Source organism: Cyprinodon tularosa, unplaced genomic scaffold (genome assembly GCF_016077235.1).
Source record: "Cyprinodon tularosa strain WSP-4 unplaced genomic scaffold, ASM1607723v1 ctg71, whole genome shotgun sequence".
Taxonomy (NCBI): Eukaryota; Metazoa; Chordata; class Actinopteri; order Cyprinodontiformes; family Cyprinodontidae; genus Cyprinodon; species Cyprinodon tularosa.
Window position 1 is genome coordinate 4,376,094 of NW_024039463.1, and position 71,407 is coordinate 4,447,500.

General features: G+C 37.5%; 4 protein-coding genes across 6 annotated transcripts in view; 1 reads left to right on the forward strand and 3 right to left on the reverse strand.

Annotated features, from left to right (window-relative positions):
* Positions 1-23,179: 23,179 nt before the first annotated feature.
* fbxl22 (F-box and leucine-rich repeat protein 22) lies at positions 23,180-29,600 on the reverse strand. Of its 2 annotated transcripts, XM_038268709.1 has the most exons (3): positions 29,454-29,599; positions 29,138-29,248; positions 23,180-25,012 (listed from the first exon to the last, which is right to left on the reverse strand). In XM_038268709.1, exons 1-3 carry the CDS (start codon positions 29,582-29,584, stop codon positions 24,664-24,666), a joined length of 591 nt encoding a protein of 196 aa, XP_038124637.1. In that variant the 5' UTR covers positions 29,585-29,599; the 3' UTR covers positions 23,180-24,663. The 2 variants fall into 2 exon arrangements, with proteins under 2 accessions (XP_038124637.1, XP_038124636.1); XM_038268708.1 differs by having other exon boundaries at positions 29,138-29,600.
* A 4,798-nt stretch (positions 29,601-34,398) lies between these two features.
* On the reverse strand, positions 34,399-50,377 carry usp3 (ubiquitin specific peptidase 3). Its single transcript, XM_038268911.1, has 15 exons — positions 49,946-50,377; positions 49,657-49,717; positions 47,355-47,492; positions 47,155-47,238; positions 46,898-46,979; positions 46,707-46,786; positions 46,138-46,251; positions 45,754-45,867; positions 45,497-45,646; positions 39,777-39,883; positions 39,540-39,620; positions 39,330-39,448; positions 39,109-39,222; positions 35,762-35,829; positions 34,399-35,296 (listed from the first exon to the last, which is right to left on the reverse strand). Exons 1-15 carry the CDS (start codon positions 50,034-50,036, stop codon positions 34,825-34,827), a joined length of 1,875 nt encoding a protein of 624 aa, XP_038124839.1. The 5' UTR covers positions 50,037-50,377; the 3' UTR covers positions 34,399-34,824.
* A 4,824-nt stretch (positions 50,378-55,201) lies between these two features.
* On the reverse strand, positions 55,202-58,454 carry si:dkeyp-73b11.8 (BPTI/Kunitz domain-containing protein). Its single transcript, XM_038268733.1, has 6 exons — positions 58,321-58,454; positions 56,964-57,155; positions 56,265-56,441; positions 56,134-56,178; positions 55,911-55,989; positions 55,202-55,788 (listed from the first exon to the last, which is right to left on the reverse strand). The coding sequence occupies exons 1-6, from the start codon at positions 58,433-58,435 to the stop codon at positions 55,701-55,703; spliced, it is 696 nt and encodes a 231-aa protein (XP_038124661.1). The 5' UTR covers positions 58,436-58,454; the 3' UTR covers positions 55,202-55,700.
* A 5,110-nt stretch (positions 58,455-63,564) lies between these two features.
* ca12 (carbonic anhydrase XII) overlaps positions 63,565-71,407 on the forward strand; it is a 23,412-nt gene continuing 15,569 nt past the window's right edge. The window contains exons 1-4 of one of the 2 annotated variants that reach the window (XM_038268795.1): positions 63,565-63,829; positions 64,023-64,043; positions 67,184-67,363; positions 68,357-68,499. In XM_038268795.1, the coding sequence (XP_038124723.1) occupies positions 63,766-63,829; positions 64,023-64,043; positions 67,184-67,363; positions 68,357-68,499 (408 nt within the window). In that variant the 5' untranslated portion in view covers positions 63,565-63,765. The remainder of the gene's footprint in view (positions 63,830-64,022; positions 64,044-67,183; positions 67,364-68,356; positions 68,500-71,407) is intronic. The other variant, XM_038268794.1, reaches the window with a different exon arrangement.

The window sequence follows — 71,407 nt, forward strand, 5'->3', positions numbered from 1 at the left end:
TCCTAAATTAGATGCACCTGTTTGAGGTTGTAAGGTGCATAAAAACACCTGTCCACCCTATGCAATCAGTAAAAATCCAACTACTAATATGGCCAAGACCAAAGAGCTATCCAAAGACACTAGAGACAAAATTGTACACCTCCACAAAGCTGGAAAGGGATACAGAGAAATTGCCAAGCAGCTTGGTGAAAAAGGTCCACTGTTGGAGCAATCATTAGAGAATGGAAGAAACTAAACATGACTGAAACCAATGAGTGGCTTTGCAAGAAGCATATCAAGGTTCTGGCGTGGGCTAGCCACTCTCCAGACCTAAACCCAATAGAGAATCTTTGGAGGCATCTGAAACTCCCGGTTTCTCAGTGACAGCCCAGAAACCAGACTGATCTACAGACAATTTGTGTGGAGGGGTGGGCCAAAATCCCTCCTGCAGTGTGTGCAAACCTGGGGAAAAACTATTGGAACGTTTCACCTCTTTAATAATTCAAATACTTATTTGCAACTGTATCATAGATAGTTAAAAAAAAATCATACTTTGTAATTTCTGGATTTTTTTTTATTTTTTAGAATATCTCTCTTTCAGTGAACATGCACGTACGAGGACCATTTCAGAACCGTCCATGATTTTTCCCTTACTGTATACATACACAGACACACAGACACACACACACACATATATATATATATATATATATATATATATATATATATATATATATATATATATATATATATTGTATTTAACAGGTTTTGTTTCCCTGATGGTCCCTGAATTAGAACAGTGAAATTCAGAATTCTGGGTTAGTCAAATCATTCTCTTCTCTTTCCAGCTGTATTTATGGATATCTGCAGCTCAAAGGAATGAACATACTTCAAGATTGAAAACTTTTATTACGGTTACACAGTGCATCTGAACTGGAGAAGAACAGGGGCAGAGGCTTGTCTGGGCAGATAAAAGATGCTGAAATATTTTCTATGATCACACCTAGTACTTAGAAAGCAAAGAAAATTGAAAAGGAAAGCAGTGCAGCAGTAAATCTATTCTCTTTTAACAAGGATAGCTTATTTCACCCCACTTTCAAAGCATATTTATTCCCATTTTTTCCAAGGAAAGACTGCCAGTGTACAGTAAAATCTTGCCCTGGCTTGAGGCTAATTTTATATAATGCAAATTGTTGCTCCCACCTCCTGTTCCTAGCTCCTATTGTCATAATCTTGGCACTGATGACTGGCCTAATTGCTTATTTCATTTACCTGTCTAACTCTGCCCAGTTTCTCATTACCACTCATCTGATCCACCTGCTCCTGCCTCTATCTAAGCTGCTTGCTCCCAGTCGTCAGCGCCAGATTGTTCTTGAGCCTTTGGTGTGAGAGTTGCCTAGCGTTTCTTATAGATTTCCGATTGCCTTATCCTGATCCGTTTCTGTATTTGGACTTCTTTGCCTACCTGATTTATTTGCCTGACCTGTCTTCAAATTCCTGTTGGATTATACTGTGGACTGAACCTGGATCTGCCTCTTGACTTTGCCCTCTGGATTATCCTGTTTTCCTTCACCTGCTTGGATCCAACCTCCTTCCAATTCTGCAGTCTTCAAGGCTTCAGCGTCTGGAACTCTCTGGCAGCATCCGCTGCGTCTTTTCAGCCGACCGCCTGGAATCATCCTCGTTCTCTGGGCATGGGCTGAACTGTAAAACCAGGTTAGTGACTCACGCGTTCACAATCATCCTCTATCAGATTTTCATGGTCACTTGTTTCTCTCCTGTAGAGGTTCTGCCTTAGACGACCTACCCGCTGCTACTGCAGATCCTGTTTATTTTAATAAATGCTTTTTGAGTTTATCCCATTGTCAGCCTTGCCTTGAATACTGGGTCCCTCTGTTCTGAGTCGTTACACCTATTCCTTCACCTTTATGGGTGAAACAAAATGTGGGCTGCTGTGCTGAATTTGGACAGCTCTCAATAAAAGTCACTAAAGACGGTGTAGATTTTCATATAGCTGTTGCTAATAGTTATCCATAAATCTTAATGCATGTATGCTGTCTAAATGAATCATCTATGGTTCATGAAATGTATGCTTTTAATGGATTGAGGAGTTGTTCTTCCTCTCTAATTAAATAGAACTCAACTCAACTCAACTCAACTTTATTTATAAAGCGCTTTCAGTCAGCCAAAGCTAAAATCAAAGCGCTGTACAGGTCATTTGAGCAGATTATAAAACACAATTATCACCACAACACAGGACAAACTCAAAGATTAAAAAACCAGTAAGAGCAAAAAAAAAAAAAAAAAAAAAGTCGAAGTCTCACTAAAAGGCCTGAGAGAAAAAGTGGGTCTTTAAAAGGATTTTAAAAGAGCTGAGTGTAGGGGCCTGTCTGATAGAAAGGGGGAGGGCACAGTTTGGGAGCTGCCACAGAGAATGCTCGGTCCCCTCTGAGCTTCCGCTTTGCTCTAGGTGCTTTTAGAAGGAGCTGATCAGCTGATCTAAGGGACCTAGCGGGGCAGTAATTCTGTAGTACAGTAGCTCAGAGAGGTATGGTGGAGCTAGGCCATTTATTGACTTATAAGAAAATAAAAGAATTTTGAAATGAATTCTAAAATAAACAGGGAGCCAATGAAGTGAGGCCAGGATTGGTGTTATGTGTTCCCTCTTCTTTGTCCCAGTTAAAAGTCGTGCTGCAGCGTTCTGTACGCGCTGCAAGCGAGAGAGGGAAGACTGGCTGACTCCTGTATACAGAGCATTACAGTAGTCAAGCCGCGATGTAATAAAGGCGTGGACCACTGTTTCCAAGTCTCGGTGGGTTAAAAAGGGTTTGATCTTTGCCAGCCGTCTTAGGTGAAAGAAGCTTGACTTAACCACTGCACTGATTTGCTCCTCCAGCTTAAAATCATCATCCATTTTAAAACCTAAGTTGGTGACTACTGGCTTTCTGTAATTTGTCAAGTGCCCCAAATCAACACCTGGCGGCTGACGGGAGGCACCTGGACCAAAGACAATAATCTCGGTTTTGTCATCATTTAACTTCAAAAAATTATGCGACATCCAAGCTTTGATTTCATGAAGACAGTTGTGAAGGGAAGACAAAGACAGGGCCCCATTCTGATTTACCGGAATGTATACTTGTAGGTCATCAGCATAGCAATGAAAGGAAATGCCATACTTCCTCAGGATGGAACCCAGTGGGAGTAGATAGAGGGAGAAGAGCAGTGGCCCCAGTATTGACCCTTGTGGGACTCCATATTGTAGAGAAGCAGAGGAGGACTGAGAGCAGCCAAAGTCAACACAGAATGTTCTGTCTGCTAAATAAGACCGGAGCCATTCCAGCGCTGAGCCGCGGATGCCCACAAGGTGCTGAAGCCTAGCTAGTAAAATGTCATGGTCCACCGTATCAAAAGCAGCGGAAAGATCAAGCAAGACTAAAACCACATTGTCACCACAGTCAGATGCGAGTAAAATGTCATTAAAAACTTTCAATAAAGCTGACTCAGTGCTATGAAGAACTCTGAAACCAGATTGAAAAACCTCCCATGAATTATGTTCGTCTAAAAAGGCCTTTAATTGATTAAACACTATTTTCTCCAAGATTTTGGATAAAAATGGCAACTTGGATATGGGGCGGAAGTTTGCCAACACCTTTTGGTCAAGTCCAGGCTTCTTGACAAGGGGCTGCACTATTGCATGTTTAAATGCTATAGGGACCACACCGGTAGAGAGACTAGAATTAATAATATCCAGGACCGTTGGTCTTATGCAGGGGAGAACTTCCTTGAAAAGTTTGGGGGGAAGTGGATCACAAGGTGAGCCAGAGGGTTTAATACTGTTTGCTACTGATGGAAAACAGCAGAGCACTCCAGTAGCGGCCAAGCGTCTGGCCCAAGATTGAAGGAAGGACAGGGGTCAGAAGCAGAAGAGTGTGTGATCAAGGCTCTAGTGGAGGTGATTTTATCAGTAAAGAATAAAAGAAAGTCATTGCAAATGTCCTTAGAGGATTCTAGACAGACAGTTGATGGAGCATTAAGAACAGAGTCAATGGTTCTGAATAGCATGCGTGGATTATGACAATTTGCTGATATTATGTTTGAGAGGTAATGTCTTTTTGCATCCTTTACAGTATTTTGGTATTGGCGCCAGCAGTCCTTTAAAATTTGATGTGACACCTGCAATTTGTCCTTCTTCCACTTGGGCTCCGCCCTGCGGCAGTCTTGTTTGGCGGCTCTGATCGTGTCATTAAACCAGGGCTCAGCTTTAGTTCTGGGCTGCCTTGTTTTATATGGTGCTACAGAGTCCAATATGGTTTCGCAGGAGAAGTAAAACCATGAGCTTAGCGCCTCAGTGTCAGAGGGCACTTGGTCAGCAGTCAGATCCTGAAACGCAGCCGAAAACTTGCCAGCTGTGAGAGGGTTAAAACTCCGACAGCATCTGCGAGTGGGGGCTTTGACTTCTGGGCCTGGCATGTTGATATCACAAGTCACGGTCATGTGATCCGAAAGTGCAATGTCACTGATCTCCAGGTTTGATACGGCTAACCCATGGGAGAAAACGAGGTCAAGAATGTGTCCATGTTCGTGTGTGGGAGCAGACATTGATTGTAGCAAGTCAAAAGAGTCAAAAATGTTTAAAAAATCTTTCACCAAGGGCTTATCGGGGCAGCACACGTGAATATTAAAATCGCCGATGATAAGAACACGATCATATGAAGACACCACGCTTGCTAAAAAATCTGAAAATTCGTCCAAAAAGTCTTTGTTGTATTTTGGGGGCCGGTAAATGACGGCCATCAGAACAGAGTCAGTGCGACCCACCTCGAATATGACTGACTCAAAGCTTGCAAAAGAGAAGGTCAATCGTCTACATTTGTATTTGTCCTTAAACTATGCCCTCACCTCGGCTTGGATGACTTGCAGAGACACATAACTTTCCCTACTCCCCCATAATACACAATAACTAGTTCTGAAAACAGCATGAACTCTTTCTTTCTCTCATCCTTTTTGTTAGTATACTGTAGTTATATGAGTAATTCATTACTGAGATTTTGGTATCATAATATACCCTGAAAATTTTGTTGTGAGATTATATGACAACAAGATTAAATTGGTGTTATACAAAAAAGTATAATGTCAAATTGAGAAAACAGCTTTCAGAAATGGCTCTTAAACCTTAGACCTGTATTAAAACGTTTTTGATTATACTAACTAAAAAGATTTTCAGTTGTAAAATTTGTCATTTTTTGTTACAAACATAACATTTAGTAGAATTATAAAACTTTTTAAATATTTTTTATTAAAAAAAATTTAATAATCAACACTGTACTTGTCTAGAAGACAACCTGCGAGTGCCCTTTTTCATCCTCTGGTTTGGTCTAAACCTGTATCTCCATCTACCTTCCTTCCTGTTACCACCAGATGCACTGTTATTGAAGCAGGATGGGATCTTTCTCCTGATTTAGCTGGGAAGAAAGTAAAAGGTAACATCAGCAGAAATTTCAGATGGCATTCCTGAGACCAGGAATACTTTTTAAAAACTAAAACTTATCTATTCCTTCTAAACAGCATTGATACTATAAAGCTGTTGGAAAAATGGGGGTAGTAGTAAAGTAGTTACCTTTAAGGCTTAGAGGCTAGTTATAAGCAGGGATCACAGAATGCATTTTAAACTGGTAAGGCTAATAGCTAATACTCCCACCATCACATGTGGTTGGAGTTCGTCGGCAAGCAGTTGGTGGTCCAGTTCTTCCTCGTGGGACCAACCTACATGAGTGACAGTGGACCAATGCAAAAGGATTGGGCAGAAGTCAGAGGCAACTGGGTGCTTGAGGCCTGATTCGTTCATCACTCAGGCAAAGTCACCGCGGTGGTCAAAAAATTCCCGATGTATCCTTCGTGGACTACCATATCCCATGATTCATTGCAGGTCGAAGAAAGCCAGCTGCTCTGTGCTCAGAGAGGAAAAGGAAATAGTGACGAACAGTGGTGAGGAATGAAATGGGAGGAGATGGATGGATGACTGTCTCAAATGTTAGACTATTTCTCTTTCTAATGATAAAATACACTGTTTTTATCTAGATCCATACATAAACAGTCTTGTTTTTCAATAAAAGTGACATTTGTTTATTTCAGTCTTAACTGCTCATAAGTTTTCCATTTATAGGCTAATGTAACAGAAATGTGTGCATTTAGATTTATAACCTGGGTATTTCCGTTAAGTTATTCATAGTTTACATGGATTTAGGTTTACATTTTTAAAGCTACTTCCACTTTTTTGAAATTTTGAAAATGCCCATACCCCTAAAAAGAGTTTAAGGCAAATCTGCGTCTTATTAGGTGATTTTTTTCCCTCTGAATATTAGTTAGTCAGCTTAGTAAATTTTGCTCACTTTTACCTTTTCTGATTCTAGGGATCCAATAAAAGCTTCTTTTTACTGTTTTATCAAATTTACATTCACACTGTTTATGCCAAAAAAACACAACAGTGTTTTTTTTTTCAGACACTGCAGACTCTTGATCACATCAGAAAGAGAAGGCTTTAAAACTCTTCAGATGCCCACAAGTTAGAAGGATGGTTCCTCCCACTGCTTCTATTATAATCAGTCCTGCAGCTGTAGCATTAAGAAGATTGTTTTAGAGGCAAATATGTGTTATATTCTGTGAGATAAGCCACTGTAAACTATTACATGTAGCAGGCATATGTTCTGTTTTTGCTTAAAGAGGCATTACTGAGTGTTCTAAAGATACTGCCACTTGTGGCCAAAAAACAGACATGCAGCATTCTTCTGCTTGTTCTTATAGCTCACACTTGTATTTAACAAGATTTTTTTTCACCTCCCCTGGAATTGCCATTGGCGTCTGAGTTGAGAGGGTCGGTTATGAGTATCCACAAAATCCATCTTGAATATAAACTTCAACTGTTTTCAAGGGTGGACCTATTTAACATGAATGGCTTGACGTAATATCCGCCGAACAGGAACGTCCGACCCAAGGTAGATTAAAGTAGATAGGCTACAAGCTCATAGATCAGGGCTGGGCAATTCCAGTTCCTGGGGGCCAGTATCCCTTAACTTTTAGATCCATCTTTGGTCCGACACACCTGCATGAAATGGCTGAGTTACCTCCTCAGTATGCAGTTCCTCCAGTCATCTCAATCATGTAATTACCTGATTCAGGTGTGTTGAACCAAAGGCACATATAAAAGTTGCAGGATACTGGCCCTCAGGAACTGGAATTGCCGACCCCTGATCTATAAGCTTGTAGCCTATCTTCCTTAATCTACCAGCAATGAACTACTGTGGTGTCAGTCTGCTCATCATACACTATTTTAGTCATAAAAGTTCAAATAAAAAGGCTATTTCATTTTTCAGTAAAAACGTACATATTGTCCCTTTAACATTCCTGTATATTTTGTATAATCTGTGCATGTAGCTCCCATATTCATATTTGTATTTATACACAACTTTTTTCAGTCCCTATCACTTTTTGGTTGTACATCTACCTGTAATAATATTTATATTCTGTATACCACTTCTGGATAGATGCAAAACACATTTCCTTGCTTTGTACTCGTGACAGGGCAATGACAACAAAGTTTAATTGTATTCTATTCTATTCCATTTATGCCTGTGTCACAAATTTCAGTGAACAGTGATTCTTATCAGATAACATCATTAGAAAGATTGTTTTCTAAGGCTGATTTTTTTAGACCTGTAATGTTTTTTTGATTCAGTTAAAAACCCCATCACAAATACTATTCTTTTATATTTTTGTCAGGATTTTTTGTTTTAGTAAAGTGGTGTTTCTGCACAAGGTTACCATGCTGTTATAATGCAGTTATCCTGTTAAAATCTTACACTGGTACATGTTTAGTCACCTGATTTTGATTAAGCACACCCTTTTCTTTTAGTTTTTCTTAACTTTAACCTGTTGACATCCAATTATCATGTTAGAGGGGCATACCCACTATCTCATATAACTGATATCTCAGAAGGAGTGACATAACCTTTATATCCATAGTCGCCACTAGAGAGCTGTGGCTTTTAAAACAACATAAGGAAATTATGCTAAAATGAAAATGATAGTTTATTTAAATAATAAAGGTTTATGATTAGTCAAATCAACAATTCCATTTCGAATGTAGCATGTTTCTATGCAGCACTTAAGTTCTTTCATTGAAATGTCTCATAATATTTTACATCTGCAAAGGTATCTCATAGAATCGAATAAACCCTTCAACAAACTCTGCATGTGTGTGTGTGTTTTTTTAGGGACCTTTCCTCTACACAGAAAACTAGATCTCTAACAGATTGGTAGAGGGCAAAGTATGGAAAATTCCAGGTTCTCTGAGAGGAGTAGTTGCACATATTTACTCGTGGATATCTCCGGAGATGTTAACTGGGTCAAGCTCAAATGAATGTGGCAACAGCTAAAGGAGTAGTGGTGACAGGGTGGGAGGGAGTTGTCGGTGGTAGAGCCTTACTCTGTGGACTTTGGAAACAAATCTCTTGACATGGTTGAAATACTGTCATGGAATTTACCTCCCTGCCTTTTCCCCCTTTGGCCCACCAGCTTCCAAAGCTTGTCTGAAAACACGTTGTATTGTTTGGAGCCGAGCTCAGCAGGAGATAAGATTAACAGCTTAATGACCATTTGGCTAATTATGGATTTAACTGCTACCAAAACCAGTCCTGTTATATCCATTTGCCTTGCAATAACTTATATTCCCCTTCAGAGGAGTTTTGAATTATATTCTTTAAACTCCCTTGAAGGAATAAAGCTTCTTATGTTATACTAATGTACTTTTGCTGAAGACTTCATGTTAGATTTAGGCCAATCCTCTCTTTTGTATTTTTATTCAATCAATAAAACGTGTGCTAACAGTGAGAGTTTGGCACATTTTCAGATACACTTACTGTACTTCTGACAAACGTGTCTGCTGACATGATTCTGTTTTTTTTTTTTTGTTCTCAAACTCAAAAACAATAAAACACAAAAACTTTTAACCAATACAGGAAAAAGCTTTAAAATGTGCAATTTTGGCAAAAATAGCAGAGGAATGTATGCATTTCACAAAGCTCTAATACAGAGGCAGCAGCCAGAGGGAAGTAAGCAATTATGTATGAGGGAATTATGATGTCATGGAAACTCCCGTGTATGTAACGTTTTTGCTTATCCCTACACAAACGTGCATGGTGGTAATGGAGAGGAAGTGGCTTCAGAACACAAATAGGAGCAACTACTAGTAGATTAAAATCTCAATTAAAGATTTCATGCTAATATAATAAACCTGAAGGTCCTCATAGTGTCACAGATGGTTGGGCCGGCCAGTAAGGCTTGTAATTTTATTCAAAGACAAACAGGCAAAGGGGGATAGGCTTTGAGCGTGTCAATGGGTTTGTATGCTTTTCCATCTACTTACAAATCTAGGGAAAGCCACATAAACCAGCGTGTTTATATCGTTATCCACCCTTTCTTCCTTATTTTTTACACAGAGCCAAACGTTTAACATGTCTCATTGTTTTGATTGAAGGAAATGTTACTTTTAAACTGTTTTTCTTCCAACATACGTTCTGACGTTTAAAGTTTTTAGGCTTATTACATCATGATGGCTTATAGTTACTGACATCATGAGCATTGCTTGTAAACGTAGCAGCGCCCTAAATGATGACAAATGAAGATCTTGTAACAAAACAATATAGAAACACTGGGGAAGATAAGTTGCTCAGTACTTAACATGCAGTGACCTTTGATTGTCTCTGGTCTTAGTGAAGCTATTGTGTTCAACCCTAGTGAAAACAATAATCTATGTTCAAGCAAGTACATAATGTATCCTGTGAAGAAACTCACAATTTGTGAATCTAAGGGTTATAGAGTCCTACCATTAAACCGTTACTGATAATTCAGTCTGAGTTTAACTGACTCCAAAATCACCTTTTTCTATGCATTTAAACCATATAAATTAATTGTATGCGGTACCATTTTAATGTTACTGTAAATTGTATTTACATTTTTATGTGAGTTTTTTCTGGTCTTAAATACTAAATTACTCACTAACATATCACAGTGTTAGGCTCTAAAACAATGTCCCAGACTTTGAGCATGCCAGTGAGCACTGCACCAACAATCATCTAACTGTTATGTCACAAATTTAGTTTTTTTTTTAAGTGAAGTAAATAAATAAAAACACAGCCAACCTCTCTGAGACTAGTTCTGCTGATGTCCCTGACAGACAGTGCTCCATGCAGACTAATGTATCCATTCAGGTGATCAACACTTCAGGCCACAACAGCAGCTTTAATATTAGCATGATGCTTGTTTTCCCGCAAAGCCCACCAAATGTTTTGAATGTATAAGACAAGGTAAGATAACTACATCGATTTCAGTGACTGGGGGCATTTATGTAACTGATTCAGATAATTGTTTTTTTTTTTGGTGATTTATAATGAAATGAAGTCTTGTTATCACTTTCCCTGTAAACACTGAGATTGTTTAGATACCTCATAGTCTGACTGACCTGGTACAATAAGAAATGCTGTTCAATTAGGAAAGCCACATTCAGTTTCACACACTTACTTTCACAACACAGCTTGTTAAATAAATTAGACCTTTTTGGTCACTTATTTCCCTTCTCACCTGTAATGACCTTTAGACCACCAAGAATGCCATGCAGTTTTTAATACAAAGGAAATTAATAATTTTCAGCTTTTTATTGCCCACTTCTTCTAAGCATGGATTGGTGAATTTTTTTTTTTGCATTAGTCTCTCCTGAATGTGTTAATCCCACAGCTTGAATTTTTGATATGTTTTTTTTTTAAATAAAAAGAAATATATATATCCCTTTATTGTCCTACAATGGGGCAATTTGTTCTCTGCATTTTGACCCATCCCTGTGGGGAGCAGTGGGCTGCCATAGTGTGGCGCCCAGGGAGCAATCAGGGGTTAAGGGTTTTGCTCAGGAAACCAGAGTGGCAGGCTGTGGGGATCAAACCGGGTACTTGCAACCTTCTTAGAGCACAAGCACTCTGCTCTAACCACTAGGCCAACACTCTCCTTTGTCATTATGTATCTCTGACAGATCCATAAATACTGCGTCCTGTCTTGAAAATTAACCATTTTACAGATGAGCTCTGACCTAGTTTTCATATCAAAAGGGGTGGAAGGTCATGGTAAAGCTGAGCCCATACCTTTGTCTAGAAGAGAAACAGGACTAAGTGCCGAAAAATAGGCTCAACTCTATTATCTACAACAGAAAGTGTTTATGGGAGCATTCTCAGCTGAAAGTTCTCTCCAGGTTGTTGTCACACCCTATCAGGAACAGAATAGCTGAAGTTATTATGACACATAAACATAAAACATAAAGATAGCGGTTGAACAAACATTTACTGCCGAATGGAAAAATAAAGATAGAATAAAACGGAATGATGATAAGTGGTCCCTATGTCCTCCAGCAGCTGAAGCCCATAGCAGCATAACTGTAGAGATAGGTCATAACTGGAGCCTAGAATTCCATTGCCCACCCAAGTCTACTTTAAAAAACCAAGACTTAGTAACCAAAAAATTTGTAGGTCAGTTTCAGATGGCTTGTTTGAATACTCAAAAAGATCCTTGTTAAATGCTAAGGACACCACTTTAATTCTCACATTATTCCATGGAAAAATAGAAGCTTTAATTTGGATATGTCAAAAGGTTGCCATGTTTATTCGAGGGGTTCACAGGCAACAACTGTAGAGCCTTTAGAGTCTTGTGAGTTGTTGAAATTTAAGAGGATGGAATGGCAGGTGGTGGACTGTTATCGTGAGATCCTTAGAGCATTAACATAGGAAGCAGCTAGAGGAAAGATGAGGAGATTCCCAGATGGAGTAACAAACAAATTCTGTGAAAGAGGAGGTAGAGTAATGGAATCCAGAAGCAACCCCTGAACTGGGAATTTTCTTTTTCCTGTAAGAAACAGCAAGATTGTAGGCATAGGCATTACTGCGAAAATTAAAGCTGAATGGTACATAGCCAGCATCTTTTCAAATTAGAGGACTCCAAATAGCTTTATTTTACAATCACTTTCACCCATTTACTGAAGTTGGCAAGCTACTGGAGAATCACTGCTCACTGACAGAATCTAGGCTACAAAACATAGGTACCACTAGGCCCTCTGATCACCATCAGTAGGCGGTATGGGTGAAGTGTTTTGCTCAAGGACAAAAAAACTAAGACAGTCCTTGGATGGCAACCCTCCAGTTACAGGACAGAATTTTTATATTGTGGTTCAGTAGTGTACCAATTAATGATGCAGAACCACCCAATAAGACTACATTTGATCTAGTCTTTTATGTTTGAATATTTTTGTAAATGTTCAAATCTGATCACAAAGTAATAGTGAAAAGACTGTTGCTTTAATTTACCAAAAGACGTTATTGCTCTGTTTTTAATCCATCCATCCATGCTGTCTTCTGCATCTAAAGCACTGACAACAAAAGAGTGAATACACGAGGAGCTAAAGCTGAAAGGCTGTCATTACAAGTAGCTTTCTTGTCTCTGCACAGTGACTCATGAGTTTGCTTCATTCAGCCTCCCACTCCTTTTTGCACATGTCATGTGAGGCTTGGTCTTCCATCTATGTTGACGTCAGGAGGCAGACTGGCCTCCTACTTCGCCAGATGAGGGCAACCAGTTGGATGGGCAGCCCTGTCCATGCAGAGGCTGTGATCGATGGCAGACACACAGGACTCTCTTGTTGCCTGCTAATCATCAGTCTAATGTGGAAGCAACAGTCGGTGTGCAATATCAGCACAGTGTGTCCCCTCACTACGAGGCTCTGCTTTTAATTTCGCCCTTGCCTGAAGCTCAGCAAAAGACCATCATCAGAGTCCCCTTAGTCTTCCTCTCCCCTGCTCCAGTTACACCTCATATGCACCCCGGTCAGAGCTCAGCAGCCTTTGTGCATGCTCTGACAGACAGAAAGAGAAATAATTCCACAAATAGACCCATCCTCTGGATCACAGGGGAGCACAAGCCCCAATTCTGAGTGCTCTTGCCTCAAATTTCATGTGTGCCTTCGGCCAAAAGGAGTTATAGAGGAACCACAGGGAAATCAAATTTGGAATTATTAGATCATACTGGAGGTATCAGGGGATGAAGAAAAATATGTACATAAATACATATTGTTAATAAAATTGGTTGATTTTCAGAGCTGGTTTCTGTTCTGTCAATAAAAGAGCCTGGCTTATTGAGAACAGGTTAACTGAAAAAATAAAAGCTAGAAAGAGGTTATATTTACCTTATGTTCCAAATAATGAATTTACCAGTTCTTCTTTTTTTTCTTTTTTATTGATGTGTGGCTTTAAAGAGGCAATAGGAGTACTTTGCAAAAAAAAATTCTGTTGAACGTCAACATTTTTTAATTTTAAACTCAAATCTAGTTGTACTTGGTAACTGAGATTTTATGTGATAGACCAACACAAAGTGGTTTAAACTATAAAGAGACAAGAAAGCCATAATGGTGTTTAGCTTCTTATACTCTCCTACTGGAGTAATATAAATTACCAGCTTAAGTAATCTCTTACTCTATAAGTAGTCAACCTTTATAATGTATTATTGACCAGAAAAATGGCCATAGAGCTCTGACAGCTCATCTGGGAGAATCTGTTCAAAGGAAAACTATTTGTTTTTAGTTTTCCACTTGACGAGTATGGCCTTTATAGAAGATTAATGGGGAGGAAACATTGAAACAGAGCGACTTGCATTAAGTTTAAACGTTAGTACAGGCAACCTATGAGACTCTCGGAAAAAGTTGGTCTAGTTAGATTAAGACAAAACTAGACTAGCTGCAAAAATGCTATGTGCGATATAGTACTGAGCATAGTACTAGTACATAGTACATGCTGAGGGGAGCCTATTCGTCAGCAGGAACATAGTTCAAAAATGGTTGGAGAAAAATACATGACAATCCTGGAAAAGAAGCACTTAAGTCAGAAATCCAAGATTTAAGGTTTCGGACAACAATCGTAAACAAACAGCCAGAACTACAATAGAATGGTTCAGATCAAATCATATCTGTTGCTGAATTTATCCAGTCAAAGTCTATATCTAAATCAAATTCAAAATCTTTCCCAGCTTGTAAACACTTGCTGTTCATGGATGTTCCTCTTCCTTTCTGACTTGCCTTGCTTTATTTTGCAAGGAAGAACGAGCATTTCTATATGATTGTGCAAAGCCCTTAAAATACATCCAAACCACTTGCAGAAAAAAGGTAGTTGCAGAGAAAGCTTTGACTCAGAAACACAGAATACAGATTCCGTCTGGAATTTTATATTTAATAAAAATTGAAAACTTTTTATAATTCTAATATTCCTTATCAATTATGAGCTACTTTGTGTTGGTATGGTCGTCTTAATACCCGAAAATAAAAGGAGGTCAGTGGTTCCAGCTTGACAAATATAAAACACTTTAGGGGTATAAATACTTCCACAAAGCCCTTTTGCTTTACCTGTATATAAAGAATAAGGAAGCCATTTATTGCCTGGAAGCCATTAGCAAGGTGATTAGATTACTCAAGACCTCCTCCTTAAGGGAGACATGTTACATGATGCTCTATTTGATAGGAATAGAGCAGCACTTACTGTACATTGCATGTGGAAGTCGAGGCTGTGCAAAGACAGCTTAATATAGCATAATATCATTTAAATTTTGCTCACATATAAATCCCAATTTAACATTAGGATTTAACTAGCTGTGAGTTTTCCTTCCAAACTCTGCATATAAATCCAGAAGAAAGTCTTGATGAGGTTTCACAGCACATGTAAGTGGGAGGTGAGAGACTGCTAATGACTGAGTCAAACCTCCATCTGTGGTGCAACTCTCATGTTCTTCTTTTCCTTTTTTTTCTCCGACTTGGGCTGACATGGATTCACACCTCTAATAACATTTTTTATGAACCTCACTTGTCTTTGAGTTAATTTACCTTTTCTCTGTGGTAGGAGCCACTATTCATTAGCCATTAACCCCCCACAGACAAAACATAGGGTAAAGGAAGAGAAAAGAAGACAAATGGTTCTAGAAAATTATGTATTATCTTTTTGAGTTATCATACTGATATGAACAAATCAGACATTCATCTCCTGGATGCATTGATCACCTCTGCAATAAATATGACGAGATTGAATTTAATAATTCAGGAGTGATGCCGGTGCAACAAGATAGGCTCAAGAGAGCTACTTAAGGACTGAGGCATGAAGCCTTTGAGTTACTCCTGGAGGAAATGTGGAGAATATAGTATCCCAGGACAGAAGAGGGGCTTCAAAGCTCTCCTACATTATTAAACTGCTGCCTCCATCTGCAGCAGACGGTAGCCTGAGGACAGACTCACACCTGCTTAGGAAGGTGTAACCATAACACAAACTTGCACCAATGCACACACATGAAATACAATGCCAAGAGGGCTGTAACTCAAATCGAACCTCAGAGGTTTGAAGTCCTGAATAACAGTGACTTGATGTGTCTCTAGACTTGATGTGAATAATCTACTGAAATTTTCTTTTTTTTTGTGGACAAACAAAAGCATCTTTCTTCTCCAAAGAAGCTGCATGTATCAAACATCCATGGCTTCAATGGCTCATTATTAGTTTTATATAACATAAAAAAACACCATATTAAAGCAGTAGCTTTATTTTGTCTGAGTAATTATCTGTGATGTTCTGGAAAATATTTCCTTAATTGTAGTAGAAAGTTTTATTTATTTATGATGTTCGAGATAAAAAAACTTATTTTGTCCATTTTTTGTTCCCTGAGGTGCCACATTTCTGTGTGAAAATCAAGAGAATATGCTATTTAAAAGAGAAAGATGTTTATTAATCTTACAAGAAAACATCCTTAGAAAATATTATGAACAAAAACAAGAAAATACTTTATGTTCTGAAATTGTTCAATTCTGTAGTTACTGTCAATACAGAGTTTAGAAGCAATGCTGCTGCATCAAACAAGGTTTGACTTACCTAAAGAAAATCAAAGGAGATTTCTAAAAGCAATGAGTAACATCTTAATGGCGGGGATGACCAGCAATCTGTCCATCCTGGAGAAGTTCATAACAGTCCTCCAGTCCAGCATTGTTATCTTGTTTGCTTCAATAATGGATAAGGATAACCAACTATATCCTAAATGTAAACCACAATGACATTTGACTGTTGCATTTAACCCATCCCTTAGGGAGCAGTTTACAGTTTGGAGGAATAGAGCTCCCTGTTTTGTTCAGAAACCCGGAGTGGCAGGCTGTGGGGTTTAAACTGGGTGCTTGCACCTTCTCCAAACTCTGCTCTAATCACAAGGCCGCCACTACCCAGAGGTTAAACTGACTAGTTTCTTTTGCAACAGCAGGCAATGCTTCACCTTTTAAAGCAGATGAATACTGAGGCTAGGTGTCAGTAAACTGGAGAGCATGTGTCTATAACTCCAATCTTCAAAGCTACTATCCTACAGCTTTTAACTTCAATATTTTTTTTGTCATGTAGAACTCAATTTTTAGACCTCTGGTATTTCCCCTGCATCTCTTGCCTTTTGGCATTTTTAAAAAAAAGTATAGAATAGCTTTCAGTTGTTACTCAGATTATTCTAAAGTTTATGTGGCCATAAAAGAGAACCATTCCACCTCCTCCAGCTTTATGCAGTTTCATCTTTATGTTCAGACTCCTCTGTTTCAATAGTTTCTTCAGCTCAATGTGTATATACGATTAGCTGAACAACTCTTACTGGAGGTGCTAAGAAGGAAGCTCTGGAGAAATTAAGCTTTCTCTGCTGCAAGATTTTTAATCTGCTCTTAAAAAACACCTCTTGACTTTGGCTTTTGACGTGGTATAAGTTGGTAGCTTCATGTTAAAGAGGAACTCCATTTTTTATACATTGGGGCCTTGATTTTACATTATTATGTCATGTTCTACTCACCCATATGAGTTTTTTTGTCATTTGGAGCTGTTCTGAAGATATTCCGTTAGGTTATGTCCAAGTAACGTCTTCCTATGGGCAACGACTTGAAGGCAACAAACTAAACTGTTCATAATTTATGAATGGTCCGCCAGCATTCATAACATGCACATCCGTGGTTATATTTTTTATATTTTTTTAAAACAAAGCGGAGTGTGTATGACGTCATCCGTGTGCCGGACTGGAGTTGACAGGCAGCCCAGGCCACAGGCGGCTACGCTCTACCCCTTATATTAATTCGGCTAGCTAATCTAAATCGTTTAATTCCATTTGGAGAGCGAGATCATATGTGGTAGTAGCACTAGACATCTTCCAGGCATGTGAGTAAAACTAGCAGCGGTTCAGCGGACAGGAGGAATGAACGGTAGCCAGCGCGCGGATGACGTCATACACATTCCACTTCGTTTTAAAAAAAATATAAATATAAAAAATATAACTGTAGAGGTCTGGGGGACAGTGATTCGCCTAAATGTTATGAATGCTGGCGTACCATAAATGATAAATTATGAACGGTTTAGTTTGTGCCTTGAAGTCGTTGCCCATAGGTTACTTGGATATTACCTAAGGGAATATCTTCAGAACAGCTCCAAATGACACAAAACTAATATGGGTGAGTAGAACATGATGTAATAACGTAAATCAAGGGCCCAATGTAAAAAAAAAAAAACACCATTCTCCTTTAATTCTGGTTCCGTCTTTGTTGTATCTTCATGTTACTACTTTAATCAGATTTTTGTGAAACTCTGAATCATTATTTGCTTTGAATCATTATACTGTGCTAGTATATTTTAATCATCCTGTTGTTCAGCACTTTGACCAAGCCTGCTGTTTTTAAATAAAGTCAATAAAGTGAAATGGCTGGATGGATCCCCTCATCTGCATGTAGCTCTGAGGAGGTCTGGTAGCAAGTTATTCATTTAAAAACTGATTTTTTAACAAAGATGTATATAAAAACTGCAAGATAATAGCTCTGAAGGACTGAAGTTAGAGACCACCAAATAGTGTGGTGGAAACAGAGGGTGGAGTTAGTGGAAAAACCTGACATCTGATCAAAGTTGAGGTTTACAGCAGAGTTATGAGTCCGTAACCTGAGCACCAAAGTCATTGTTTGCTTCCTTCTGCTGTTAGAAATTGAAGTTAATCCATTTTAGATAGTAAAATTACTGTAAACTTTGATTTGGACTGTTACGCCACATGGACAGTATCAGTGTTTCCATCCAAATATAATGCAAATCTTTTGTGAACTTTTAAAAAAGAAAAAGAAAATTCTAACTAGGCATGTTTCAACCCCTTGGAGCAAATTAACGAGGCCATGCAAAACATAAATGTGTGTTTTGTTGTAGTAAACAGGAAGTAGAGTTAACAAGACAGCCCTGACCACAGATCAGAGTTTTATCTGGGTAAATGTGTTGTTAAGTGTTGTAATCGAGCAAGTTTTACCTTTTGTTTTAGCTATTATTAGTGATGGTTCATGCAATCCAGAGATTGCTAATTTGTTGACAATAATATATAGTGAGGAGGTCTTTTGAGATAACAGTACAGTAAGAAGAGTCAGTTATTTGTAGTTCATATCATAGCAATTTTCAGTAATATTATTGTAATTTGATATTTTCCTAATATTTTTCTACCTTATACATATTATCAAATAAAAAATGAATAAATAATATAGTAATTTTTTCCATTTCTATTGATGACAACAGGCTTGTATATTGGGGTTAGTTAATACAACCCTATAATTAATTCAGTTTCTACCTTATCTAGAATCTTTTTATTAGTCTCAGTTTGCCCCATTCAGCACTTCTACATACGGTAACACTTCTTTTTTGTTTATTTTAACCAAACCTAATCATGTTCCACACACATAAAGACACCGCACACAAAGGCTGTGTAAACTGCTGTCTGTATGTAAATATTGTCCTGTCTGAAGAGGAATATCAGGTTCTGACAGGGCAAAGTTTTGACTTGTTCTAAGTAGCACAGATTATGATTAATGTAGTACTTCTGCTACCACTGAAGTTAAGAAGATGGAATAAATCGGTTCTCTTAGAAGACAGTGAACTCGCAGTCACAAAATGTTGAGTTTATTTCAGCTTAAATCTTTTTTTTACCCATCCTTTGTTTACAGTAAACCAGCCTAGTCTTCTTAATTCTTAGCAGAGGTGAAAATTGAAGAAATTATTTATGAAATGGCTCCCACGGCTGACCTCATGAACATGCCAGGAAACCAGTGATTTCAGGTTTTGGGAGTTAAATGCTCACCCACACCCTTTTACATTCTTTGGGCCACCACCTCCTCCCCCTATTATTGCCAACATCCTGTCTTTATCAGCTCAGATTTCACCAGGGGGAACGTGTCTACGTCACTAACGCCCCACAACCCCCTCTCTTTCAATAACAGACTTTATTTTGTGTTCTTTCCTGTTTTTGTGTCATATTTAGAGCGTTTTTACTATATAGGGTCCTGTGTCACGCTAATTCCAGATGGATACTGTTGTTCCTATGAAAATAAAAACAAGAGTTTATTTAAAAGTTTTCCAAAAACATTGAAAAATATATTAACTCATCAATAGAGTTAATTGAGAGTTGCCCAGATTTTAAGATGCATTAAGTAATGGTTTTTTTTACAATCCCTTTCTGAGATCTGATACCTCTAGAGTATTAGACTGTGGTTCAATGGGTATTGTACATCGAACTCAACGCCATTCCTGACATTTTGAATTGAAAAAGCTTATTGGATGGGCAGCAAAATGTCTTAAAACTTGGAAACAATGTCCAGCGGATTTTTTTAAGTTTTCTTTTTTTGCACTGGATAGAGTAGCAAGTTATCTTTTCAATTCCAGCTTCCTTTTTTCATCCAGTATTAGAGTTGAGATGAATATTAAGAAAAAACTAATTCTAAAATCAAAGCAAGGCAGCAGAACTCCTTTTTGCTCATTTACTACAGATTTTTTTAGTGAGATAATTAAATAGTCAAATCCAAACAAAGCCTGTCAAAGATGAGTCTCATTTATGCGACTAAGAGAGGTTTAAAGACTGAGATCATTTAGCTGTTCAAATGTTTTCACTGTTGAATTATACATAATTTTGTAAATAAACAAACAAAAATAAAACAGATCACAATTCCATTATTAGAATGTGTGTTTGTTAAGGGGTTTTGATTTGCATGACTAGCGGGCTTTCAAAGAGAAAAGCAGTGTTATCATTACCATTAATGGTCTGTCGTCGCTCCACATGATACTGTTTGGCCAGTATGAAGCTGCTAATTGTTATGATTAAAGCGGCCTGTTTGCTCCAGTTGGATTTTTTAAAATTAAATTTGTTATTCTAATAGAACAAGGGTAACAAATTTAATCAATTCTGTTGCAATTTGCTTGATTCCCAAATAGAATCATTGACCTGATTTCTTGTTATTTTTGTAGTTCAATTATGAGCAACAGTGTGCCTGAATAACAAGAGGGCCAGAGGCAGTCTGAAATGTACATACTCTTATTTTTGGCTTTTATCTCTTATCAGTATTTCAGACTTTTATTTATTCATTTGAACCTTTCTTTTTCAAAAGTCAGAAATCCTTCATAAAAAGATTTTCTATAAACCCCTCTTTTAATTTGATGACCTCATTAAGCAGGTTACAGAGAAACCCCGGCAGACATCGTTTAGGACACCTGACCTCTGTTCTTGGCGTTTTTAAACTTTTTTCTTGGCATTTACTTTAGTTTTCAGCGCAGTCCATAAATGTTAAGGATAGTTTAGGCTATTTCCTTTCCGTGAACTCCAGCTTTATTTAATCAAGAAGCAGTTAATCTGTTTAGGATGATTAAGACCCACAGTATCAGGTTTGGACCATACAACTATCACTGTCCTGTGTAGGTTACCATTAATACGGACCTAAATCGCTCTGTGATGACCAAGAAAATATTGTTAAAAACATGACTGAAATTTCAAGCGATCCACATGAACAAGCCAATGAAACAGTTCTTAGACTGTGACTCAGACTTACACTTAGACTGAGGCTCTACTTTATTAAAGCCTTTGCATTACTCCTTCGGGGAAATTCTGGTTCCATGGGCTTATATATAGTACAACGGGCAAAGTTAAAGCAAGATGCAGTTAAAGATAAAAAAAAATACAACAGAAAATAGAAAAAGAGTGTATATAGTACAGAAGAGCATTGTCAGGATTTGGTTGTGGTTTGATGACCCAAATGCAGAGGCAGGGAGGCAGAGGTGAGTTTCTTGATGATTTAATAACATGGTAACAGACAACAGAGGCAGGAATCCAAAATCCAAAAAGTAAAACGTGAAAAAAAGTCAAACAAACCAGAAACCATGGAGACATCAGGGGAAAAAACTATCTCGACAAGGAAGACTCAGTGAGACGGAGTTGGAGGAAGTTAGACGAGGACCCAGCACTAAGGAACTGCACAAGGAGTTTATTTATGGGAGACTGAACAAAGAGAGGTCTAACGAGCAGATTGGGAGCAGCTGTGAACATAGCAGACTGGAAAGGAGCTAGGGAAAAAGGAGAACACTAGAGGGCACCAGAGGGCAACAAATAAAAACCTGAAAACCTAAAATATAACCAAACCAACCAAACCAGAAAACAAAAAGCAAAGTAAAAGTGAATACTCAAAAGAAAAGACAACAGAACCAAGACTGTGACAAGCATAAGAAAAGTTTAAATGTCCTGGAATATGTTTCCTTTAGATATAACAATATCTGCACAGGAAAGAGCTAAGAAAAGACTACACAGTAGTTGACTTGGATTATTGCACTTGAACTGCAGAGATGTGCTGACCATCTGGAGTTAGATGACACAAAGATTGAAAAGAAGTGTGCTTGGAGGACTTAAGGCGAGGCTTTCAAACCAAAAGGATAATCTAACTGTCAAGCAAGGTGATGGAACCATTATGCTATCAATATTTCTTAACCCTTGAGAATATTTATAAGCTATGATTTAAGGCAAGGTCCATGCAAGGAAACAAACCCATTACCTATACAATTTTTAATAGCAAGTATACAAAAATTCAGGTAGAATTGTATTAAAAATGTTTGTTTGTATGCAGTTTGCAAAGAAATGTCTTTCCTAATATAACTGTAGGTAGAGTTTGAGTCTGTATGTATAATTATGAACCAGTATATATTGAAAATTCTGGACCTTCTGTTTTTCCACCATCTGTTGATGTCTTTAAACAATCCAACAATAATCCATCTTAATAATGGGAGTATCTTTACTACTGACCTACATTGCAACCAGACACAGTCTGGAGAAACTAAGTGGATATCACCTGCACTTTGGTGTGAGGTGAATTCCTAAGCATTATAGTATATTTTAAACAAACAGAGCTCAAGTGTAACATTTAAAATGCACATTTGGATGTTAATGTATTGGTAATAGAGCTAACCAAAGTGATCAAAGTCCTGTTGCAAATATTTGCTTCAGCTATGTTTATCCGGCTCGCAAAGGGATATTTTATCATCCCATTGTTTATTTGCTCACATTTTGTAGAGATTTTACCTTTTTTAAAGCTTGTTCTGCTGGAATGTAAAAGATGTGTTTTAAATTTAACTAAACTATCTTTCTTCTGCACAGGCAAAGATACATTCCACAAATGTTTTAGCTGAAACATCCCCCTAGCCATTTCAATCATTTTTATCTTTATTACATTCTCTGGATCAGCGCCATGAAATAAACCCTTTCATCTTGATTTAAGATTAAGTTGTAAAACTGGTGCTAATATACTATTTTCTGCTCATTCCGCTCATAGCTGAGGTAACATAACAGACCAAAGCTGATTCATTTAAAAGGCCTTCCACCAACACCCCAATTTGGGGTTGTTTGGTGAATGTTTATGAACAATATTATGTCAAAAAAAAAGTTTTATGAGAAAATGCAAAAAAGAACAATCATTTAAAGCTTTTCATTGATGTTATATTTGAATGATAGAGAGACACCACTAATGGGGTTCAACAGAGAGCACACAGGGGTTTTCTATGTTTGACAGAATCCCTTTAAACCCAAACCTGTTTTTTCTGAACTGCTTCCAGGACAAGGTGCCATAATAACATATGAAACTATTAATTTTGGAATTTTGATTTAAAACTGTATAAATTGTAATTAGTAATTTAGTGCGGCAAAAATATATTATCCATAGCAAATATAATCACACAGCACATCTGAAGGCTGTATTACAAATAAGGATGATGTTATTAGTAATCGGCATGTCTGATCCATCTTTAAAATCATCTTTAAACTCAACCTTTCTAAATCCTTAATTTTTTTTTTTTTTTTTTTCGAGCTGTGTACAAGCAGATAGATTTGCCTCCAGCTGTCTATTCTGGAAAGTCCTCAGCTAAGGGCGTTTTAAAATCATTGCTAATAGGTTTTTATTGTCTGACCTCTGAGCAGCCACTCATCGAACAGAAATCGGTTTGGGAAATTGTATTTAGGCTATTAGTGTGTAATAGACATAATTTTATTTTGGATCAGTATATCTCAGACCAATCGACAGACAGACAGACAGACAGGTATGCACACATGCAGCAGACAAATCTGCAACAACTGCATTATAACTTTACTCCAATATGGACCAAAATTCATGAGGAAGTGTTCTTGCTTTCTAGCACTTTACAGGAGTCATTGCAGATAAAAATAAGTATTTCATGCATGAAATGAGTAATTGAGCTGAAATATCTCTCATGTTTCTATTGACATAAAAAATAATCGGCAAGCAACAACCAAGCGCATAATACATGCAAAAAAATAAAAATAAAATAACATTGTTACATAAATTATAGGTAAATATTATGTGCAGCACTTTGGAAAAGAGGAACCTTTTCAATGGCCACTAGTTAATATTAAAGCCACTGGTATTGATTTAGACAAAGCAACAACACTTTCTGAATGCTGGCAGATTTCAGCAGTTTTCTGCTCATCTTTATCTTCACAGTTTGTATAATTGTTCCCAGTGTCATTCACATTTCTTTTTCATAAAACATTAATAGTCTTAATTAGGGAAATTTTTGACCTTTTGTGTGAATCATCCAAAAAGGATCCATGTGTCTCATACTTGTTTTTAACCTACTGTGCATCACAAAGAGTTAAATCAGTCCTTAAGGCGAAGTTTGGTTCTACCTGGTACGACATACCTAATAAAGTCGCCCCTGAGTGTATATTCTATTTCATGATCCAATGCTTTCAGTAAACAGACCTTTGACATAAACAGATATAAGAGGCTTTCAGGAAGTCACTGCTACCAAGAAATATATTGCTTAGAAATTACCTCACACATGCTTTCTTGTAAAAAGGGGAGTTTTCATTTTCTTCGTACACACCGAGCAAAGATAAGAAAATCTGTTTGTCACTAAAAGGAAGAGGCTCTCATGAGTTTTTAGCTTTTGTGTAGGAGCAGAATAAATCTTCTCTATTTAATGTCCATGTTATCATCCCTCTAGTATATTTAAACAGGTTTAAAAGCATATTTACAGTATTCCAGGATCAGCTTGAGAATTAGAGGGAATGTGAAGTCAGGGTAAGACTCTGACAGGAGTTTATGTGTCTTTGTAATAAGAAAACCTTATAAGATACAAATATGAATAATAAAGATGTATAAAATTCTAAAAAAAAAAAAAGAAAAGGAAAGAATAATTTACAAAAAAATACAAAAAAGGGGAAAATTCATCACTGCAAAGTCCTCATATAAAGGTGTCAGAGCATTCTTCAGGAGTACAGGAGGAATTTCTGTAAAGCTTTTTGCAGCGGCTCCTTCTCCTCAGGCTTGCTATCAGGAATCATATCAGCACTCCTCTCCGCACTCAGCTGGATGCCTGGTCTCATCTCCTTACAGCTCTGCAGTCCCGCCTGAGTGATGTTTCTGCAGAAATCCACTCTTACCTCCTCCAGGCTGTCCCCATGCTCTGCCACAGCCTGCAGGCTGCGGTCTGTGATGCGGACGCAGTTTTCCAGGCGGAGGATGCGCAGCTTCTTGCAGCACTGCAGCACTGAGACCACGTCCTGGTCGGTGATGTGCGCACAGCCGGACAGTGTCAGGGCAAGAAGGTTTGGACACCTGCAGCACACACAGCAGACAGAGTATGACATACAAGACAAAATGGGAGTCTTATATTTCTAGTATTAACCTATTCCATTGTAAATAATGCTTATGCTTTTTAAGATCAATATTTCTATGGTGGGAAATAGTCACAGGAAACATTGGTATGCATAAATAGAAAATAAAAAGAAACCATGATGTTATGATAGGTTAATCCTGCCTCCATTCTATCCTTTTCTGTATGCTCTGTACCACTGAAGCTTTTGTGTTTCCACTCTCTAACTTATAAATACTCTACAGACCAGTTAGAGGAGGTTCATTGCGAGACAAAAAAGGAGCTTCTCTGCTCTACTTAAAAAAAAAAAACACTTTGAAATGGGGTATTAGTGCAGTGCAGCCCACTTGCAGGCCTTCTCCTCAGAGGATGTAGGCAGACACTCGGATCACGGGTGTCATTCATGTTTGCTGATTCAGATTACATAAAGACTTACATAATCCTACTGCTTTTCCTACATGTGAGCCAAACATATTCCAGCAGTGCGAGAGCGCTGCCCCAGTAACCTCTGGACATGCAGCAGCTTGGTCATGTGTCCGGCCAGGCCATTTAGAGGGACCTTTACCACTGTTTTGCATGCTATTGACATTGTGGAACATGAGCGGTGTGTGCAGTAGAGTCTTCTTGCATCTTTTAGATTCTTGTTTCCTCTCTAATGAAAAGGTGTTTCAGCAAAGACCATAAATGAATTTTATTATTTTATAACCCAAAAAAAATAAAAAAATAAGCTTTTGTTATATAACCAGCTGTCTTTTGACACTCCCAGTTTGTGTGGGTTAGTATCTAATCTACCAAACATCTCTCCATACAACATTTTGTCTTACCCAGATATATATCTACCCTCTAAAAGTAATAAACTTCTTGTCAAGTTCTATAATATTTTCTTGTAATTGAGAATTAGGTGGACAAAAAAAATTATGTTATTTTTTGACCATGCAGTTGCATTAAGTCACTGATTTACTCTTATATATGACTTATCCAGTGCAATAGAAAATGTTGATAAGTTAATACCAGAATTCTGAAGTAAAGAAAAGGTAAAAGGAATAAAGTAAAGGATTTGCTCGTTAAAAAAGATTTCAAGCTTTAAACATCACCTATAGATGGAGAGAAGACAGCAAAGCCACAAACCTACCAGGAAATGCCCTCCCTGAACTGACAATCCTGCAGGACAACATTATAGGAGAGGTTAACAGATCCTAGTTACTCTGGAGGAGCTGCAGAAAAGAACCTTAAAGGGGGACAACATAAAAGCAACGAAAAAGAGCCACAAGTGATAATATTTTAGGTTTGCAACATGTGGAAACAAGGATGTGTTTCTGTTAGAGGAGACCAGAGTCTATGACCTATAAAAAAATAAATAAAACTATGTGAGGAGGAACAATGGCAGCGGGTGTAAGGAAGAAGAAAAGGCAAAAACTATTTCTATAAATGTTGCGAATCATTGTACTTACTCTTCAGAAATATGCTCTACTTTTGTACTGACCGATCATACAGATTAGTCGATTTAGCAAAAAAAATAAAAAATATGGCTACCCTGCAAAGCCTGTCAATAGTGTTATAAAACCATTGGTCCATTAATGGGCTCATCTCATTTTTTTTAAACTTTCTTTTCTTCCCTTTTCAATGCAGGATTGTGATTATACAATAATTTCAATAGCAATGCAATAACATTAGTAGATAATTGAACTGAGGGCAATATAGGATAGGGGAGAATCATGAGTTTTAATTTATCTTTATAACAAACAATATTGATTGGTAAGTATATCATACATTGTTCTTCGCCTCTGTTAATACAAAAGACCCCATAATAGCTAAAGTTGTTCATATTTTACACTAAAAACCTTAGAAAAAAAAAATTCAACTCCATTATTAGCAGTTTAGCAGTGTCAGCGACATTTCCATCACCCGGTTTATGTTTTAGACATGATGCAGTCCTAATTAAAACAGAACAGCTTAGTGCACTGTCTGGTCCCTGTTAAACACCAACCTGTAATCATGTCTCTAATGAGCTCCGTGGTTTACTAAAAGCTGTTTCGCTGGTCAAAATCTCCCATGAGGCTGTCTAAGAAGGTAGATTAAAATTTATTGTCAATCATTATCGTCAGTATTTTAAATGAAAAGCTTCTCCCTTAAACAGGGTTTGGGGAATTTACAGCCTTTCAGATTTAGGTGGAAAATATGTGCGGCTAAACCTTTGTCTATACTGGCAGCAGGAAGTATAATTAACGTAGAAGAACAGGATGTGCTTCTTCTGATTTCATAAGAGTAAGCATCAATTTAACCAAAAGAAGACGATTAAAGTTTGGACTCTTGAAACTGAAAAGGTTTCAAAAGTACCACCTACTGTCAAATTTACTCTCCTTGGTGCACCAAACATGTATGCTCATGTTGTGTAATTAATACCACCCCTAAGGATAATAAGAAATAAATCCCTGATAAAAAGCTTTACTATATTCATCTGTTTAAATGGAGCGTTCAAAATGACAATTTAGAGAAGTCTTTAGACATACTGCTCTTTATTGGTTTTCCCAGAAAGATAAAGATAGACATAAATGTGGCGTCAGAGTTAAGAGGGCAGAGACAGACGCACATGTTCGTTCCTCAAACAGCGACAAAGAGCCAATTGTAGGCTCCACCTGCCTGCATTAATCTCCAGTTTGCAGCTGACTGGGAGCGTCTGTGTCCAAATCACTCCTTTATCACTCCCACAGTCTCTCCCACGGCCCTCCCTCTTTGTCACGTGCGCTCAGTTTCCTCTGCCTTTTCAGACTCTTTAGGAGGGTTTATCAGCATGTGGAGAGTATAGGCCTAAAAGGCACTGAAACTGAAGCCTCCGGTCAAAGGAGGTGGCTTTGAGTCATCTCACAGCTCTCGTGTCGTGCTTCTCAAATTTCACAATGTAAGACGCACAGCCTGCTCTCCCCCTTCTGTCCTGGCATGGCACAGTGGCCGAGCTCCGCTTACATCAGCAGTTATTACTGGCTGCCTTGAAGAAATTATCCAGAGACCCCATTACGCCTCTGTGGGCTGATTCCTGCGTGGGGCTGACCACAGACACAGGGCCAGGAGCCAACAGAGCTAAGTTTCAAAGACCTATCACATGCAAGTTTCACGTCACTCAGTAAATATAATAATACATGTGCCAACAGTCATGTTTGGTTTAGAATTAAGCTCATGTCCTACAGATGCTGTTTTTGTTGTTTCAAAAGGCAGTTTTGGGTACAGCATTTGTCTCTAAAGGTTAAGGTTCATTGTTTCCTCCAGCTAAGCATTGGGAGGTTTAACTGAAACCTGTTCTCACCTGCTTTATAAAGCTGCTGCAAGACCAACAGGTGAAAATAGGTGGAGTCTGAATTCAGATTTGAAGTTAACTTGATCAAGATTAACCCCCTTTTTTAAATTTTGCTTCAAGGGTTTGTGTGTTTCAATACCATTAAAAGAACAACCCTTTTCTTTATTTGGCATCTTTAATCTAATGTTTACGCAGCTAAAAAGCTGCTGATGTGATCAACCTGAACATAAAATATTGCGAAACTTGCTAATGATTTAAAGGATGTACTAAATGATAGGACATGATTCATACAGTAGGCTATAATATAAATAAATGTGTCAATATTGGGATTATTAGATGCGTAGGTGCTGAACTCTTGAGATAATCATGAAAAACAATTAATCTAAATTTATTTAGGATATATAATACTAAAAAATTTTAGTTTTTTTCAATACAATGATAAGTTTTATGTTAACAGATTATTTATTTTCACTGGTTGAATAATTTGTGCTGAATGTGCATTTGCTGCATTCCTATTTTATTTCTGCAAGCTAATACTGAAAGTAACAGTCAATCTTTCCAGTCTGATTGTCCTCAGTTTGCCCTAAAATGTCTTCTCTGCACCAAACTGTGAGACCAAATAGAGCAGACAGGGAACTTATGCTTGGCTGATATGAAAGATAAACATTTTATATGTGTGGTAACCGGAATCGCAGATCAGAGGGGATTCTGGCCTCACATAATCTTGGAAGGGATTTGTGTCATAGCTTGTTGTTACTTTTTATAAAGCAGAAGAAAAACACACACAAATACTCACATGTGGCACACATGGGCCAGGAAAGTGCTGACCAGGCTCTCATGTTTGCTGCAGATATCCTTCTGGAATGAACTCTTTAACCAGTCCTCAATGTTGCACACAAGTTGGACTCTGCTGGAATACCAGCATATAGTTAAGTAACGCAATGAGGGTCCAAGCACATAGTTGTCCCATCTGAGCTGACAAGGGGAGCTAAAGTGGAGTAGGTTCCACAGACAGGGGTCAAGGTAGACCTCCCGGAGCTGACGACAGGTAAGAGACAAACTTCTGCGGCTGTCCTTGTCCAGGAAGGAGAAAAGGTGGAGGAGACACTCACGGTTGAGCTGGGTAAGATGCATGGTGAACAGTCAGGAGATGTGTGGAGAGGCCTCGTCCCTGGGGCAGAGACAGACCTGCTGGTAGGCGCAACAATGAACCCACAGCCTGCTTTGTGTGGCCTAGATACATGATGCCCCCTCAGGCGCACGCTGGAGGGGCTGCACATATAAGGCGCGGAGGAGATGGCTATTTTGGGAAGACAACTGCGATACGTTCAAAGATGGAAGTGTTTGAGCCGTGCACTCCCTTCCCATCTGTCATGGCTCTCAACAGGCAGCGTGGCCTGGACTGGACCAGATGTTTACATTGTCCTGGCCTACTTCACAGAAACTTCAGAACTACACACCAACAGACACACAATGCCAAAGGCACAACTTCAACACTTACTGTAAAAAATGATCTTTACAAATAAATGTCCAATATTATGACTATGAGCTGAGTTAGATATTTTATGCTCTGATTTATCTTTGTTATAGTCATTTTTTTCCATGCAAAATAAAATTTGTGCAGTTTACCACCTGAAGATTATATGAATAAAGAGAAAACAAATCTGTTAATGTTTTCTGCCAATAGTGGCTTATTTTTTTCGACAGTAGGCTGAGGGGAAAGGGAGAGGGGGAGAGAGATGCGGAAAAGGACCACATGTCGGATTCGAACCTGAGTCGGCCGCATCGAGGACTAAGGCTTTCTTACATGGGTAATGCGCACTAACCACTGCGTCACCTGCACGCCCTTTCTACCTATAACTTTAAACAAAATGTCCACTTAAAATATACAAAAAAATTAAGACACACCTTACACTTTAAGTATTATTGTTTGCAGACGTATACAAAAGAAAACTTCAAGATAAAGAAGCCAATTGTAAAAAAATATGTCTTAATATTTGCTTCTGATTGCAAATAAATTTTTCCTTCTGTCTGTCTTTCTTTCTTTGTTTTTTTTTTATAAAAACCCCTAAAACTTTTATTCTAGTATGTTAATTCAGTGTGGGAAAATAATTTATATTACAACAAAACACAGGAGCCACCACTATAAAAACTTTTTTGTGTGTTTCTGCTATAGAGGAACCAATGTCTGCTTTGTTTAAATTAAAAAAGCTAGCTAATTGATATTAATATCTGTTAACTTAGTCTGGATACTGCACAAAAAAATATATATATTTCTTTAAAATAAGCAAGGGTCAAAACAAATAAAAACAAAAATATGTTTTATTGTAAAACCTTAAATTTGTACCTAATATACAAAAAAAAAAAAAAAAACACAAAACGTAAGCCTTGATATTGTGATAAAACTATATATAATATAACTTAAGTTATATATTATTTTAGGATTAAATGATTAAGAAAAAAGAAGGCCTGTCAACATTCCTTCAGTAACACTTGCTCTATCTAGCAGCATCTGATGAAGGCTGTGCACAAGTCTGCTTCTGAATTTGTCCTCTTGTTTTATCTTCATATTTATTGTGACATTAAAAGAAAAGCACGAAATCACAGCTAAAATACTTTGTGTTTAAGGTGTCAAATTATCTCAATTTTTTTGTTGTTGGGCAACTCAAAATCCTTTGACTCAAGACTTGTTTAGATCGTCATGTAAACATTTATAGGATTAACACAATATTTCAAATAAGTCAATCATAATTTATATAAATTCAGGGACTGCCAGTCATAATCTGGTTTTATCTCAAGAGAACTTTGCCTCCTTCAGATGAGGAGACCTTAAAATGATATCTCTCAAAAGGTAACACTTTGTAAATAAGAGAAATAAATCTGAAAAAAGTTAAATACAACCAAAGAAAACATAATCCAGTAATCTCTTATCTGATGGGGTGTCTTATGTTTTTTTAATCTAAAATGAGTAAACGCTGCTGATGCTGTTATGGAACATCGGGTCCAGTATGACTCTAAAGAAAAACATGTTTTCTTTTAAAAGAAGGTTGTGAAAGACTTGGAGATTAGACAAAAAAGGATCAAATGACAATGATCCCTATAATAATAATTAAAAAAAAATCTTCAGTGGCTCCATTGATTTACTCTTTTTTCCAGCAGTTACCACAGAGATGATAAAATATTGTTATTAGAGGAGTGAACAGGACTCACACCGGATGGTTTACACACATAAACTGCTCTAAGATTGCCACATTCAAGATAATCAGAAAGACAAATAACTTCCCTGCTATAAGCTCAACATGTGAGCTGGAGTCACAAGCACATGCAGTGCTACGTAGGACTTTGCCTAAGGCAACCTGCTAAACTGTGACTCAGTGTGTTTGCTCAACTGGAGCGCAGAGGATGTACTGATGCCAAAATACTATAAGCCTGCACATATGTCATCACACTACTTTCCAAGTATGTCCTGTTAAACTTGTTATAAGAAATCTGTTAGAGGAATAACAAACAAACCTAGACAATAAGAAGAACCACTGCTTCTTATAATTACATTATGTACAGTGTTCTAATGTTCCAAACGAGACCTGTGACACAACCACAGCAAAATAAGGTGAGCCAGTTATTAGTACACAGAGTTAATGGTCCACAGGAAAGAGAAGAAAACGCCTGCTTGTTTCATTAATGGAGGGGAGGGATGGAGAAGCGAGCTCGCAGCCACCTGTGAGAAAGCAACCAAGAGCAGCTGTTCCTCTGCATACAGGAGCGCTTGTTCCTGCCACAGTGAGAGGGTTTACTGGTTGGCACGTGTGCAGCAGGCAACTCTGGTGTATGTGTGCCACTGGGCGTGGGCCGAGGTTTTTTCAGGGACTAAAGAAGAGCAGTATAAAAAGCCGGGCACTAAATATGCTCCCGCTCCTCTAGAGTCTTCCACGTCAAGGGCTTATAAACATTCAAAGAAACAAAAGGAGCTGCAGGACCTTTGTAAAGGAGAAAATACAGAATCTATAGCATGATTTTACTGTAGTAAACATTTAGAGTAAAAGAAGAGGGCACTAACTTGTGTTTTGCTTCCCAAAACAACTGGTAGGTATTTACTTAATCTTTTGTTGGAATAGAAAATTGCTGAAAAGTTATTTTAGTTTAACAATTTATTTTTAAAAACTATGAGTAATAATTAGATGGGTATCAATTTCATAATTGAAATTTCATTTTTTTTTTTTGTCTTATTAATAACCGCAGTTTCTTACAAAACAGAATATTTTATCACATAAGACCAAAATAAATTGGAAACTATGGAACTGATCATGGGAGGGATGGCTGAGTTGACAGATGCCCAGAAGGCAACAACTGATACCTTTAATGAGGGTAAACAACAAAAAACAAGTTAACTTAAGGCCAAATCGTGAGGTCAATTGTGGTCTGCAAGGTCTGTAAGGTACGCCTCTTTCTAAAAGCTGAGTGTAACTGCGATAGGATATGGTACCTACTTAAGTAAAAACAAAAGAAAGATAATATAGTAATAATTGAACTTAATTGCTCTCACACTGGAGAACTTTACCTCTGCATTTAAACCAATTTCCTTGGAGAGAGCAGTAGACTGCCATTGTGTGGCACCCATGGAGCAGTGTGGGGTTAACAGTCTTGCTCAGGAACCCAGAGTGGAGGCTGTGGGGAATCGAACCTGGTACCTGCAACCTTATCAGCGCACTGCTCTAACCTACTAGGCCAGAAATCTGCTTCACAAGCCTTAAAACTTAAATAGCTAAGTAAATAGGCTAAAAAGACAATAAAAAAAAAAAAATTATAAGTTCACAAGTAAAAAAAATCAAGCTCCCTTATCAGTATTAATGTCCTACAGGTTCTTTTTTAATGAAAAAAGTCTGTTTTTCCCAAATCTCCTATAGAAACATTATGGATTTTTTTTTTTTTACATTAGGGCAAGTGATTTTTGCCACAAAAACACTTTGTTACAAAAGTAACAAAGTCTTGTTCTTATCCTCCAATAACACTCTTGACTTGTCAAAATATGTCACCGAGTGCCTTATGAGTTAAAAACACTGGTTTTACAGAGTGATGGATCAGCCATGTTAATGGAACATTTACGGGAAGGAAAAAAGGTGGTTAAACTAGTTGACATGCTAGAGAGAAAACTGCAGACTTTGGGAGTTAGAGTTGAAGATTAAGATTTGGAATGAGGTTGAAATCAGGGCTTTCAAAAGCTACTAGAACCAGAGACTCCGGGGGTTTCTTAACTTGAGAAATCCTTAAGTCCAAATTCGTCTTTCACTTTGAATTGAATTTAGTTTGAAGAAAGAGGCAGATAGTTTTATCAAGTCTAAATGTAGTGCTGCCTGTGCACTTCTTTATCTCTGCTCAAAGACATGGAGGTGCTGATTAGATTTTCCAGAAGGACTTAGTTGCTGCCCACACAGAACGGCCTCGTTTAAAAACCATGGAATCATGGTACTTTACTGACCTGCCACCTCACATCTAAACCTAAATTCTGTAATGGTATCAATTCAAAAGATGGAACGACTTAGAAGCTGAGCCTCACTGCTCAGCAGAGAAACAGGCAGATGGAAAGGTTCATGCGAAAAGGGCCTCGGCTAAGAATTACCAGCAGGATTTAATTATGCAGACCTGCTTTTGTTATAGGCTGATATTTTATCATTAGAAAACCTTTATTAGTTTTTACTATATTCCAATTTTCTGAGAAAGTTGAGTTGTGGGTTTTACTAAGTTAGCACCCAAGCTCGACAAACATGAAAGCAAAACCCTTAAAATATACCACTATGTGTAATCATTCTATACATGTTTGTGTAGATTGTAGCTAAATAACAGCCTCACAGAGCAGACAGGATTTCAGTACCCATGGAAAACATCACAACACCAATGTATGAGTGAAAGTTATCATTCAGTCATGGCAGCGCTGGACGATACATACTTTGCTGTGAATTTCATCAGGGTCCTGTGACTTGGTCATCGACGGCAACATAAACGTTAAATGATACTTCACCACCAATACTGACTAAACAGGATGATATGGGGGGGGGGGGGGTGGTAAAGAAGGAAATACAAACAAAAAGCCCAAATAAACACTCCAACATGATGCAGTATAAAGACTAAATATTCACTAAAAAACTGATAAACAGAGCTAGACGATTTAAAGTGTGGGAAAAAAGGCAAAATTATGAAACTTAAAGAAATATGACAAAACAGTCAAGTATATTCACAATTACAATGCGGGGATACAGTCTCAGTCTATTGAACTATGGACCGCCTGAGGTTTTCCAAAGTTCAAGCTTTACTTCATTATTAGAAACAATAACATACAGAAAAATCTGACAAAATACACCTAAAAATATATAAAAAGCAGCAAGTCATTATTTCAAACACATCAACACAAGAAACTCGTATGATCAATGGGGAAATGAACTAGATTAATAAAGAAGGGCTGTGACACGTTGAGGTGAAACCAAAAAGCTAATCTGAGGCAGTGAATTCAGGCGCAGCAGTGTGCATCGATTCCTCCGTCACAGTCTGCTCTGAGATCTCTTCGTCTGCTGCAGCCTCTGCTGACACCATTGTCGTCTTGTTTAAAGAGGCTATATTTACGCTAGCAACTCCTCCTTCTTTATCACCAGGGATGTCTGTTTGTTCGGCTGCACCATCCATCAAAACTATCTCTGCGTCTGCTGGAGCCTGGTCCTCCTGAGTAACTATTTCTGCTGAAACGCAGTCTGTGGCTGCCGTGTCTACTTCAGGCTGGATTGCGGACGTGCTGTCGGAGGGAATCTTGTCTAAAGCCACTTGACCAATCCTCTCAACATAAAAGAGAATGTAGGCCTTAGCTTTCTTCACCGTGTCCTCATTGGTCAGAGTCACTGTGCTGTCGTTGAAGTGGTACCAGCGGCCCTCATGGCTGCCATACGCCGTATAATGCCCCGATCCGACCCTGTGAACACAGACGCGTTTCACATTGTACCTTCTGGATTTTTAGAGATTCATCTGTTGCTGGTGGAGCAACAGGGACATGTCTGGCTTTAATGTACGACAGTGGCACAACACTGCCACTTAGAGGCCAAAACTGAGATGGCAGCAACTATATGAACACATTTTTAAAAACTTTAATGCTTTTTCTTTCAAACGTCAGCTGTCTACAAAACTCATTGCAAGTGTTCATCAATAAAATTTGGCAACTGAAATCTTTGCTTAATAATAATGAAGACCTGATAAAAAAAAAACGGACACCTGTCAAGCTTATTAGGCTGCAGATAAGCCTTTAAAATTAGCACACTGTAAGCAGGCATACGCTAACAAACAATGAATATCATTATACCCTTATCCCATGTCTATGTTAAACATAATGGCCTGCATAAGTCATGGAGTAAAGCTTGAATGATACAAAACCTTGACTCACCCAGACCCATGATGCACCACAACAGCAGCAAGGTCATACAAGCAGCTTCCTGGTAATGTGTTCTCTGGCTGCAGAGACATAAGGGAAAAGGGAAGCTTTAAACACAAAAAGTATATGCTTTCTATGAAAAAGAAAAAAAAAAAAAATCACTTTCTGTGATTTCTGTCCATCCCTCGGGTTTATTGACCAAGGGATCCGTGTAAAAGCAAAGGTTTGAACCAAAGTGTTTCTATTTTTGACCAGTCTTCCATAATTGCACTTGTCAGATCAGAAAACCCTTGGCTTGCATTTTTTGGTTTCAATTCAACAACAGGTTGATGGCAGGGAGTCCATGGCAGCGAATCAGGTTCTTCCATACCCAACCCACTCATGCATGTAAACGCCTGCTTCGTGCTATGTTGTGTTGCAAAAGGAAATGCATGGCGTAATTTTTCTGCCACTGACCGTGGCGCTCATCTACCAGTCTGAGCGCACAGTTAGAACAGTTGGTCAATGTTGGTCTAGAGGTTGAGATTCTGCACTCTCAATTCCTAGTCAGGGACGCTACCGTTTGGGGGAGTGGTGGCCAAGGAGGTTCTGAGGTCAAGCCTTACTTTCTCAGACGGCTACTCTGGTTCCCTGAGCAAGAACCTTAACCCAACACTGCTCCCCCCAGGCGCCATAAAACGGCAGCCCACTGCTCCCCAAGGGGATGGGTTAAATGCACAGAGTTCATTTTGTTGTTTTGTACTTGTGACAGCGTAATGAATAAAGTTAAATCCAATTCTATTCTAATGATGTGAAGCTTTTAAACTCACACACCTTCGCTCAAAACCTGTTTGCCACATGCTCAACTCTAAAAACGCGCACCCAATAACATTTCTGTGCACACTGGCCTTTGTCTACGAGCGTGCTTGGCTTCCCCTCTCCATGCGCTCGGCCTCATCCACACTTGCTCGCTCAGCTCCATCTCTGCACTTATGGCGTATGATGCCATATTTTTGTCCTATTTTCAGGATCTTTTCCTTCAAGCTCCTAAGATGATACACTTTCTTTGGTTTCTACCAAAGAAATGCCTATATTGTAAATTGAGGATTTTACTGCAATGTTCTTTTAAATGTATGGGCATGAAAGGGGACGTTTGTTGTCTTAATGCTACGTTCAGAAAGCACGTGCTAGCGGTAGCAGAAGCAGCTAGTTTATATGCAAAGTCAATGGTTGACGAGCATCAAGGCGCAGCAAAAGGTCCTGCAGCACGTTTCGAACAGCAGGATTTGTGCTGGTTGATGTGCTGCTCGACGCGACACATCAACCAATCAGAGGAGCTTATCTGGGTGCTGGCAGGGAGACAGACACAGCGCTGCTGATGCAGAGCGCTATGATCACTCCTCGGAAAAAGTTTATTAATCCCTAAGTTAACATAAAATTTCGAAACCATTATTCAGGTGCCTGCAGTTTGGATTGCATACGTGAAAAATGCCTTCCAGGCACCACAAGCAGTAGTGGAAAACTGCAAAGAGGCGACGGGGCCAGAGGCTGCCGCTGAACAGGATTTCCAGGGAGAGAGCTCTACCGTACATCCGGTCAGACAGCTGGTGTACGGGGGTCTGAGTGGCTCCGACAGCAAAATAATATTTGAAGGCAGGATTGTAATCTTGATAAACTGACTACACATATGAAGTTTTCAGGTAAACTTTCTTACTTAAAAACACATAAAAAATACTTTTTACCCACTCACAACAGCAAATATAGCAAAGCCGCTCTCAGCCACTAAACACAAGAGCAGCAGAAACATCCGACGCATCTGGACACACTTTACTGGATGTCTGACCTTAATGTGGACAAACATAAAAAATGAAGCAGCATATGCTTTTTGCTGCTTCCAGTGCTTAGGATGTGAATGTAGCATTATTCATTAAAATAAGCCTAGCGGCTCTCTCAATCTCATCCGCCGCTGTCACAGGCAAAGAAAGTTTAGGAAAGCTCTGCCCAACGTGCATCACACCCACTTTTCGACGAGCAGCTAAAGCAGCAAAGATGCTTCAGCTGCACGTCAGAACTAAACTTGTACTAGCATCAAAAATTAGGGAACGTAGCATAAGTTTATTTCTCCAGATTTCACCCGAGAAAAAGGCAATAACAATCTAAAAATGGGACAAAAGCAATTTTCTCAAGAAAAGTTAATTTTATTAATATATAATAGCACTGCTACTTTGCAGCAAGAAGGTTCTGGGTTCGATTCCTGGTCCGGGGTCTTTCTGCATGGAGTTTGCATGTTACGGTTTCCTCCCACAGTCCAAAAACATGACCTGTTAGGTTAATTGGCTTCTCTACAGTCCCCTTAGGTGTGTGTGTGAATGGTTGTTTGTCCTGTTTGTCTCTGTGTTGCCCTGTGATGAACTGGCGACCTGTCCAGGGTGTACCCCGCCTCTCGCCCATTGACTGCTGGAGATAGACACCAGCACCCCTCGCGACCCCAGTTGGGGTAAGCGTGCTATAAAATGGATGGATATATAAATATTACCGTTATACTCAGGCCTGTCTTTGATTGGCCAGTTGGTGCAGCACATTAACAAAACATTACAAGTGGTGAGCGCAGAAATGGAGCCAAGCGAGGAGAGCAGGGATCCGAGTGTGCACATGAAGTTGAGAAGGTAAATGTTTTTGAGTCTCAAACAATAAGCCTCTCTGGACCAATTTTTTTTTCACATGACTTTAATCGAGAATGCTCCATTCTGGTGGCAAATGCTAAACACATATTGGTCTACTGGATTGCAAAATAGAGACATGATCTGTCACTCCAGAGTTTATCTTCGCTGCTATAAAGCTCAGTAGCTGTAATCTTAACATCAGTTTCTTCAATTCCTTTTTATTGCACTTGATGACAAAGTTTGGATGCAACTTCTTGACTATGAGAACCCTTCGCTTAAAGTGCTCACTTATCTTAAGGTAATCTGATTGTAATTTTCCTCTGGGATTATTAAAGTATGTCTGATTCTGATTCTGAACATGAAGCTTGGAGATCTGAGGATATTGACCCTAAGAAACGTGGCCTTCTTGTCTTAGAAGCAGTGAATCTTTCAGTGATTGACACCAGCAGGGAGCACCAGTGGCGTATATTACCAGGCTGCAATTGCAGATGAAGTAGAGAGATGACTCCCACTTGATGCAGACAGCAGCAACAATGCAAATACCTTTTTAAATGTTTTTATGCCACATTTATTTTTGTTCAATTGTGATTATATTGTAAATGTAATTAATTGCCCTGTCATTTTTATTAGCATCTACTCATGGATATAAATTTATTAATAAATTAAAATCAAAACACTTTTTTGCTACTAAAATTCTAACGTGTTAACTGGCCTTACCTCCAGTAAGAAGCCTCTCATGTCCAGGCCTGTCAGTGGAAACTCCACATAAGTATCCACCTTGTTTCTCAGAAAGGCCGTCCAGTGGAACCGTTTGAGATGCAGGCACAGGACCTACATTTGAAAAATAAAACTTTATAGGCCACTGAAGCTTTGAAGAACAAGCATAAAAAAAAAAATATATTTGTTAATCTGAAAAATAAAAAATGTGGGCCTCACACCTTTGGCAGCTTCTGGATCCAGAACTTCTTAGTCGATTTCTGGCGTTTTTTACACTTGTGGCAATAATATAGCTCAGTTTCATCAAGCTCTTCGAGGTCAGTGAAGCTACGCAAGCAGTCTAAAACACATTTTTAATATTCACAGTTACAACATAACATTAATGAAAAGTAAAAAAAAAAAAGCTGTTATATTGACAGTACTAAACTTACCACGTAAAGTGCATGTAGGACCTGGCTCCTGGTCCTTACTTCTCTTTTGTCTAAACTGACTGGGGATGTCCAAAGACAGATCTAGAAGCAATAAGAATGGGAGGGAACAAAGTATTTTGTTAAAGGTTGTATCATACCTCATCTGTATCATCTCAACTCCACGTGAGGACAGAAAATAAACATAAATAGCTGTTTCATCCACAAAAAAAAAAGGTTACAAATAAAAGCTAATCTTACCAAGAAATGGGTCAAACTTTCGAGATTCTGTCCCACATATCAGGCAGTTGACTTCATTTTGAAGTATTCCACCGAAAATGGACGTGACAACACTGGAAGTCCCATTTCTACACAGGATCAGAAAAACATTGATATTAGTTACTAAGAAAAGGGATACTATTGATTTCTTTAGGGAAAATCCAAACAATGGCAGATTAAATCAGCCTTTTGGACATTTTTGTAGTTTAACACACATCTCTGCAGCTTCTCTACTGTTACCCACTCTTTACTCCATCCAGACAGTGTCTTGCCCACGACCAAAATCTAATAAATTAGCAAAGATTCCCAAAGGAGTAAATCATGATAATCTAATTAAAATCAAAATAACTCCAATTGGGGAAAAAGTTAAAACATTTAAATGCGGTCTGTTTAACATAAGATCGCTTTCCTCTAAAAGTCTACTAGTTAATGACTTGATTTGTGATAATCACATTGACTTGTTTTGCCTTACAGAAACCTGGCTGCAGCAAGAGGATTATGTGAGCATAAATGAGGCAACTCCTTCAAGCTATTTAAATTTTCACATCCCCAGAAGTTCTGGGCGAGGAGGAGGAGTAGCAACAATCTTCCAGTCTGACTTACTGATTACTCCCAAAACAATTAATACCTACAACTCTTTTGAACATTTAACCCTTAATTTCCCTGATCCAAATTTCAAGGCAAGAAAACCTCTTCTTTTTGTAACTTTGTATCGTCCACCAGGTCCTTACTCTGAATTTTTAGATGAGTTTTCAGAGTTCCTTTCTGATTTGGTATTAAATACTGACAGGGTCATCATAGTGGGAGATTTTAACATCCATGCTGACATTGAAGGCGATAGCTTAAGAGCAGCCTTTAATGCTATCTTAGACACTATTGGCTTTGTTCAAAATGTGAATAGTCCCACGCATTCTCATCTTCATACTCATCTTCATACTTTGGATCTTGTGCTGACATACGGCATAGAATGTGAAGAAATAACAGTATTTCCTCACAACCCTGTCCTCTCTGACCACTTTCTAATAACCTTCAGGATTACTCTAACAGAGTTCTCCTCCCCCAAAAGAAGGTTTTAGTAGAATTTAGTACAATTTTAGTAGATCTTTATAAATTTTAAAGAATCTGCTTCACTTTCTCTCTCCTCTGTGTCACTGAGCAGTGCTGCAGAGTGCAAAAGCTTAGCTTATTCCCCTTCACAGGTTGATGATTTTGTTGATGGGGTTGCTAGTTCTCTGCGTATTGCCTTAGACAACGCAGCTCCTTTGAAAATGAAAACCGTTAAAAATAGAAAGCTTGCTCCTTGGTTTAATGCAGAGCTGCGTACTTTGAAGCAAAATGCTAGGAAACTGGAGAGAAAATATCGCTCCACAGGCCTGCGAGAGTCCTTCCTAGTCTGGAAAAATGGTTTACTGCTGTATAAGAGGACCCTTTGTAAAGCAAGAGCAGCATACTTCTCCTCATTAATAGAGGAGAATAAGAATAATCCTAGATTTCTTTTTAATACAGTTGCCAAACTCACCCAGAGCCATAGCTCTGTTGAACCGTCCATTCCACCTGCTCTTAGCAGCAATGATTTTATGGGATTCTTTATAAATAAGATTGATCTTATTAAAAATAAGATCATAAGCACTCCTCTATCCGCGATTGTACCTGAGGTAGTCATGGAATCTGAACCGGGTTTAGACTGCTTTGATCCAGTTGAACTCTCTGAATTAGCAAAATTATTGTCTTCATCTAAGCCTTCAACTTGTATGTTAGATCCAGTTCCAACCAGGTTATTTAAGGAGGTATTCCCTTTGATCTCCTCCTCCATTTTAGATGTGATTAATCTATCTCTGTTACAGGGATATGTACCTAAAGCTTTTAAGGTTGCTGTAATTAAACCTCTGCTTAAGAAACCGTCTCTTGACCCAGATGACTTGGTCAATTATAGACCTATATCCAATCTTCCTTTCTTATCCAAAATTCTTGAGAAAGTAGTTGCCAAACAAGTTTGCGATCACTTCCACCATAATGAACTTTTTGAAGAGTTTCAGTCTGGCTTTAGAGCTCATCATAGCACTGAAACAGCTCTGGTGAAAGTCACTAATGATATTCTCATGGCCTCAGATAATGGACTTGTATCTGTGCTCGTCCTGTTGGATCTTAGTGCTGCATTTGATACAGTTGAACATAATATTCTTTTAGAAAGACTTGAATATTATGTTGGAATTAAAGGAACAGCACTAGACTGGTTTAAATCTTATCTATCTGATCGAATTCAGTTTGTTCATGTTAATGATAGATCTTCAACACGCTCAAAGGTTACCTGTGGAGTACCACAGGGATCAGTGCTAGGACCAATTCTCTTTACTTTATACATGCTCCCAATTGGTAGAATTATTAGACAGCATGGGATTAATTTCCACTGTTATGCTGATGATACCCAGCTATATCTGTCTATAAATCCAGATGAAGCTAACCCATTACATAGATTACAGGCATGTCTTGAAGACATAAAAACCTGGATGACTCTTAACTTTCTGCTCCTGAATGCAGAAAAAACAGAAGTTATAGTCTTTGGACCAGAGTCTCTGAAAAAGAAACTGATTAGCCAGTCACTTCATTTGGATGGGATTAAACTGATTTCAGATAATAAAGTAAAAAATCTTGGTGTTATTTTTGATCAGGACCTGTCATTTAAATCCCATATCAAAGAGGTTTCTAGAATTTCCTTCTTTCATCTGAGGAACATTACAAAAATTAGAAATATCCTGTCCAGGGGTGATGCTGAGAAACTAGTCCATGCATTTGTTACTTCAAGGCTGGACTATTGTAATTCTTTACTATCAGGAAGTCCACAAACTGTAGTTAAAAGCCTTCAGCTGATCCAAAATGCTGCAGCCAGAGTTCTGATGAAAATTAAAAAGAGAGATCATATCTCTCCTATCCTGGCTTCTCTTCATTGGCTTCCTGTTAAATCAAGAATAGAATTTAAAATCCTCCTTCTCACATATAAAGCCTTAAATGGCCAAGCTCCATCTTATATCAGAGATCTGATTGTTCCTTATGTTCCTAACAGAGCACTTCACTCTCAATCTGCAGGTTTACTAGTGGTTCCTAGAATTTCTAAAAGTAGAATGGGAGGCAGATCTTTTAGTTATCAGGCTCCTCTCCTGTGGAACTAACTACCAGTTTTAGTCCGTGAGGCAGACACCCTGTCTACTTTTAAGGCTAGGCTTAAAACTTTCCTTTTTGATAAAGCTTATAGTTAGGGTGGCTCAGGTTATCCTGAGCTATCTCTATAGTTATGCTGCTATAGGCTTAGACTTTTGGAGGACATAGGGACCCCCATTTCATCATTCTGCTTCATTCTCTCTCTGTTCTCCTATTCTGCAGAATCTGTTAGTTCAATCTCTAACCTTCTTCTCTCTCTGCTTTTCCTCAGAGTAGCTTTGCCTCATCTGTTCCTGTTTGGCTGTGACGTCATCCTGGAAAGAAACATCAGCTGTGCTGCTTCTATCAACACCCTTGTTTATAGATGTTGGAGATCGGCCTGTTTTCCAGTGTGGTCCTGTTTCTCTGACCGTGACTGAGTGGATGTGCTCTCTTCGTCCTCTGGCATGGGAGCTGCCTTGGAGCTCGTCTGCCTGGCTGCGTGTTTCCTGGACGGGGCCGCCTTTTACAGCTGCTTTTTGTATCTCTGCTTCTGTCTCCTTGAACCCCAGTCGGCCTCGGCAGATGGCCGCTCACACTGAGCCTGGTTCTGCTGGAGGTTTCTTCCTGTTAAAAGGGAGTTTTTCCTCTCCACTGTCGCTACAAGCATGCTTAGTGTGGGGGATTGTATTTGAGTCAATGAGTCAATGCAATCAACTGGTTTTCCTTAGATAGAAAACTGTGTATCAATTTGACTGTATGATCTGGTTGAACTGTAAAGTGCCTTGAGATGACATGTGTTGTGAATTTGGCGCTATATAAATAAACTGAATTGAATTGAAATTGAAATTGAATTTTAAGCTAAATTTGAAAAGTTAAATTCTAAACCAAATAGTAACTCAATCATCTTTATAAATGAATTAATGATAGAAAATTTATAAACGTTATAATAACACCTAGTATAAAAAACAGTTTAGAGACAAAGTAGTGGAAGTTAAAACCGGCTAAAGGTTCTACTTTTACTGCGCAGCAGTCATGAGTCATTTCTGAGTACCAATATATGTATATATATATAACAGTTTAACAAAACTCAGGTTATTAAAGTGTGGAAAAAGTTATTTTGATGAGATGCCAAATAAAACACTAGAGTAACCAGATGCATGGGTAACCTGCAGCACACTGTCAATCTACTAGCTGCAAAAGGGTTCTAAAGTATTTGCCTTGCTTGCCAAAAATGTAATTAAACAACAACAAAAAAGGTCAATGTTTATATTTCTGCTTTCAAAAACAGTCATTTATTTTGCTTGGAGTGCCACCTATCTCTATTAAGTTAACTCTTAAAATAGTTCTTGTTAAGCTACAAAAGCCATGTTAGCATACAACATGCAGCCACAATATCCATGTAGACCGTCTATCTAAATAACCACCTAATTTAAAGTATGTTTAAATGTAATATGCTTTAAATATTACAGGAAGAATAGCCTCTACTGTCGTAGAGAGTAATGGCAGGGCTCGATGTTAACCATTGCCCGATCGCCAGGGGCAAGTAGTTTTTATTGTTGGAGAGTACAAATTTCCGGGATTCGCTGAAAACGACCCACAAGCGTTGCCGGCGCCATCTTTGTTGTTTTGTACACATTCTCACGTGGTTTGAAAAAGCCGCGTGATTTTCCGCTTGATGGTGTGATTCAGCTTTTGGGGAGAGAATTCTGCAGAGCAGCAGCTGGATGATGAATTTAATCTATACTATAATACACGCTAGATTAGAAATTATCAGTCAGGGATTAGGAAAATAATAATAACTGTATGCCCCAAGATGGTTTTTAGACCTGTAACATATTCTCTGGGGTCTTGCCTTTATTTTGATACCAAAACAATTAAAATAAACTCTGTGGTTCTTGAGATATATTCAATTCATTTTGGGCATTTTATTTTCAAGCATATTTCTCGAAAACAGGCCTAGTGTCCAAGAGGTTAAAGCAAAGTTAAGTTTGAAAAGAATGTGCAGGAAGGATTAAAAGCATGTTAACACGGTAATGTAGGCTTGAGTTAACTATCTGACACATGCATATACACACCAGGAACCTGGAAACTTAAGAAATACTGAATTACAAAAAACATTTAAAAAACAAACATGCTTCATTGATATATATACAAAAATGAATATTAGAACTATATTTATCAAACATTATACTGGGCAAGTAAAAATTGTTTCTGGGCAAATGAAATGTGAAAGTCACTTGCCCGAAGGGGAAGTGGTAAAAATCCTTAACGTCAACCCCTGACTGGTGATCCTTAAATAAAGAAGAAATAATACCCTAGAAGTTGTAGAAATGGAAAACAAGGTAGCAGTCTGTGCAATTAGCATTAAGAAAAACAGATGTGCTGCTATGTTCTCTGCAGGTAGGAGAATTTTAAAGATGCGTGAAGATCATTTTTTATACATTTGTTTTAACTATAGTTTTTGAGGTTTTATATTATCTTAAGTATCTTACACTGTCAATCTCTTCTACAAAAAAGCTAAAAAAAAATAAAAATAAAAAATACAAACACAAAAACAGACTCACATGCAGCATTTACTATCTGTGCTGGTGAGCGTGACTCCATCCTGAGGCGAGACAGGGAAAGCTGCCCCATTGCGACTGTACTGGAGCTCCCTGTGGAGGTGGTCTAACAGGTAACGCATGAATTCATGAGCATCCTGCTGCTGATAGCCCCTGCGCCATAAAACAAAGACTTCAATTATAACTGTGCAAAAATAGCAACACTCAAGGAAGAAATTTGAGATCAGCATCAGTGGCTACATGTAGCCTCTTTATATTACCTAAAACTGGGCATAATTTTCCATATGGCGTAAAATAAGGAGTCTGGACTAAAGGCAGCCTGGTTTCCTTGCCACAGGGAACAAAGAGTTTTCCTGAACTCCTCCACCAGGGAACTGTTTAACACAGAACAACTTATTTACAATGCTGAACAGCCGGAAACAATACCACATAAACCTTAATACAATCCTGTGTAAAGCTTTCTTCAGAAAATTGGTCAAAAATAAATGTAGTGCTATGAAATAGCATATTTCCTATAGCACCAATAACAACTACTACTGTTTGTTTGCCTGGATGGCCTAAAACAGCCAACTGGTTTCACTGTTATGGAAATAAATGACAGATGAATGGCCATAAATTCTCCTTCCTGCAGAAGAGGACCTTACACACTGTTGTCCCCCTGGCTGCGGGTGTGGTACATCCTTCTTCCTGCCGTCTTACCACTCCGCAGGGCTACAGCAGGCAGCTCCTTGAAATAACAGCTGAACTGCTCGATGTTGCTGTCAAAAGAAAGCACATTTATTGAAAAGAGACGACCAATGTAAGGACATTTACAGAAAATGCATAACAACTCTTTTCAGCAATAAAGGAAGAGAATTTTCTCATCCCCATCAATTTAGTCAAAGAAGAAAGCTAAGGCTTACATATATAATACTATTTATAAATGGTAGGAAAAAAATCATAATCGGTTTATATTAATATCTTATTTTTAGTTGACGTGTTTTGATACCACTTTATAATCCTGTAGAAGTAAAGTAGAACCTGTATCGATGGAAAAACCTGGCCTTTGCGGTTTTCTTGGTTCTAAGCAGCCTCTGTAATATCCCTGACTGTGCCACAGACTGTATTAAGAAAAGGCTGACTGGTCATGGGGCTCTAGCTCTACTGGGGCAGAGCTGGTGATTTGTGCTGTAAATCCAGTCGCCCACCCACACGCCTCAGAGCAAAGTCTTACCTGAGCGACTGCAGGATGGCATTCATGAAACATGTGTTGCCCAAGTTTCGTAGACCAGTTGCTCCCACAGCTACACCATCCTGGAGAAGTTGAAGCGGAGTAATAATGTCAGAGAGAAGGAATTTATCCTGAAAGTCTTGTGGAAAAACAGGAATACATTCCAGACTACTGTTGAAGCAAATGTTACCCACATTGTCTTTTAACAGCTTGCCATCTGCAGCTGGGCTTTCTAGAAATTTCCTCTTCCTCTGTCTGTCTCCCAAAAGCAATGAACTGCAGAAGGATTAGACGGTTGTTTTTACCATACATGTAAGAAATTATTTCAATTCCAAATTATGTCAATCTTTCATAGAAATTGCAGCCAAAGGTTTTGGTAGGTGTGGTGATGGTAGAGCAGATAATGAATCAAAAGCATTTTAAGGCTCTATTAGGGAATGTTTATACTCACTTTTCTAAACTCTGGAGATTTTCTCTGACCTTCTGCACATGTCCAAGTTTGGTGTCATTGACAACAAAGTCATCACATCTGTAACTATATATAAAATACAGTAAAAGTTACAACATGAGAAAAAAACCTCTGCTGTGTCAACAGCTGTTAAATCGATGTAAAATTTGCATAAAACTATGTTTCTTATTAGAACCTCTCACCAAAATACACTGAAGTTGCTGCAATCCATGCAGACGGAATGAGAGGTTTTCTCTTTCTCCTGTTTTTCACCCTTTCTTTGACAAATCCCAGGGCCCTGGTTCTCCTCAAAGTGTTTCTTAGCATGCCCATTGACATACCTATAAAAGAGTTAGTAAGTTAACACACAGAAATGTCTATGATTATCTGACAAAATATATAAAGAACAACTAAATATCTTTATGTCACATTTGCTGAATGATTAATGGGACATTTGCCCTTTTCCTAAATGTGCCATTTTCATTTTCTCCTATCCGAAACTTCTCAGTAAGTCATTTGATCGCAACCGGTTTCCAAATTTTATTTGAATCTTGGATTGAATGTATGGATAATGCAAACATATTCCATTCAGCCTCTATATTTAAATAGTTTAAAAAAATAAGAACAGGTCGATTTTAAAATTATATTTATATGCTTATATGCTCCATATAAGAGCATTAGTTAAATGGATTGATTTATTTGTGTTTTATAACATTGTTAGGACACAAGATAAATCATTCATAGAAAATTAGCCTATTTAAAAACAGAATTTTCACCACTTTAATAGACTGTAAAGATCATTTTAATACCTACATGCTTTAAAATAAATAACTATTACTTACCCGATGACTTGCATTAAACTTAACATTAACAATTTAAATATAACTATGATGTATGCATGTATGTATAATTGGCTCAAATAAGTCACTTTGAGGTGTTAACACTATAATTATCCAACTCTAATGGTTTCTTAATAGTATACAGTTAGCTTAGTAACAGCCCTTAACAAGATGTTTTGACATCCTATCAAAATCCCAGAAAAAATATACAGTTTAATATGACAAACAAGCTGCAAATGGAAAATATCAAAAACACAATTCAATTTCAGCATCTACAGTACATTTGTCCAACTGCAGTACTTGAGGTTTTAGATAAATCAAATAATTAGGTCATTAGCAGGACTCTGGGGAGCTCTACTGCATGCTGAGGAGCTAATCCAGCCATTTGATTTAGGTGCATGGGTTGTTCTAGAGAGGGTGGCCGTGTACAGAAGACATATTATTAAATACATTTCTTATAATTATACGTGTTGACACAGAAACCGTAACTAATTGGCTTATTGAATCTATTTTCTTTTTTTTACCTTCACGGTTTTATTTCAACAGTATTTTAAAAATGAAGGGGTTGCAGTTGATTAAAGTTGACTGATACCTTCTTTATGACAGCTGTTATAGGATAATAATACACTTGGTATGTTTAAATCTTATTATATAGAAAAAAGAACAATACCTTGAAAATAATAGAAACTTGTTTTAACAGTACTAGATAATTAAATTTTATTGATCTCACGTTGGAGAAATTTACCTCTGCATTGAACCCATCCCCCTGGGGAGCAGTGGGATACCATCGTGGGGTGCCTGGGGAGCAATTGGGGGTTATGGGTCTTGCTCAGGGACCTACAGTGGCAGTCTGTGGGAGTGTGGCTCGAACTCAGAACCTCAGGATTCCAAGCTCTATGCCCTAACCATTAGGGCGCTATAATTGGTGCTCTCAATTATAAATCGAAGGTTTAGAGTGATGACAGAGGCTGTTTTCAGACATTTGCAGAGGTAGATAAGACTTTTAGGTCAGCTTTACATTCAAGTAACAAAGTAAAAACAATAATAAGAATAATAAAGTAATAAGAATAATAAGATGGATAAAGTTTGCCTGCTTTATCTGGGGTCTCCATAGTCAGAAGGGGTTATTTGGTTCTGCAAATTAATATATTAAATTATTATATATTACCTTGTTCTAGTTTTGTTTAACTGTTCTAGTTAAACAGTTCAACTGAAACATCATTAGTTCAACTTTTTTATTTTCTTTAGTCCAACTGTTTTTGATATTCTTTTTTGTTTCTGCATTTTTTTTTTCTTTTTTTTTATTTGTTCCTACTTGCTTTGATTCTGATTTATTTTACTATATTTTAATCATGTTAAGCACTTTGCTTTGTCTTTGTACTGAATTGTGCTACACAAATAAATTTGCCATGCTTTGTTTTATTTGTTTACATACTTTTTTCTGTGCCTCCAATAAAAAGAACTTGTCCCACCCTGGCCCCCTGATAAGTTAGGTCTACAACCATGACTGTTTATGTGTATTGGTCCAATGTTATATCTGAAAGTTGCAGGACTAGACATTGAGACCCCTGTCACAAAAGAACACTCTTAAGAAAAGAAAAAAAGCATTATTATAATTAGGAAAAACACAGGGAATCGGCATGATTAGTAGTAAAACACCACTTACCGCCCACAGTGAACCATCAGACAGGTCAGGCAAATCCATGGACTTTTATTCGACCTGCAAACTGAGCATAAAACAGGCAAGATGGAGCTTTAGATTGGGCATTTTTTTGTTCCATTTGCATCACAGCTTAATTGTGATTTTCTCTTGAGGCTGAGTTATTTGTACCTAAAGTACGTCTCTTAAATTGAGTTTCTGACCTATTGCTAGGATTAAACATATAAACAATCTAGCTAAATTACCTAGATAGAATTAGTAAATTAAACAAATGTGAGCTAAATGGCGTTCCTACCATTACAGCACCAGGAGGACGGTGTGCCGTTAGGGAACCTTGGGGAATCGGTGGCACAGCCTAGGTTAGAGCTCAGATGAGGACACTCCATCAGCTTCACAACTCTATGGACAGAGCAACACCAGCGGTACCAGGAGCCGGACTCTTTAAAAAATCCCAACAATACCAACGGTATCCGGATAGCTAACAATAGTTAGCCAATTATCAGACAGCAGCTATCGAAGGCACGTTTTCGCGTCCTCGCGTTAGGTAACAACCAGAGCTTGTCCTTTTTAGACTAAGAGTTCAAATAAAGGTCACCCCTTGCAGTTTCCACAAACACATATTGTAAAGTGAAACAGTAGCGATTTCTTTGGTGTTTACGCAGTAGGCAACTGCTGGCCACAAACAAATGGATATAACTCCAGGAAGTGACGTAGGCTCCACCGGCTCTCGTTGGTTTTTATCACAAAGATGAAAAACCTCCGAGAAAAATGTGTTAGCACTTCCGCATTTGTGTACAAAATATGGCTGTTTCGCTAAACTAATCGTGTGCTAGAAACAAACAATTCAATTGTGGGGGGCTTTGCTATCACACTTTGCAAACTCTGTTTTTTTTAATTAAATTTTTTAAGATTTCCCGTCATGACGTTGCGGCCTGTTAAAACACAAAATCTGTTATTTTCCTCCCATTTTTTTGAACGTTTGTAAAAATCACATCACCTTTCCACTAAGTCAAACTTGGCAGTCTAAATGAAAACTGAGTTAAAATAGTTAATTTAAAGTGAAGGACATATTTCGGACTTTCTTCAGATCTGAATGTTAACGAAAGTTACTGAGTTGTGTCACAGAAAAATGACCAAATTGAATAAAAATAGGCGAAATGGAGTGAAAATATCAAAAGAGCTACAAGGTTGTTAAAAGTTGAATTTCAGACCGCGGAAAAGTTGGTTTTACGTTGGATATTCGACAGACATTCGACAAACATTTGCTCCGGTTAATTCTCTTCTTCCCTCAGGGAAATCCTCTCTGCTTCGGGTACACTGAAAACGGAGGAAGCCGCTTCAAATGCACCCTTATCATAGACTTTACGGTATAAAAAAAAAAAAAAAAACACAGCGAGGGAAAACGGATACATCGTGTACCGACTTCCTGTTTTCAAAATAAAACTGTAGGCCTAGAAGCTATCAAAATAGATTTATCATATTTACAAAAAAATATACATATTTAGCGATTTCATATTAAAAACAAATGGTGTATCTCATCAAACCAGTCAAGTACCATGATTTCTGTTGGCGCTGTCATCATAAGGGCAGGGAACAGTCGGAGAATAACAGCACACGACTACACCAAGTTGTTTCCTTGGGCGACACGTCACACGCCACCACTTTATTTTACTTCATACAACAACATTGCACATGCTCCACAATTTATAGTCACACCCATTAATGACGTCATTGAAGAGCACTCATTAGAATACACATTACAACAATTTCTTATAGATTTTGTCTCAGTCCATCACAAGACCTATCCAGCAAAACTTCTAAAATCTACATCTATTATCTGACACGCTTGTCCCAATTGGGGTCACGAGGGGTGCTGCAGTCAATCTCCAGCAGTCAATGGGCAAGAGGCGGATACACCCTGGACAGGTCGCCAGTCCATCGCAGGGCAACACAGAGACACACAGCACAAACAACCATTCACACACACAGTCACACCTAAGGAAAATTTAGAGAAGTCAATTAACCTAACAGTCATGTTTTTGGACTGTGGGAGGAAGCAAGAGAGAACCCATGCATGCTTAGGGAGAACATGCAAACTCCATGCAAAAATACCCCGGGCCTTGTAAACCAACCAATCAGCGCACAGCTTATCTAAATATTCATGACCATTCCATTAAAGGAAGAAAACCTGTTGTTTCACTCTAGGCGGTTTGACCATGCTTGCATTAGGGCTCATGGAACAGCAAATATGCCATTTTCAGCCCAAACAATGTTACGCACCCTATTCTTATACCTTAAGGACCAGCACCAAATACCCTATAGAATCATTCTATCACTGCTTTAACTGTTTTTCATACTCACCCAATGTACAACGGCAGTTCCTGGTCCAGGTGGGTTGAAAGTGGCACACATTGCGCAACAGTTTTGTTCATCAAACTTAAAAAAAAAAGTTTAAAAAGGTATTGAACTAACATCTACCTTTTTTATTTACATGTTAAATTGCCTTTAGCAGAGGCATTTAGGAGATTAAGGGCAAGATCTCCCCTTTCCTTCTCCTTTTTTTGTTATGTGTTAAAGTCCATGTTAGGGATCTCTGGGAATGCTTTCAGCAGGGCTTTTGCAAACTGCATGTATATATATATATATATATATATATATATATATATATATATATATATATATATATATATATATATATATATATATATATATATATATATATATATATATATATACATATATATATCCATATATATGTATATATATGGATATATATATATATATATCCATATATATACACATATATATGTATATATATATATATACGTATATATGTATACATATATATATATATATATATATATATATATATATATATACGTATATATATATATATGTACATATATATATATATGTACATATATATATATATATATATATATATATATATATATACATATATATATATGTATATATATATATATATATATATATATATATATATATATATATATATATATATATATATATATATATACACTTACCGGCCACTTTATTAGGTATACCTGTCCAACTGCTCTATAACACTTAATTTCTAAGCAGCCAATCACATGGCGGCAACTCAGTGCATTTAGGCATTTAGACATGGTCAAGACAATCTCCTGCAGTTCAAACCGAGCATCAGTATGGGGAAGAAAGGTGATTTGAGTGACTTTGAACGTGGCATGATTGTTGGTGCCAGAAGGGCTGGTCTGAGTATTTCAGAAACTGCTGATCTACTGGGATTTTCACGTACAATCATCTCTAGGGTTTACAGAGAATGGTCCGAAAAAGAAAAAACATCCAGTGAGCGGCAGTTATGTAGGCGGAAATGCCTTGTTGATGCCAGAGGTCAGAGGAGAATGGCCAGACTGGTTCCAGCTGATAGAAGGGCAACAGTGACTCAAATAACCACCCGTTACAACCAAGGTGGGCAGAAGAGCATCTCTGAACGCACAGTACGTCGAACTTTGAGGCAGATGGGCTACAGCAGCAGAAGAACACACCGGGTGCCACTCCTTTCAGCTAAGAACAGGAAATTGAGGCTACAATTTGCACAAGCTCATCTAAATTGGACAATAGAAGATTGGAAAAACGTTGCCTGGTCTGATGAGTCTCGATTTCTGCTGCAACATTCGGATGGTAGGGTCAGAATTTGGCGTCTACAACATGAAAGCATGGATCCATCCTGCCTTGTATCAACGGTTCAGGCTGGTGGTGGTGGTGTCATGGTGTGGGGAATATTTTCTTGGCACTCTTTGGGCCCCTTGGTACCAATTGAGCATCGTTGCAACGCGACAGCCTACCTGAGTATTGTTGCTGACCATGTCCATCCCTTTATGACCACAATGTACCCAACTTCTGATGGCTACTTTCAGCAGGATAATGCGCCATGTCATAAAGCTGGAATCATCTCAGACTGGTTTCTTGAACATGACAATGAGTTCACTGTACTCAAATGGCCTCCACAGTCACCAGATCTCAATCCAATAGAGCATCTTTGGGATATGGTGGAACGGGAGATTCGCATCATGGATGTGCAGCCGACAAATCTGTGGCAACTGTGTGATGCCATCATGTCAATATGGACCAAACTCCCTGAGGAATGCTTCCAGCACCTTGTTGAATCTATGCCACCAAGAATTGAGGCAGTTCTGAAGGCAAAAGGGGGTCCAACCCGTTACTAGCATGGGGTACCTAATAAAGTGGCCGGTGAGTGTATATATATATATATATACTATTTTTGAAGGTTGCACTTTTAAAAAGATGAAATTGTCTAGAAAAAAAAAAGTTAAAAAAGTAAACGAACTAACATCTACCTTTTTTATTTATATGTTAAATTGCCTTTATCAGAGGCATTTAGGAGATTAAGGGCAAGATCTCCCCTTTCCTTCTCCTTTTTTTTTTATGTGTTAAAGTCCATGTTAGGGATCTCTGGGAATGCTTTCAGCAGGGCTTTTGCAAACTGCATGTATATATATATATATATATATATATATATATATATATATATATATATATATATATATATATATATATATATATATATATATATATATATATATATATATATATATATATATATATATATATATATATATATATATATATATACATATATATATACATATATATGTATATATATGTATATATATATATATATACATATATATACACATATATATACATATATATACATATATATATATACATACGTATATATCTCTTTGAACCCCAGTCAGCCTCAACAGACGGCCTTTCAAACTGAGCCTGGTTCTGCTGGAGGGTTCTTTCTGTTAAAAGAGAGTTTTCCTTGATGGGAGAGATTGCTGCAAAAATTTAACAACAAAACAAAAACAAATTGTCGCTGCAAGCATAAGCTGGAGGAGCATGTGTTGCAAGTCGATGTCTGGATGCAAATCAACTGGTTTTCTTGATAAAAACTTTTATCAAGGCTATGCTCTCTATACAGTTCTTTGAGATGACATGTGTTTTGAATTGGTGCTACATAAATACAATGAATTGAACTGAACTGGAGGGGCTCCCTTTAAGATCAATGTAAATTATTATTTCTTATATTAAACCAGATTTGCTGCTAAAAATCTACCTGGGTAAGTATCAAATTTAATAGAATGTCCAAATAAATCAAATGCTGAGACACCTAAAGAGATTAACAACGTCTTATGCATGTGTTGCACAGCTTTGTTGATAGTAATTTAACAGTCACCAAAAAGGTTTAATGTATCAATGGTAGTAAATATGGAGGGGTACGGCGTTGACATTGAATTGAAATTCATTAAACAAAATCGTTTATTTTATTGGTGCACACTGCAGTGCAAACACTACATAAAGCACAAAAGTAGCCTGAAATGCATTTCGGAAACAATACTGAGAATATTGGTTTTAGCACTAATTGAAAGAAAAACTCCTGCATATGCAAGAAAAAAACACCACATATAACAAATTCAGAGAACATAATCATATCAGAACACCACCCAACGTAAAAGCAAACTTTTAAAACAAGTAAGATTTTTATTACATATCTGTAAATGTTACTTTTGTTTGTTTTCTTTTCACAACTGCTAGGCAGGACAAGTTAATATTTAAGGCAAAAAAAACAAAAAAATTACCAAGTATCTTTTTATCTATTTAATGGAAATCTGATTTCTGTTTTATTATGATTTAAAGCTGATTTCTGAATAGTTTAAATTTCATACTAAATGTATTCTTCCTTTGATTACACACTTATACTTAAAAATGTTGGTTGAATCTGTGAGATGAGGAAAATAAGTAAACAAAAACAAAAAAACATTTGCAGGTAATATAAAAAAAACCAGAGCTCTTATTTAGAGTACAACTTCTTTTCTTCTTTCTTTTTAATGGGACTTTGAATGCAGTCTTCAGAGGTAAAATTGAGGCATTTGGTTTCAAGACACAAAAAAATTAGTTCTTTATGGCAACCAAATAAAAATAAAAAACTAAGTGAAATGTTTTGCAGGATTAGAGATTTTCTATGTCATTTCCATCCCAGCTTCCTGAAGTGGTGCTTCGCTTTTGGGGTCCTTGTTCTTCCCTCCTCCCTTCTTTTGCTTTTTTTTTCTAGAGAAGCAAGAGATAGGGAAATAGGTTGGAGAGATAATTGATTTTTAATTAATAATTAAAAATAATTGATGAACTTTATAAAAGAAAAAAAATGGAAAAGCCAAATAAGGCAGACTTACTTTGACTTAACCGTGAGGACTGTCACAGTTATTAAGATAGAGAGAACGATAACGGCAAGCAGAACTCCACAGATGATGGCTGTTGAAGATAACAGAAGTGATGTGTGAGGGCAAAATATCAAGACTATTGGCACAATCTTCAAGTTTTCTCTTGAATAAATGTATCAAATCCAAAAAAATTTATTTAGCAGCTGTGAGGATATTTCTCCCTGTCCTCACTTACCAATAGGAGTGTCTGGCTCGTGCTCCTCCTCTTCATCCCTGTCATCTAAGAAATACAGCAATCTCCTTTGAGAATTAAAGTAAAAAACACAGATAAACAACTTTGTGCATTTAAGAAAAATATCTGCTCACCATGGATGCCAACACAGGTGGCATTGCAGCTGGTTTGGTCAAAGAATCTGTTTCCGTTTCCAAAGCAGCCTGTCCAGATAAATCTTTTGCATTTGTCAAAAGCGGCGTCATAGTAGTATCTCAAGTAGAAACCGCTACATCCTCCTTTCTGATATTTGAAGCGACAGGCTTCTCTTTCTGTCAACAGAAAATACTGTCAGTTCTTTCATGGCAGTAGTTGTTTAATTAGACTTATCCACTTTATTGATGCAAGACTCACAAATATTGCTGAATATGTCACTGTTGATGAACATACATTTTCACCACTTGGTGGCGCATCTATATTACAAAATCTAGATATGTAGCATCCTTGCATTAGATGACAAAAATAGAATTCTTAAAACCTTTAAAACCTGCTGCCCAGAAAAAAAGAACCATTCTGGGATCCTTTGTGCAATATTGTTATGAGGTTTTCCTTTAGTTTCTCCTACTCAGGTAGGTTTAGTTTTTATGGTACCTTAGGTCATAAAACTCTTATCAGGGCCTCTTATACCAAAGTTCACCAACAGCACAAGGGATGTTCTTAATGTTCTTAAAGACAATCTTAGCAGCTACATTTCCTATGATTTGTATTTCCAGATTAGAGGCAAGGAAAAAGCCAAAGTTATATTCAAACCTCAAAGTGAAACAAATTTTTCTCCCCAAAAACAGCTTTCTCACCATCCATGGGGTAGTTTTCTTCTGAATTGTATGAGCAGTTTCTCATACAATCTCTTTCACTCTGAAAACGGTTGGCATTTCCTCCCTGGCCTTGGTAAAAGAAAGGCGAGCACTGGTCTTTGTCAGGATTGTAATACACAGCAAACTTAAAGGTTGAGCCTTCACCTGGATCCATGGGCAGCTTACAGAAATCTGTTGGACGATGAAAAAAGAGAGAAAAACCTTGTTTATTTTAATTTTATTTACAAAACCAGTAAAGTTCTGCTTTTGCTCAGAATAGAACATGTTGGAACAGGAACCTTTAGAAGATCTATAACTAATGTTTAACTAAGATGATCACCAGAGACCCACTCCCTGTTTTACAACAGCAATAAAAAGTCATGTACTTTTCAGCCGGTTTGCTCTCCGCAGATTTCACAGAAAGATAGCGCTTTCAAGTAGTTCTTAAAAAAAAAAAATGTATTCCTCATTTTGAGGGGATAATTACCAAAACTTACACACATTACCAAACTAACACACATGCAAACATCAAAATGTCTGGAGCAGCGTCGAGTTCCAGGCTTGGAGAAGCCCTGGAACTCAACGCTGCTCCAGACATTTTGAATTAAGAAGGCTTTCTAAATGGGAAGCAAAACATCTACAAACTTGGAAAATAAGTCCAGTCGTTTGTTGTTGTTGTTTTTTTACATTTTTGAAATGACTATTACCTGAATGACTGAGAATCTTTACAGCTTACTAAAGCAACATTAAAATCAAAGTTTTATATCTGCAAAGTGAAAAAAATGTATAACAATATTAATTCAAACTAAGTAACAGGGTATATTCAGCTCAGGTGCTGACTGATGGTTTGAAACGTCTGGTCATCTTAACAGGGGAGGGAAGTTATAAATAACATTTCCTTCAAATAAACATCCGTGAAATACTGTAATTTCAGCTTCAGGTCACAACATGCACATAACATAAAGGTACAATGACATTGTGGTAATAGCTGCTTTAAGAGCGACGTTTTGTTTTTACCTGCAAAATCGACAGATTTTTGCTGAACTAACTTGTTTTGCCCTGTTACTCCATGTCTAGAGTCTCAGCCGACCCATGCGTCAGATAAAAATAACACCCAAGTCGCATTTAAATAACCTAAGGGAAAGTTTTACTTTCAAGATTACAGTTTTGTGTAAACTAGCTTGTTCAGATTTAGGTAACAGCATAAAAACAATTACATTTCAAACTGTTTCCAAACATTTGCCTGTAATATGCTAACCTGGCGCTCATTAGGGAAAACAAGTTTCCAATTTACAAAACAAATTCCTAATTAGATCGTTGGTTCAATTTTCCTTTTTAAGAAAAAAAATCACCATACCCTGTTTTTGTGAGTTGCTGAGGTGTAGTGCTGACAGAAAAGTCCCTAAAAGCAGAAGGGCCTTCATATTGCTGTTAGTCCTTGTTCTCTCCTCACTGGACTGACAGAGGACCATAAACTACGATGGGAGTGGGTGCTTGTTATTGAACTTTGGACTGTAGTTCCCTAATGGTGACTATTTCATTCGAAACTGAAGTTGATGGCGTGCAAAATCGTAAAATCCAAGGTAGATGAAATCTTCAACTTTATCGGGTGATTTGCCAGTCCTTATACCTTTAAGGTTATTTCAAAAGGTGAATGTTCATCTAACTTTTGTGTTTTTGTAGTGGAATGCATGAAATCCAATTTTTGGAGCTAGTTTTTGGAGTTAGAGGCTCAATGTTCTTTTAATTTTCAATTTAAACAATAAAAATTAATGTAAAGAAATTCTGCCAAGCAAAATAACATGGTCTGTCCTGTACAATGTCAATAAAGCCTTTTATCTAATTCATATTTAAGTTTAAAGTTTAACTGTCAGTAATCAGGGTTTGGAACTGCTGTGTTGTGGCCTGGTGGTTAGGAAGCAGAGCATTTTCTTCTTGGAACAACTGTAAACGTCAGAGGTTGAAACTTTCACTGTCACTCTCCCAGAAACAAAAAAGTGTTAGGTAGAAATAGGAATGACAAACTTCCATACTAAGGTTAAAACGTATGTTTCTTAAGTAGGAACTTTAAGATTAATGGTTAAATCTAAGTCATCACAGCTTTCAAAGAGGTTGGAAAAAATCCGCATGTCAGGTTAAAATAACATATAATTCCAAGTGTGGCAACCTTGAAAGCAAAACTTTAATGATTAAATTAAATACCTAAACTTAAAAATTTCCCAAAGTTTGCCTTAGCATTTTAAGTTTTGCCAAATTTTCCTTTTTTTTTTTACTGTACAGTTTTACTCTCATAGAATATTTTATAGTTTGGGTCTAAAGTAAATAAACATACCAGGAATCCATCCATCCATACATTTTCTCCAGCTTAGTCCATGTCAGGGTCACAGTGGGGCCGGTGCATGTCTCCGGCCATCAACGAGAGGTAGATACGGTAAGAGGCGGGATATACCCTGGACAGGTGTCCAGTCTGTCGCAGGGCAACACAGAGACACACAAAGACGCACAACGATACACAAACACACACACCTTAGGACTATATAGAGTAGCCCGTTACTCTAACAGTCATGTTTTTGGACCGTAGGAGGAAGCCGGAGTCCTTGGAGAGAACCCACACATGCATGGGGAGAACATGCAGAAAGACTGTGGGCCGCGGATCAAACCCAGAACCTTCTTGTTGCAAGGCAAAAGTGTGTCACCTTGCAGTCTATACCAAAACCATATTGCGAAAATGTAAAAGGTAGATTTCTCTGGTCAGTTTAAATATTTACATTTCACTTCTTTTTAAATAAAATTCAGTGTATTTGTATTGCACCAATTCACACCACTTCATCTAAAAAAAACTTTACAGAATCAGTTCTATGAAATCATACATTTTACCAAAGGAAGTTCATTAAGCTTCTCTCTGAAACCTCCAGTCCGCTGTAACTCAGACTCAGACAGAAGGATCTCATTGTTTCAGAGTTACTAATAATTACAGTAAAAAACTGCTACTTCAGCACAAGCACAGATGAGTGAGTAATATTAATTAATGTGAAAGGAAAATCGTTTGCTGGTTTATAAAAAAAAAAAAAGATATGTATACCTGACATTACTGAGAGGCAGACGTGGCACCAAAACCAGCCGGCTCTTCTTCCTGTGCTGGAAGGTAAAATAAATGCTCTCTACTTACTTTTTTAGCAAGCCATCATTTATCTTTTGGTTTCAGTCCAATACAGAGTTGGAATTTTTCAAAATATAACCAGAAACAAAATAGGAAACACTTAAAATACAAGAGAAAATACAATATATCTTTATATTGTAAATGCTTTTCTATTTTATTTTATTTTATTTTTTTTATTTTGAAAATATGCAAAAAACAAACAAACAAAATCTCCACTGGTGCAACAAAATTGTAATGTTGTCTTAAGAGACGGTAATGAGCCAATGGAATGAGTGTTATTATAGCTTTTTTTGGTTTGGAAAGTGTTCAAAACTTTCTGAGAGCTCATGAGCCATGTTGTGGTTGACACATTGCAAAAGATTTCATGATGAAGAGTGCTGTGAATTCAAGATCCCTGTCCTTGATTTACCTCAGATGTCAAGGGTGAGTCAATCCCATAGATATTTCCCTGTAGAAGTGATAATGGGCTTTATTAACTAGTGGTGAAAAGGTTACTAGCCAAGCAGTAAGTTCTGAAGATTGAAAATTAAAGTAAGCACATCACAGAACAGGAATATATCAGAAGTTTAAAAGAAGAAGAAACCTGGCTTTGAAAAGTAAAAGCAAAACTTTGATATCATCAATTAATCAATCAATCAATCAATCAATCAATCAATCAATCAACCAATTGATCAATCAAGCTTAGCAAATGCATGCACATGTGTTGCATATGTATTCATATGCTTTGATCTTCTTTTAGATTTCATTGTATTGTCGTCCTATTCTTCAGCACATTTTAATGAGACTTTGTGTAAAATGCCAAAGAAAAGAATTCAAAATAATACATGCTTGTTTTTTTGTTTTTGTTTTTTGTTTATTTTTTCAATCATTAAAACAAAAATAACTGAGAAGTGTGACTAGCATTTGTGTAAACCTTCCTAAGCAAATACTTTGCTGATCTACTTATTTGGTTGCAAATACAGTATTTTTTTTGGGTTAGCTCTCTAGCAGTTTTGCACATCAAAAAAGCTTCCAATTCTTGCTTCAGATCCTCAGTAGGATTTAGATGTGGACTACAGGCCATTAAAACAGATGGAAAACTTTGCTTCCCAATGTATTTAAAATTGACTTCTGGTTCTGTTATATCAGCATTGGTCCTATGTCAATAAAATAAAAAAACCCAACAAGAGTTTTGGGGATAATGGGATGATATAAAATAAAGAGTAAAGTAAAATCATATCATTGTTGTTATATTATTTAATTCAATTCAGTTTATTTATATAGTGCCAATTCACAGCACGCCATCTCAAGGCACTTTACAGATGCAATTCAACCAGATCATAGAGTCAAACTGAATCAAAATTTTCCATCTAAGGAAAGCCAGTTGATTGCATCGACTCATTGACTTGAATAAAATACCTCACACCAAGCATGCATGTAATGACAGTGGAGAGGAAAAACTCCCTTTTAACAGGAAGAAACCTCCAGCAGAAGCAGGCTCAGTGTGAGCGGCCATCTGCTGAGGCCGACTGGGGTTCAAGGAGACAGAAGCGGAGAGAAAAAAAAGCAGAGATAAAAAGGCAACTGTCAATAAGCACCACAGGCGGCACCGTCCAGGAAACACACAGCCAAGCAGAAGAGCTCCAATCCAGCTCCCATAAATAATAGCAATAATAACTATCATGTTGCTTTACTTTATGATTAGTTATTTTATACGACGGAGTATTAGGGCCACACATGAAGAGAAAAAATATTTTTGCCATGACGAGATTAAACTCGACATGTCGACTTTAAAGTCGACATGTCGACATTAAACTCAAAATTTCGAGAATAAAGTTGAAATGTCATGTTGAGTTTAATCTCGACGTGTCGACAATAAAGTTGAAATTAGTTCAAGAGAGCCAACCGCTGCACAGGTTACATGCACAGAATCCAGAATCAGACATGCCTTGTGTAGATGATTTGGTCAAATTGTACTTTCTGTGATGATTATACAGTTATACAGTTGCAGCACGTCAAAGACTACCTTCACTCTTAAAACGCAGACTGCAGCTGTGGAGCGCGGTTGCTCTTTTCTCCAAACTTTGGAATGTCGAGATTAAAGTCGCCACGATATATCATCTTTATTCTCGAAATGGCGAGTTTAAAGTCGACAGGGCGAGTTTAAAGTCGACAGGGCGAGTTTAAAGTCGACACGTCGAGATTAAACTCAACAAGACATTTCAACTTTATTCTCGAAATGGCGAGTTTAAAGTCGACATGTCGACTTTAAAGTCGACATGTCGAGTTTAATCTCGTCATGGCAAAAATATTTTTTCTCTTCATGTGTGGCCCTAATACTCCGTCGTAATTTTATCACCAAAAATCCAAGTAAAATAATTAAGTTTGTCATTTCAACAAGAGAACTGTGCAGCTTGTATAATTTAGTGTACACATATGCACAACTGAGTGACATCACTTTGTACGGAAGAGGATTAGGGCCACTGATTTTAAAATTCTATTTCTGTGTAATATAAGAAAAGTCAGACTTTTTTCTCAGAATTGAATTTTTTTTCTGAGAATTCTGACTTTAAGCTCTGAATTCTGACTTTTTTCTCAGAATTCTAACTTTAATCTCAGAATTCTGACTTTTTTCTCAGAATTGAATTTTTTTCCTGAGAATTCTGACTTTAATCTCAGAATTCTGACTGAATTCTGACAGCTAACAAACATGTTAGCTACAAGCCGTAGCCATGTCTGCTTTAGAGACTAAACTTGCTCTCTTGTTTTAATCACCTCCTGCTCTTCCATTAATTAAATAGCATCACCGAGGACCCCTCTGGCATGTAAAAAGTCGCCTAATTCCATAATTTTTCACCAATGTGTTACTGGCCCTCCCAAACAACTCAGATCTTTGTCAGTGAAGCTGAGTGCTCCCACATATCTTCCTTCATTGTGCCCATCTATATTAAAATCCAACATTCTGAGATTAAAGTCAGAATTCTGAGATTAGAGTAAGAAATTTGAGATTAAAGTCAGAATTCTGAATTTTTTTTCCCCATATTAAACTGAAATAATATTTAAAAATCAGTTAACATTTTTTTTGCAGTGGCCCTAATCCTTCTCCATACAAAGTAATGTCACTCAGTTGTGTATATGTGTACACTAAATAATATAATCTGCACAGTCTCTCTGGTTAAAATGACAAACTTCATTGTTTTACTTGGATTTTAGGTGATAAACTAACTCAAGGTAGAAAATAATGATAAAGTAAGGCACGTGATAGTTGCAATATGATATTATTATCATAGTATCATAGGTATCACACATAGTGTCATACCTGTTATAGTTTGAATGTATTAACTTTAATGACAAACTGGAGCCACTCAGCATACAGAAACAACGTGATGAAAGTTCAGATTAGTGCAATGTGTGTAGTTACCACAGTAGATGACAGAGTGTAAAGCGTTACTGCAGTTCTAGAATGAGGTGGAGACCTCAATGAGCGCTTTCACTGCCTGCGCTTTGGCCGCTCCATGGCTGTCACCCTCCGGTGACTTGGGGGAATCAGACGACCGGTTTCGTTGATGATCTGACGTCAGTTTGCGCCAACAGCATGGTTATAAAAGGCTATCCGAAGACGGGCGCTCCAAGATCCCGGAGCTGTTACTGGAGGAGGTCAAGATGCGCACTTTGAGCTTCACCGCCTGTGTGCTCCTGCAGCTGGCTGCCCTCCGAGTCCTGCACGGTAAGCTCTGTCCTGGATGAAAAAGATGAGCGTCTGCTTAGGAAGATTTACCTTTCTGATAAAATGGGATTGGATTCGGTCTAGTGTCTTTTTTGGCATTATTATCAATTACCAGTTGCGATCTTTGAGGTTTTTTTTTTTTTTATAAACATGAAAGAAACAATAACTTACTTTATTTATTTGTCTCTTTCAGGCGCTAAATGGACATACAGGGGTAAGTCTGAATGTATTTTCACTGTAAATATCATTAAACCCCACGTTTAATATATGCTTTGTCTTATAGGATATATTTCAGTGGCCGTTGATTTTACACTCAATTCAAACTGATTTAATATCATGAATGTCTGCATCCAGAAGCAATATTAATGTACTGTATCTAAAAGAGAATATTCACATAAATCCATTTATTCCCACTCCCTACTTTATTGAGCAATCATTCATTTTCTCTCCTGTACTGAGATTCAAAATAAGTATGCATAAAAGTATTTTCAGGTTTTTATATTTAAATTTCTGAATGCAAAAATAAAAATAAATATGATCATCAGAATTTTATTTTATACGATTCTAATATCAAATGCGTTGGGTTTTTGGTGAAATGTAAGCACAAAATGAATTACATTTTCATGGAATGGTTAAAGGTTCAAGTTTAAACGTTTGCAACTTTTTGTCTTTTCAAACAGAGAAAGAGAATTTATTTCGTTTCATGGAAAATTTAATCAGAACTTAGTTTCCTCCAACTCTCTGTGTGATATAATTATTGTAGAAAGTTTTTTTTGTTTTGTTTTGTTTTCGTTGATAAATGGTAGGGCACTATAGAAGTGCAAAATGCTGGCTTCATGGTCAAAGGAAAAATAAAGCCTACTATGATTTTCCAGTGACATGGTAAGACACCTTCTGACATTGTAGTTACCTCATTTCATTGTATGGTTCTTCTGCAAGCTCTACATCCAAAACATTGCATTAGCGGTTGACTTGCTTTTGTGTCATGCCTTAAGGTCTGAGGACTTCTTGACCCAGGAGTTTGTTGCATAAACTGTGGTCACGTTGTGACCTCTTCTCTCTGTATCACTGCGTCTAAACAATCTTTTGCAATCAGTGATTAGATTGTACTGAAAACCACCTTAAAGCATTCAAATCCTTAAATAAACACTGTTTTATTTTTTATGTACAGGATTATTAGAATAAAGACGTATAAAGTGTTGCAATTTTTTTAAAGCTTTATATATTTTTATCCAGAAATTAAGACACTTAATAGGGCAGAATGGCCTGATCTGTACCGCATAAAACCATAAAAAGACTAAATAGTTACATTATGTATTTATTGTTTTTATATGCAGTAATATTCTATGCAGCTTGTCTATTAAATCACAGTAAACAACAAAAAAAATCCCATGTTTTCAGACTGCTGCTGCTACATTTCCTCCTCCCTTACATCCAGAGCCCTGAGAGTTTTTTTTTTTTTATTGTAATTTGTGAAGCTGGTAGCTCATTCTTTTTTTTTGACATGGTCTCTGCTGAGTCATACAATTTAACCCCTCAACGCTTCACCCTCTAGCTGAGGACACACAATAAATCTTAACTCGGGATGTTGATTGTGACTGTTCTGAATAGATCACTCCAAAAAAACTTTCTAACTCTCCTAATTTATGGTTACCGCTACACAGAGCAGACTGTATTTTGAAAATTACCCACAGACACATATGATTAAGCCGGCACTGCCAGGGGACCGTCAGATTTTAGCTGAAGGACAATCCGGTTTAAATTAAACAACAAATAAGGTTGGAAATTGAGCAATTATATTCATAAGGGTACATTTTTGTTGTTATTGTTGGATGGTTTTCTCTCAGTTAAACATTGAGCATTGGATATTTAGCAGCTTTGTTTGACGCTCATTGACATGTCTCTTGTAGTCAATACGCATTCATCTGAATGCCAGGCCAAAGATATCATGCTGAATCATTCAGTATTTACTATGGATGGTTGGCAAGTGCTGAATGATGAAATATCTGATTAATTCTGGATGGGTCATTATTTAGTGCCAACACTCAGCCAGTAGAGGAATATGCTTCCAGGGCTTTTCATGCAACTGTTTAAACTCATTCATCCAAAAATCTTGGTCTTGCTTGTGATTGATGATCTAATTCAAAAGCTATGAAATCAAAATATCTCAAACTTTATTTTGAAGGGCAGTGTGACTTATTACTTTTGGAGACACATCCATACAGCTGAGGTCACTTTGTGTGAGTGCATGACTAGAACAACCAGTGTATACATCTGCCACCTTGTGGTAAATGGAAACCTCTTATTAGATAAAGACGTTGTTCTCCCCTGTTTGATAAAACCATCTCTTATTAAAATTACCAGTGTCTGGATCATGTCTCTATCCATTTTGCACATTTATAGACTAATACAAGAGCATTTTATTTGTTTAAAAAAGCTCAAACTCACTTAACTTGGATGATCACATTAGTTGACTGGGTCAGTTTAATTCTTAAATATGCTTTTATTTTAACCAATTTATGTGTAGCTCCGGTCGTATAGGTTTATGGTTATGTTTTGGATTGTGCCCTACGGGAAGAAAAACACCCGCCTCTGTTTCAAATTTTAAAGTTTCCCAATAATGTATGGCAAGCTGAAAATAGAGCATAGTTTGGCATTCTCTAATCTCACTTTTTCATATCCCTCCATATTCTTGCATTAATGCCAGTCTTGTGTCATGCTTTCTATGGAAAAGGAGCCTGTTTTATTTGATAACAAAATTGATTATGAAGTCAACGTTTTGCATATTCTTGAGAGTAAAAGAGATTTAAATACATGTACTAGCTAGATATTTATAGGTAAAAAGGAAATAATGAATCATTCCTCTTCCAATTTACAACTTTGAAGTACTTTATTTGCCTATTTGATCAAATCCCAATAAAATGTATTGAAAAATATTTAAAGCAACAAAGTATATATATAAAAAAAAAAAAAGATTAGCTCTTATACTCTTGCATATCCTGTATACACCGGGAAGGTTTTTCTACAAAAACCCCCCAAACAATTTAATTTAGAATCCATTACAACTTTTTCAATGATTTATTGAACATTAAGGATTAAACATATGCTCCTCTCTGGATTTATAGACCTTGTTTTCCACACCTGCTACCTTAAAACTAATTTGAATTGATTAAAAGATTCAGATTGTGTCTTATTCCGCTTTGATTGCTCTTATAAAAAAAAGAAAAATGTACATAGCTAGAAATGAAGCTTGCAGCTGGTTCTTTGAATCGAAGCACATGTGGGCTTTCTTTTTAGGTACCTCTTCCAGTCATTAATGAATCTTTTAAAAGTGTGTAAATGGTGATGTTGCAGGACCAGAAGGAGAGCATCATTGGTCCAAGCATTACCCCTTCTGTGGAGGTGCTTTCCAGTCTCCAATAGACATCAAATCAGAGCTGCTGAGGTTCGATCCAGCTTTGCGTCCGATTGAGCTTCAAAACTACAACCTGTCACCAAATGAACAACTCACTCTGGGAAATAATGGGCATTCTTGTGAGTAAAAATCTACTAAAAATATCATCAAGTATTAAACAGTGTTGATGCTAATCTCTAATTAGGTGGAACGACCTTTAATAGAAACAGAGCAAACAATAGCTTTGTATGGTTTGATATGCAGATACTTTTAAAGTTTAAGTTAAGTTAAATTAACTCCACAAGATATTCAATAGATATGGCCTCATAGAAATATGGAGATATAATGCCTGGGCCAACACAAAAAATAAGGAGAGTAGCATCCTTCCAGTTTAGCAACTGCAATTTTCTGTAATCAGAAAATACAAAAATAAAAAAATAAAAAATGGCTCCAGATTTAGTAAAGGAAAATTCATGCCAAGGGTGTTCCTCTGCCTTGACTTGTAGCTCAGCCCAGAGAAATTGGTTTTATATGCGGTTTCTATTTATAGCCAAATTAGCAATAAAGAGAATTGCTTGCAATCAGAACACACTGTAGAAAAAAGCTAAAAAAAAAAAAAAGACTTCTTGGGTAGAGTTGGTGCTTTATTCTTGATTTTGTGAGGCTGATTCAACAGACGTCTGACACAAACCTTCAAAGATTTCATCAGGAATTTCTATGACGGTTGTGCTTAACATGCATGCAACGTCTCCCAGGTCAAAATTATGATTCAACATGAGGTATATCTGTAAGTGAACAGGTGATGGAAACGTGACGGAATGCAAAGAGTAGGTTAGTGCTTATGGTTGCTGATGGGATGGACCTTCGCACCACAAGCTGAGTGACATCCTTGTATGATGCATGTTTTGAAAAGAGCTGACACAAGTTTTTCATGCGTAAGCAGTCATGACACACTGAACATGTGGAGTGAAACAAGCAACACTTCAAAATTAACTGCATTTAATGCAGTTTTACAACCTTGGTGGCTCAGGGGCCATGCTGACTTTCTTACTTTGGACAAGGTTAAAAAGAATTCCTCTTGATAGCTGTAAAGCAGCTGTGACTCTTTTCTGTTTATTTTGATTGATTTGCAGTGCAAATATCTCTGCCCCCCAAGATGTATATCTCCAGCCTGCGTCATCGTTATACTGCAGCTCAGCTGCATTTCCACTGGGGCTCCTCCAGTCGGCCTGCAGGATCTGAACACACGGTTAACAGTAGGGAGTACGCAGCAGAGGTAATCTGATAGCATGTCCTTTTTCTCAGTGTTAATTAACATAAAAAATATAGATTAATAAAAATGTTCTGTTGATGCAGTCTCCATGGTAAAGAGGTCAAATGTCTTCACCTCTATGCAAGGGACCTGGGTTTAATTCCCGGTTACATTAGTTGCAAGAGGTTCAAACAGAAGACAGATAATTCAGACATGTCTCTGCTATAAAATCATACATAATGTACACATAAACAACCTTCTTATATCTGTTATTTCAGGTGACATCCCTCTCGACAATGATTTAACGCTTCATGACAAAAGTGACTACCTTTTGATTGGCACTGACATCAGAGACGATGACACCATTTAATGTTGATTCAGCTCATCCTCAAGAAACATGCAGTTTTGCATTGGTTGCAGTTTCCTGACAGTGTATTAAACTTCCTATCTGGCATCTTATCTGTCTCAGAGACAAGATAAAACAATGCCACTTATTACAACTTTGCATACATTTCCTTAAACAAGGAAAAACTCTATTTATTTATAATCTAAAACCTGTATTTTTGGCAGTAAGATTCCCATATTGCGTCCCACTGCTACTTTTACTTTAAACGTTCATACTTATGCTGCCCAGGGAGCCAGTGTTTTATTACAGCAGGATTTTAAAGGCTTAAGTAGAAGAAAGTTACATGCTGTGGTATATAACCACATCTGTAAAACGTATTTTGATAGTTTAGATAAAGGAGAAAATCTGGCATTACTGCTGAAATAAGATGGGAAAAAAATAAGATGTAATAAATGTCACAAATTCATTCAAAAGGGGTGGAGACCACCATACCTGTGTGCTTTTTATCATACACTGCCTCTTTTACAAGGCAGCCACATCTAAGGTGTTGAGGTTTGACTTCAGTTTTTTTCTAACATGCATCTTTTTAAAGTCTTTTTTTTTTAGCCAAGCTTTAGTACCACAGTTCCATGATGAATGGTCTTTTTTTTTAGGATGGGATGAGGAGAAATGAGACATTTCCCAGAAACAGTACAAATGCACATGTTAGTCTACACACACATTGTCATTAAATTTGCCCTCAATGACAAACTGGTCAAACTGACAGGAAATCACCATGCCAATCACTTCTTACTGACTGAGATTCCCTTATAGAATAGAATAGAATAGAATAGAATAGAATAGAATATAATAGAATAGAATACAGAGTGGATGGACCACAAAGCTATGAAAAAATATCTGTGTGGTAAGACTATTCCTTTTCCTGAAAGCAATGGAAACTTTAAATTATATATCTGGCTTTCCTTTGTGTCAGTCCAACACTGTGTTCATGTCTAGGAGAGAGATTATCATGTGCTGTTCTCTGCACTCCGACCAATTCCCTTCAGTTTTGGTCAGTTTATCTCACTTGCAGCACAAGTCACACTAGGACAGACGACTTATCTCGGGTGTGGCTTTGTAAAAGTTTGTGAACAAATATATCACCTTTTGAACATTTTTAACAAATGTCCAAACAGTCACATACTCGGAAAGTAAAGAGTTTGGACACACAGCCCTGTGGTCTGATTTTAGGACCTGTAAGGGTGTACCATCTCCTATTTGCAAAAACTCTTGCTTAACCACAAAACTGAATAAATCGGAGGCAACTGGACTTTCACTTAAAAGTACAGCTGCCTCCAATTTAAACCCATTATGTGGTTGGCATGACTGCGATCTGCACAGGCAAACCCTTGCTGAGAAGCTCCACTATCTAGAATTTTAAGTATGAAGATAATCAAAATTTAAAATCAAATTTTAATTACAATACTTTTATCTCAGATTCACATTCTCAAGTATTAAGCAGTCAACATAAAATGTCAGCCCCTTTTCTTTTGTACATTTAGTCAAAAACATTTTATGCATAAAATTAAGTAAAAAATGTGAAACACCTTATTTGTTTACAAAATATATTTAAAATTAATTGTATTAAAGAAAAAAATTACCAGAAACTAATATCTTTTTTTTACATATTTCATTGCTCTTTGCTTATGTGCTTATGGCAACCAGAAAATTAAATGAATAACATTTTGTTAGTTGATGTTTTTTAAAGTGGCCTCCTAGTCATGTACTACGCCTATAAATAAATAGGGGTGGGTATTGCCAAAGAAGTCACGATTCGATTCGAATCACAATTCACAGGCCACGATGCGATTCTATCACGATGTATCACGATACTTAATGCGATGCGTTGCAATATTTTCTCCTCCATGTTTTGTTTTTTAATGACTCTGCGCAGTATCCCACGGCCGGAAATGCTTGTGACACAAAGCAGCGTGCGTTAACACATCTGCAGCGACATCTACTGGACTGGAAGTTGTATTACACTTGTTTTTGGCTGATGTTCACCAATCATTCATGCAATTTTATTTATTAATTTTTTAAAAATTAATAATCGATACTTGGCGTCAAGAATCGATGCAGTAGATCACGAAAATTAGAATCACGATGCATCATCATGACGATTATTTTGCACACCCCTATAAATAAAACTACCAAAAACCATAAAGCAATATAACTCAAGGTATGTTCCCTGACAGTGTTTAGGGTCCTTTCACACCTTAAAGATTTAGACAGCATATGCTCGTCGTCCCAGAATCTCCTAAAACGCTAACAAATGCTTAACATTCTATGTATTTTTTCAATTTTGGGGGAATACAAAACATATTCACAACAAGTCCAGAACTTATGTTTAACGACAGCCTAACTTTTGCTTAACGCACGGCAGCAAAATGCCCCTGAAATGTCACAAGCACCTCTCCTGAGGTGAGCAGCGATGCGCCCGGTCTGCATAAAAAGATGTCTTAGATTGTGATAGTAATCTGACTGCTGTTTACTGCCCACCCCCCAAAAAAGTTTCCTCAGTTTCCTCCTGTGAGCCCCCTTTTATAA

Excerpts from the sequence above, each read along its gene's own strand:
- fbxl22 (XM_038268708.1), bottom strand. The coding sequence starts at position 29,475 with ATGCATCTTACCCAGCTCAACCGTGAGTGTCTCCTCCACCTTTTCTCC. Across the intron at positions 25,013-29,137 it reads CTGGCCCATGTGTGCCACAT|GTGTCCAAACCTTCTTGCCC; the intron begins GTGAGTATTTGT and ends TGTGTGCTGCAG.
- usp3 (XM_038268911.1), bottom strand. The coding sequence starts at position 50,036 with ATGGAGTGTCCTCATCTGAGCTCTAACCTAGGCTGTGCCACCGATTCC. Across the intron at positions 45,868-46,137 it reads AGCCAGGGGGACAACAGTGT|TTCCCTGGTGGAGGAGTTCA; the intron begins GTAAGGTCCTCT and ends TGTGTTAAACAG. Across the intron at positions 35,297-35,761 it reads GTGGTGCATCATGGGTCTGG|GGTCGGATCGGGGCATTATA; the intron begins GTGAGTCAAGGT and ends CTGTGTTCACAG.
- si:dkeyp-73b11.8 (XM_038268733.1), bottom strand. The coding sequence starts at position 58,435 with ATGGTCCTCTGTCAGTCCAGTGAGGAGAGAACAAGGACTAACAGCAAT. Across the intron at positions 56,179-56,264 it reads CACCTGTGTTGGCATCCATG|ATGACAGGGATGAAGAGGAG; the intron begins GTGAGCAGATAT and ends TGTATTTCTTAG. Across the intron at positions 55,990-56,133 it reads CGAGCCAGACACTCCTATTG|CCATCATCTGTGGAGTTCTG; the intron begins GTAAGTGAGGAC and ends TATCTTCAACAG.